General features: G+C 45.9%; 3 protein-coding genes and 1 long non-coding RNA gene across 4 annotated transcripts in view; 2 read left to right on the top strand and 2 right to left on the bottom strand.

The window, feature by feature from the left end:
* LOC110393875 lies at positions 6,193–13,782 on the bottom strand. Its single transcript, XR_002435242.1, has 3 exons — positions 11,005–13,782; positions 8,942–9,102; positions 6,193–6,554 (listed from the first exon to the last, which is right to left on the bottom strand). It is a non-coding gene; the product is annotated as an uncharacterized LOC110393875 (long non-coding RNA).
* Positions 13,881–38,690, top strand: FBXO32 (F-box protein 32). The gene is made up of 9 exons (XM_021387290.1): positions 13,881–14,145; positions 17,683–17,795; positions 19,493–19,542; positions 20,241–20,333; positions 27,062–27,155; positions 28,006–28,190; positions 31,761–31,943; positions 33,034–33,177; positions 33,742–38,690. Exons 1-9 carry the CDS (start codon positions 14,030–14,032, stop codon positions 33,829–33,831), a joined length of 1,068 nt encoding a protein of 355 aa, XP_021242965.1. The 5' UTR covers positions 13,881–14,029; the 3' UTR covers positions 33,832–38,690.
* WDYHV1 (WDYHV motif containing 1) lies at positions 50,184–60,755 on the bottom strand. The gene is made up of 6 exons (XM_021387129.1): positions 60,598–60,755; positions 60,294–60,393; positions 59,841–59,891; positions 58,189–58,337; positions 57,661–57,785; positions 50,184–50,471 (listed from the first exon to the last, which is right to left on the bottom strand). Exons 1-6 carry the CDS (start codon positions 60,672–60,674, stop codon positions 50,338–50,340), a joined length of 636 nt encoding a protein of 211 aa, XP_021242804.1. The 5' UTR covers positions 60,675–60,755; the 3' UTR covers positions 50,184–50,337.
* ATAD2 (ATPase family, AAA domain containing 2) overlaps positions 60,865–60,948 on the top strand; it is a 38,760-nt gene continuing 38,676 nt past the window's right edge. The window contains exon 1 of the mRNA XM_021387125.1: positions 60,865–60,948. This exon is cut by the window's right edge and continues 290 nt beyond it. The gene's annotated coding sequence lies outside the window, so the exon portion shown is untranslated.

The raw sequence follows: 60,948 nt of genomic DNA, 5'->3' as shown, positions 1-60,948 counted from the left end.
CACTCTCCAATAAATTTGCCTGGCTGTGTCTGTGGTGCCTGGTGGGCTGCTGAGAAGGCATGAGGAGGAGCAGGAGGCATCCTCTGTATCCACACTGGCTTATGTGAAAGCCGACCTTGTTTCAAATATTGTCTGGAAGCAACGAGTGGAAGATGTCATTTGTCACTCTTTGCAACAGATTTTCCCTGGGGAGGCCCCACTCTCATTTGCAATAAATTGTCTCATAATGTGAGGGTGATTTATGCCATTCCTGAAGTACAAATTATATTTACATCCACTTTATGGCCTCATTACACTGTAGTTATGTGAGTGTGGGGTAAGTGATAGCGATTACTTGTCTACATGGGAAAATTTATCAGAATAACTGTGTGCATGAACAAGTCTTTTTTATATTGGATAAATTTTCTGTCTCGCTAATGTGAAAAAAAACATCCACATTTCAGATTTGATCTGCAGGCATTGTTTTCCTTGACCAGAACACTGAGATACGTGCTATATCTCCCTCCTAAATGGGGTCAGGAATTATGAATATGTTCTGTAACTGACATTGTTATTCACACAATTCACCCCAGGATCTCAAGCAGAGAGCAGAAATCTATTCCATCAGAAGCAATCTAAACTGCAAAAGAGGATACATTTGTCCTGTTCGCTTTTTTGGTTTGCTTTTTCAGCATCCGGAGAAGATATTTCTTCCTCTTATGTGCTATTTTTCAAGAGTGATTTTACTTACAGTGAAAAATGAGTATTGTGAAATCAACTGTTAAATTTAGATCTTCAGGCTGTTTTCAGCAGAACAAAAACATGGGGATTTGTAGCTGTCAGCTTCCCTAAAACTGATTCACAATGACCAAGCCCTGAGCTCAGTTACCTTAAGGTGGTTTCTGGCAATACCAGAGGCAGAGGCACAAAGTCAAGGTCCCTCTGGACCTTAGGACAAGAGATCTTTTGAGCATTTGAGATCAGGAGAGGCAACTGGGAGTGAGCCATTTCAGCGGTCTCTCACTGCTAGCTTCCTGCAAAACTTCTGAAAGAGGAAAACAACATTTCTGGTTTTTCATTTTTCTTTCTATTTTAGGACATCGCTTGTGCTACAGTGGAAGCTTTCTAGCTTTGAGATCCAAATTCTACCATTAGATCTGCAGGGCATTTTAGCTGAGGGAAAAAGAAAGTTGACTGAAGCATTTAAGGGGAGACAGCAGGATTCCTCTGTACTCCAGATGCTGTCTCTGTGGATCCACGCTTGTGTGCTAGGGATAACGCTGCAGTTTGCTCAAGCTGGGGGCAGTTCTGGTCCCACCTGCAGCACTAACATGTGCTGTGACTGCATGCGCTAGGGGATAAATCATCCTGTGTGTTGTATGACAACTTTTGGGGCCAGGTGGGTTAACATGCTAAATTACAGCAAATTACCATATTATTATGGATTGACTTATTTTGGTCCAACATGCCAGGGAGATGAACACTGTACACAACATGATGCCTCTGAAGTTCACAATGAAGTTTTCTGAGAAGAGGTATCATCTTTGTCACTGGCAAAAATGATGTCTTTTATGATTTCCCAGCAGAGGGAATCAACCATTTACTGGATGGGCTCCTACATTCAGAACTGAGCTTTTGTTTTGGAATTTATTCCAAGAACTCAATTCTGGGCTGAAACTCTGGTATCTGCCAGTTTTCATTTTTAACCTTCTCTGTCAGTCCACGAACAAGATGAATGGTCTGAATTACACTGCGTCAGTTTAACTGCAGGAACAACGTTGCACCACTTAAAGCTTTTATGTGCGGGCTCATTTTTGTGCTGTTCTGAACGTCCTTTACATCAGGTTAGTTTCTCTCAGCCATGACCTTGTGCATCAGTTCTGTGTTGCATTTTCTAGGGGTTAAAAAAACAGCTTGCTACCAGACTGGCTGCTGCTGGTAGACTGTAGAGGATAAAGTAAATTAAAACCATGCCTACAGTTAGTTAGAAAATTACGTTTACATGTGGAGGAGATGACTTTTTAATGTATGTGTTAATCTTTATAGAACCTGTAGTTAATCCATTATGTTGCCAACTGGTTGAGCTATTTCACCAATAAAGACAAAACCTCCCCGACAAAGGAGAACTGCATGCTATGAGCGTAGCTAATGCTGGTGCACCTCGGAAGACCCATAGAAAAGGGCAGAAAAGGAGAGCAACAAAAATACTGCCTTCTGGGGCACCCTGAGGTAGTATCAACATGACAGCAAACTCTAACGTTTCTAAACCCAGAATTTCACTAGAAAGCAGATACTCCAGAAAACGCACCATAAAGTTAATTTTAACCTTTTCCTGCTGGAGACATTGCAGCCAGCCCTTTTGACAGCCAACAGAGAATGTCCCCTTTTCCTTTCCTCAGTTAAAGATAGAAACATTTCTGCATTGTATGGACTGTCAGAGGATGACCAGGCTACAGCTGGGGAAAAAAGGGATGTAGTGACTGTATTTGGGAGACCATGTCCTCCTCTGCCCTTTGTGCTTTCCATGCCTGGGGAACAGGGGGATATTTTTGGAATATTATTTTAAATAGCAGGGAGGAGCTATCAGGTTTCATTTCATCTGTTGGTTCAGGTCTGCAGTGCCAGTCAAGCGATAACTGTCAATTATAAACTGGACTTGTACATGGTGAGGAGCAAAGGAAGGGACAGTGACCTCTGCACCTGCATCATACCTGCAGCAATCCGTGTCTTCACAATTAAGCCCACGTTACCACAATGCTGCCTGGCTGTGACTTACTTACTTGAAACCTATTACATCAGCTTAGTCAGATCAGCTCAGTAATGCTTTGCTCTTGGTACTTCAGCCCCTGAGGGAGGGAAAATGGGTTCCTCTTTCTAGAGGGAACTGTGGTCTTTCTGACAGCATGCAACTGCCCATGAATTCATGCTATAACAGGCATCACCTAAATCCTAAAGCCTCTATTCAATGTCCCTCAGAAAAAGCATGTCCTTGCAGACCCCATGCACCCCAGTAAAGGAAGACTAATAGGGAGCACAGCTGAACCTCCCCCATGCCCCTCCTCTCAGGGAATCACTTCCATCCATTCTTTCCATTTTGTCCCCTCTCCACAGCCTACAAATCTTTCAGCAATTCCATTTTTACACCAGTTTCCGCTGCTGGAACAGCTGATCATCATTCAGCCTGATCAAATGGGGAAGATGGTCCTGAGATGCACTGAGCATCTCTGTCCATATCTAGATAAGGGATGGGGATGGCTTTGAAGATCTATCAAGATAAGGGAGTTGTGTGGTATCCCCAGTTGACTTTTCTTGAGAAACACATTTGAATGTAATCCCACACAAACTCCAGCATCAGGAAGGGTGGAAATTGGATAAACGGGATCAACTGTTCTCATGGTATCATCCATTCCCACAAGGTCGCAGCTGCAGTGAAACCACACCAGAAGATAAGGCAGCTTCTGACTTCAGTGATATGAAGGCTTTGGGGCTGACCTTGGGGCTGAAGATTTTACATTTTTTTCTCTTTCTCCCTCCAACTTAAATGCTTTCTTCAAAAGACAACAGGAAGACTTATTCCAAAAATATTGTGAAATTAGTTTTACGAGAAAAGTAATAAATTTACTTTCTGGTTTCCAGGGTTGTATATTGTGTGCACTATTACGAGCCAGTTTGCCTGAAGAAGCTAGACTCAGGCATGATGACAAAGTCTGTTTCGGAAGAGGCTGAGCAATAGCAGCTTTGTACAAAGTAAGCTGCAGCACCTGGAATCAGGAGGAAAAGGCTAGGCTCAGGCAGTTTAAGGTAAGCACTTGTCTTATCATGTATCTTTGCATTTCTAGCCCCTTCGAGATCTAAAAATTCATCTGTTCAGTCAGCTGCCACCTGTTCAAGGTTTCCTCATTTTCCTTTGCTATGCACACTGCCTTAGACAATAATTATTTTCCGCAGACACACAATGAGACCTCACTTAGGCTCCATGTGTCATTATCCTCCCTCACTATAGCCAACATCCTTCCCATAATGGGTATAGCTACATGGGCATACACACACATCTCCTTCCAAAAAAAGATTTTCTCCATTAAGTTAACATCAATTGTGTTATCTGGAACTAATTTTGCTGCAGTACTTCCTGGACATTCAACAAAAATATGAATGCTATGAACACCAGTTTCATGCTCAATGGAATAGCTGAGGGCTCAGCTTGGATCTAGAAGCATTTTCCTCCCCTGTGCTCCAGCTGGTGCACTTACAGTGGCCACACTTTAAAAGACAGTGTGTTCTGCAGCGTCCAGCACCCTCCAACAAATAGCACGCTATCTGCTGGGAAGCACTTTTTGCTTGGCCACTAGATCTGCCTCCTGACAAGAGAGCTGCAGGAACCGGAGTGCTGAACAGGAAGTCTTTTTCAAAGCACCACAGTGTTTAAGTTAGAGTATTACCTAGAGACACAGACAGCAAATTTAAAAGCAAAACCTGCTCCACTATATCAGTGGGAAAGTTGCCAACAGCAGCTGCAGAGGCCAAATTTGCTGTTTTGGCAGCAGCAGAGGAGTCTATTTTGCACGTTCAGATAGATACAGCTACTGTGTCCCACCTAGGCTGGGAAAACCTCCAGTGAGTTAGAGTAGAAGAACGTTAAAATTAAATGTGAACTTAGGAGAACTCACTTTCTCGATGTGTTATGGGTAAGAAACCACAGTGGAGAATTTAGCTCTGAAAAGAAAAGCAACTCCTGCTGCTGGGGATTTGCAATCTAAAGACCAAGCTGGGACAACTTGCTGACAGACTCCCTGCAGTTAATGGCTGAAGTTTAACAATTTCCTGCCTGCGAGCTGAGCCAGGATAACCCTCCGTGAGCATGCTTCTGACTCCAGCAAAAGGCAAGGTAATCCGACCTAGTTTAAGGAGCAGGAAGGCTGATTGCATCACCCCACAGCTGGTGCGCATGAAGAGCAGGGCTGCATTGCTGCAGCTCTCCTTGTGCCCAGAGACTGGTTAAACTCAGCTCAGCTGTCAGAAAAACAAAAACAAAGAATGGGTATGTCTTGGGCCAGGAGAACCGTTTTGGATCAGGAGACAGAACTGTTTCCTGGCAGGCCTGTAGAACCTAGTGCAGCAGCTTGCATATCTTACCATGTGCCAACGTGGGATGACAGATAATTTTTTTTCCCCTTTAGGACTGATTTGCAGTGGCTGAGTAGAGCACCTAACTGCTTCTGCAGAGCTCAGAGACTCTAATCTTGGCAAGCTCTTGCCAAAAAATAAAAACCCCAAATATACGTTCCAGTCATGCAGGTGGCCTGTGTGAGTTCCTTCTGAATTATGTTCCCTCTGAGTTTGCTGAGTTACAGTGTCCTGCACTGTATCTTGATCATACTATGGCAGGGACAAATTATTTCTCCATTAACTCTGAACACCCGAATTCCTGCCAAAGTATGAAGGGGCATTTTTGTGGCTCAGTGGCTTAGAGTCCGGATGGAGATCAGTGATGAGTGGTGCCAGTGACCTCACCTGGAGTACTGCATCCAGATTGGAGTCCTCAGTACAGGAGAGACATGAATCTGTTGGAGTGTGTCTAGAGAAGGGCCACAAAAATGATCCAAGGGATGGAGAACCTCTCCTGCGAGGACAGGCTGAGAGAGCTGGGGCTGTTCAGCCTGGAGAAGGTTCTGGGGAGACCTGACAGTGGCCTTTCAATATCTAAAGGGGGCTATGAGAAAGAAGGGGACAGACTCTTTAGCAGGGTGTGCTGTGACAGGACAAGGAGAAATGGTTTCACACTGAAAGAGGGGAGATTTAGATTGGATATAAGGAAAAAAGTTTTTATGATCAAGGTAGTGAAGCACTGGCACAGGTTGCCCAGAAAAGTGGTGGATGCTCCATCCCTGGAGACATTCAGGGTCAGGCTGGATGGGGCTCTGAGCACCTTGACTGGCCTAGGTGTCCCTGTTCAGTGCAGGGGAGTTGGACTAGATGGCCTTTCAGGGTCCCTCCCAACTCAAATGATTTCATGATTCTATGATTCTATGACGTTGAGGAATTGTCATGGCTTGCACCTCTACCTTTGGGAAAGTAACCAATGATACTCTCCAAAAAATACTTATGCCCATCAGCCAAGTTTTAAGATGAGCTCAGCACAAAGTTGTGATTTTGTAATTGCAGTAATAGCTCCAGTTAAGACTTTGTAGATGGCTTGTCTTTTGAATGGGAAGACCCTCAAAGCAGAAAGATAATCAATTTTCCTACAGAATTTTAAATATACTTCAAAACAAACATCAAGCCACTTGGTATGTATATTTTAAAGATAGGTCTTGTATTGCTTAGATCTTCCTTCTGCTTTACAAGAGGAAGACTGCCTCTTTGCCAACTAAGATTGAAAAAAACTGGAAACTACAATCAAATGAAAATGGACTTATACTCCCTCTGACTTCATTTATCCTGTTGCAACATTATGCCCTGTCCTTGTAGCTACCATCTGTGGACTGATGGAAAACACCTTAGAGAGTATCACGCCTGGGCTGCCTCTGGGCCACTTCACTTCGTACAGAATCTTCTAATGGCTGGGCTCCCACTGCCTGGAAAAAGACAAAAGGGCCACAGATGTAGTAGCTGCTTATCATCATTTCGGCACAGTGTGTGCTGAAAATCCCTTCCTCGTAATAACAAGGGATGCTGCTGTGACTCCTTGGCACTTTCTCTGCAAATCCACTTGCTTCCTGGAAAAATCAGGCAAGCTCTACTCCACTGCTGTCCAAGAAAGCCCAGATGCTTTATTGCTTCATTCCCGTGCTGCCTTTAGTTTGTTAATGCTTTCATGTGAAAACAGCGTGACACATGGAACCCTGAAGTTGATACTCTATTTGTTTCCTCTATAAAGTCACTTCTTGGTGAGAGAGTTAAAGGTTACAACCAGTGGATGGCTGCTGACTCCACGGGTTACTCTTCTAAAGCAAACCAACGCTGATTTTTATTTCTGTTTATCTGAAGCTTGCAGAACACTACGCGCCATGTAAACATCACAAGGCAGCAAGGGGGAAGTTGAAAGGGAGGACTGACCACTGTGATTATGTCTGCACACAGCAAAGGGAAGCACAAAAGGAGAATTAAAAACTGTGATTTCTGATCCATAAAATCTTTGCCTCTGCTGGAGCTACACCAAGCCTGACAGGGTGAAGCCAAAGTCCGTAAGACGTGTCTTCATGTTATCTACTGGCAGGGAAAAGCTCAGAGGCTGAGTGGTTTTCAGCAGTAGAAAACAGAAAACAACATCTCTTTTTCATGCAACTTGTTATCGAAACAGAAAAATGTTATAAAAATGTCTGACTTGTATGGATTTAGATTTAAAGCCCTGGCATTAAGGTTGCCTGTGGGCAGCAAGACAAGGGAAAGGTGGCTGGTACATCTGTGCCTGCTCAGCACCTCCTGGGAGTGAAGGGAAGAGCTTGCCACCTGGCCCAGGACTCTTAGATTTCTGCAGTCCTGGATCTCAACATGATGGGCAGCTTCTCCATAACAAAAAGGCCTGGCACAACAGCATCTTTCCGTAGGATTGCCAGTGCCAAGTACTCAAATACTACAACTTAATCTTTATATATATATTTGAATGTCTTCTTAAGCAAAGCACGGGGTATTTTGTGTCTGCCTTTTGATCCGTGAGTGCACATGCAGGACACACCTCACAGCTTCTCCCTGCAACTGTCAGGGCTGCAAATGTGCATTTTGGGTTTAAACTGAAAGCTGAGCGTCTCGCCCCAAAACTATGCTCCAGAAAGTGGGGCTGCCAAAAGCAAGCCAGCTACCACCAGACTTACGATAAAAGTCAGAAAGCTGGCAGTGGCCCTTCCAGCCAAGAATTCTTTGTGGCTTCAAGTCGCCAGCTGAATCTCAGCTATGTGGACTTAGAGACAGTACCTCCAACTGCACAGCAACAGGCCTTAAGAATATGAACCCAAGAAGGCTGCTCTGCTGTCCCTGCTCATGGCCCAATAGAGGGCAGTCGTATTTGTACAGCATCTGTCAGATGCTCAAGAAACAGAAAACGAGGCTGAAAGAGTGGAAGAGTATAAGTCTTAAATGTGAAGGATAAAGAATAGATGGCAATGGGTAAAAAACAGCAAAAAGATTGGTAATTACAATTCTTCCTCTCCTGGTCTGAGTTCAAACACGCGGGCCAAATAGCCCTATTCAATTAGATATGTGTTTGGGAGAGGTCCCATGCAGAGCTGCAGCGCTATTCCTGGCCACGCTCTGGGTGAGCTATGCAGGCAAAGAATGTGTGCTTCAGGAATGCAGCTGGACAGGCTGTGTTTAGGAAAAACTGTGTAACCTACCAACAGCTAGAATCGGAAATCTCTAATAACAATGCTCCTCTGCTCATGGGAGCTTTTACATGGCAAATTGTCCCACTGCCCATTGCAGTCTGCTCCTGTGGCTGCACAGATCGCTAGCCACCCACCAGAGCTAGCCGTCCCCGAGCAGCTTGGTACAGTGTTCCCATCAGGCTGTGATGCTCGTTGCATCCTGCTGACGCTGCCGGGATCATGTTTAGGTAAGGAAAATACACAGAGACCCAGGCTGGAGCCTGCCACAGACCTGGAGGTGAACATCCCAAGATATGCTTGTGGATACTTCACGGAGACCAAGTGGTCAGGCTTTGGTTTTTGTGGAAAGTAGCTGCTAATGCAGCACAGAGCTGTCTTCTATAGACAAAAATGAGCTGTCTTCTAAAGCAGGTAGTTCTGTGTCAACCTTTATGTTAGAAACATGTAAGGGGAAAGAGGAACAGCAAAGGGGCATGGTTCAGTCCCGCCAGGAACAACCTCTCAGGCTGCTTCCCCTGTGGTGGCTTTTATAACACAACCATGAAATCTGCATTTGCTTAACACTGGTGAGAAAAACAGCAACTTCTCCCAGAGCCAGTTGGAGGGATAGATGTGCTGTTGGTCCAGCAGGAAGAGTTTACCTTCAGGTTCCCCCCTGTCACATCAAAGAGAAGCTCAGAGTGGGCAGCATGCCCAATGGGCAGGGCTGCCGTCCCCTGGCACCTTCCCAGACCTTGCCTGTGGCCACCTTTGGAAACTGTCCTGCCTTCACGCAATGGAAACAGCTGCTTTCTTCAGGCTGCTGGGGAAACAGAAGAGTGGAAATTTAACACTCCGTTCCCTCCATCTGTGTCCTCATCGTCCCTGTAAGACTGTAAGAGGCTGTCTGTCCATCCTCAGCTGCAGGCTTTACCCTTGAACAGTACCATCCTTCTGTTTCCAAAGGTTTTAGGAGGCAGGAAAGTTAAATACCGGCAGGCTGAAAAACTGAATACCCAGTGTTAACCACCTCCCTTCAAAGGCATCCAGGGAAAAAGAGCAGTGGGCAAAAGGAGGAGCATCCAGATCACCAAGCTGGATCCCCTGAGTCTGCAGGCAATCAGGCAGCAATGCACAGAGGGCCACCAAACACCAACCCCAAAAGACACAGAAGACACCTCAGTGCCAATAACAATGCTCAGACCCATTTCAGAGCCACAGCTGTGATGTGCCACAAGATGGACAGAAGAGATAAGGGGCATGGTCACTGTGTGACGTCCCCAGGGTAACTGTAGGAGATCACTGGTTATTCTAGGAAGTCAGCCATGACCCACACTACAAAACTAGCCCAAACCAACCCTACTTTTGCAGGTGCACAGAGTGCAACACCCTAGGAGCTCAGTGCCTTTGGGTGCCCTTTGCTCTCCCAGTAGCTGTGGTGCAGCCCCAGCAGCCAAACAGCGCAGGCTTTGGTGCTTTGCTGTCCCACAGAGAAACCTGCTTCATGCAGGACCATCACCCAGGCACTGTGCAAGAGCTGATGGCCATTTGCCACCTCAGTGCTCTGCTTCTGCCCTTCTCCCTTGTGGAACTAAATGTCAGAGCACTAACAGTTCCTGGCTATGAACTCCTGGGCTGAACACAGTGAGCAGGAGGTGGAGACACCCTTTGACAAGGAAAACATATATTTTCTATGAAATCAAATGTCCATGCCTGCCATCAACTAAACTGTGCCTGGCTTACTACAAGTGAGAAAGAATTCCTGGATATCCTTCTAATTCCTTCTATGAGGCACGTGCCCATGGAGCTGTACCTCAATGCAGCCAGTGTGCTGACATTGTTCTGCTGCTGGCTGGCTGCAGGCAGCACTCTGCCGCTTGTCCTGCTGCACAGGGAACTGTCAGTTCTGCCATGGCTTTCTCCTCTGTGTTATCTGTCCTCACCACATCACCCTGTGTTTCAGGGTATGGTTCTTTCAACAGATGTAAATCAAGGGCTTTGTATTTGTTTTTTGTTTTTTTGTTTTGTTTGTTTTTCTTCCTGAATATCGCTTGCTTTAGAGTTTTTGCAGCTGCTTGCAGGTGTTTGCCCAGGACACTGTGCTGCTGTTCACCACTCTCTGGGCTCCCATCAAGCAGAGAAGTGTGGGCTTCTCCCCAGGAGATGGTGAACACTGCCCCAGTTTAGGCTGCAGCTGGTAAGAGCAAAACTGTCCTTGTGGCCAGTTCCTTGGCCTGAGTCTTAGAATCATAAAATCATTATGGTTGGAAAAGACCACTAAGATCATCTAGTCCAACAATCAACCCGTCAATACCATGCCCACTGAACCATGTCCCTCAGTGCCACATCAGTTTGGATCTTGAACACTTCCAGGGATTGTGACTCCACCACCTCCTTGGGCAGCCTGTCCCAATGCCACTCCTTCCAAGAAGAAATATTTCCTAATATCCAACCTAGTCCTCACTAGGGATCCACACAAACAGCCCTATCACCCTGAAAATCACCACCAAGCCTCCGTTCAGAGAGAGGAAATCTTCATCCCACAGGTGAGAAAGGAAACATTTTGCACCCATATCCTGCTGGGAGCCAGTTCCCTCTGCCTTTCAGCACCCTCAGCTAGGCAGCCTCCTACTACCAGGCCTTGTGAGCCTCAGAGGATGCACCCAGTGACTGCGTGGGGAAAACCAGCTCCGATCCAGCACTGCCAGGGCTGCCAGCTGCCTACCTGATGAGTACACGTGGTGCAGTGCTCACGGGACAGGCAGGCAGGAACTGCAGTGACTTCATTGCAGCTGTGACCTCACTGACCCTTTGATGGGCCTTCATCATGTTGTTCGCTCTTTTTCTTTGTGGAGTGAGGTGTCATAAGACTCGCTTGCCTGGTATGAGGATTAATTCCCACCAAGTAATGCTTTAAAGATGAGAAGAGGTGCATGTGCTGGCAGGCAACATGGGTGTCACTGCTGCGCCTGCGTTCTGCCCACCTGGGCAGGCAGCGCATGGGTTCCTCACCTTTCCCATTGGATGGTGGAAGCAGCCTTACCCTGTGGTGTGGGCAGGATCTCGTAACACATGCTCTCACCTGTAAGCCACAAGCCCCTCATTCTTCCTAACCTAACTTCACATCCCTGCCCAGCGTTTGCTCTGAAGGAGAGTTCCTGGCTTTCCCTCGCGATACGGTTACCACACCAACAGTTCACCCTGAGCCCACTTACCTGTGTGAACCCGAGTGAGTCACAACCAACGGGGAAGCACCTGCTGCACTTCTGTGAAACACTGCTGCTGGGTTTTGTCACACGCTGCCCTGACGCAACGTCCTTCACTCTCAGAGCTGATCTCTTGCTGTGAACTTGGTCCTACGGTGTCTATAGGTGCTGACACACAGTGTACGCACAGGGCCAAGTCAAGGTGCCACCCCAAGGAGCCCCTGCTGGGGGCTGTGCGGCCACATGTTGCCAATGTAACGTATAATAAGCAACAACTGGGGGGCATCTCAAGGCTGGGGAGGGCACGATCTCCAGGAGGACATATAAGAGGCTGCTTTGATGTTTTTGGAGAAGCTGCTTTTGGAGAACCTCTGCTATGAGGACAGGCTGAAGGACCCAGGGCTGTTTGGCCAGGAGAAAAGAAGACTCAGAGAGATCTCATAAATGTGCATGAATACCTCAAGGGTGAGTGCACAGCGTACAGAGCCAGGCCCTTAGCAGTGGTGCCCAGTGCCCAGACAAGAAGTACTGGAACACAGGAGATTCTTCCAAAGATGGAGCAGGCGATGAAGTAGTGGCATGGGTTGCCCGGAGGCTGCAGGGTCTCCTCCCTGGAGGTCTCCAAAAGCCACCTGGACGTGGCCATGGGCCCCTTGCTCAGGGTGTCCCTGCTTGAGCAGGTGGGAGTTATATGGGCCCCGAGGTCCCTGCCAACCTCAGCTGTGCTGTGATTCTGCATGATTCTGTGATGTCTGTGCAAGTGCACATGGACACGTGTGGTCACACTTGTGCTGGCTGCATGCAGATGTGTTTCTGCAGAGCCAATAACCCCAGTAGTGACAAACATGCTGAAAAGGTCCCTGCAAGAGCTGCTGCACTGCAGCCAGAGGGAGGATGCTAACCCCTGCATGCCAACATCCTGCAGAGGACCAAAGGAAGAGTTGCAGTGCCTGAGTTACCTGGTACAGGTTATTGCCTCGCACTATGATGGCTTTTAAACGAGATGGGACAAAGCAGTCCATGTGTCTGTCTTCCCTAGCACCCACTGCTCTCTACATCCTTTCCTGCAGACTGAACCCAACCTGCAGTGCCCCCTGAGAAGGATGAAGTTGTTCTCAGTGGCATAGATCTGCCTGAACTTGCCCATCTGGATGCAGAGCGGGCAGGATGAGGGCACTGACACCGAGCGGGTCACCCTGTGCGGAGGTGGCCTCACCCCCTGCTGGCTCAGCCCCTGCAGATGGAGGGCTCTATCGCAACCAGCTCGCTTCTCAGAGCAGAGGTTGCTCAATCACACAGGACACTCACCCAAAATAATTTAGCAGCTCTAAGCATTCTCGTGGCTTAATGATATCCCCCCCCTACATAAAAAAATAGCTGGCACTCTAAGGAAGCTGTTTTATTCCCCTCAAGGGGGGGCACTGGCAGGGCTAGAAGCAGGGAGGGGCACTCAGCCCTCCTGCTTCAGTTTCAATTTTTGCCTGCACTCAGTTCACCCCTTAGCTGCAGCAGCAAAGCCGTTCCCATTGCCATGCCATAGGGAAATCGATGTGTAGAGATGAGTATGCCAGAGCACAGGGCACATGTGCTGTAATATGTGCACAGAGCATCCCACACATACAAAATGAGCTGCGCTGAGAATACACCACCGGCCTGGGCCTGCATGCAAGACTGCATCTGTTAAAGCTCAGTGCAGAATGCCTCAGTTACGAAGTGCCCATGTGTGCACCCAGTGAGCTACATCCATAAATTTATACATATTGCCATACATAATATTGGGTTTATATATTTGTGTTTTATGTATATTCACTTACATAGCATTAGAGAAACAGCTTTATGTATGGAAACATAATGCACATATAAAGCATACGTGCATAAACATAGCTACATAAGACATTATATGCAAATACAAAATGTATCAGAAGCATTTCTAAATGTTCTCTGTATCTCTTTGTATAATTGTTTGTACAGAACTATACATAATATTCTATGTATACCATCTGTATGTTTATACATTTTTCCACGTGTTTATACTGTGTAAGAATACATATTGTTGATGTATAAACAACAAAAACGTTTGTAGTTGACATACATAAGCATACATACATGCATAAATATTTATGTTTGTTAATAAAACAAATAAACGAGTTATCTGCGGAGCACAGCTACGCACATAACATTGCTTTTGAATATATTTACATTCTCTGTTTCATATATACACCACATACATACGCTTTGTTACGCACAGCACGCAAGCGCCCCACCTCACAGCCGCACACACCGCCTCCCCCTGTCGCTGTTTACCCTGGAGGGCCCCGGCTGCCGCCCCGCCCCACGAGGGCCGTCCCCGCGCTCCCGGGGGCGGTGCCGATAAACACCGCCACGTGCGGCGGCGGCGGGGCCGGGCCAGCGTCGCGCTTCCGGCAACACTCCGCGCGCCGCCCATAAATAGCGCGGAGCGGCACGGCGCCCGCAGCTCTGCCGCCGCGGCACGCACCGGTCCGATCTGCTCCGCCGTTGCAGCACCGCTCCCAGCCCGCCGCCATGCCGTTCCTCGGGCAGGATTGGCGCTCCCCTGGGCAGAGCTGGGTGAAGACAGCTGACGGCTGGACGCGCTTCCTCGATGAGAAGAGCGGCGGTTTCGTCGGCGACCTCAGCAGGTAGCGGTGGCGGCGCGGTGCCGGTGCGGGGCCCGGTCCCGGTGCGGTTTCTTCGTGTCTCAGCTCGCGGCGCGCTATGCGCCGCAAGGGGGCGCCATAATGCGGGGTGCCGTGCTGCCATTACGGCCCCTGGGGGGCCAACACGGGGGGCGATGGTGCTAAGATGGACGGCGGCTCTAGGATGGGGGGCTTAGTGGGGAGCGGTGTCAGCGAGCGAAAAGCACGAGAAATACGGGAGCGCGTCATTAAACGATCACCTTTAGGGGAAAAAATGTCGTCTTAGTCACCCTACGCTCTGACCCAGGGGACCGCGGCCTTGGGGGGTGGGGAGGGGAGTGTCTCACTGCCGGCCCGTGGTCGTTCTGAATGCAGCCGGGCTGAAGCGAGCCCGCTGTCCCCCACGCAGAACTCTGAACGGCACCTCGTGGTGTGCAGCCTATAAAATAAAGCAACATGCACTCAGCTTTGTGGTGTGGAAAGTCTCCTCTGCTTGCCTAGCCCCTGGCCCGCACCCCACCTCCCCCAAATGCTCAGGGCTCCCCTGCAGCCTGCCGGGACCTGCCTCAGAAGTGGGATGGCCCCATGCAATGCTCTAGTGCTGTGGGATGAGGAAACACCGTGCTGAAGGGACTGCCTCTCTTGTGGTATCTCCTCTCCTGATGGGTGGTGGGCAGTGCTGCTCTCAAGGTTGCCTCCAAGGGTTAGGTCAGGGTGTTGCAGTCCCAGATCCTTCCGTGATTCCAGTGGTCAGGGTTAAGGCTGATCACCTGAGGCCAAATTTAATCCCATAGAGCTGGGCTGAGCTTGGGGAGGAGGCTCAGCTGAGCCCCACCTGGAACTTGTAGCACTTCCCCCCGCCCCCCTTGTGTACACATCTTAAAACCCAGCTGGAAGCACGAAGCTCTCAGAGCTCATCACATGACACTGTGCTGTAAATCACCTATGAGTCATCAGCCAGTGTCTATATTGTGGTAAATAAATCCATAAAGCACAGTTTGCCTGTGCTGATGCTGGGGGCGAGGGGATTAGCAGGGCCTGTAGTGTAGGAGAGCACAGCGGCTCAGTTCCCTGATGCTGTACCTGCCTGAGCTGTGCTGTGCCGTGCCATCACCCAGAGCTTGCCTCCTACAGAAATAGAGCTGTAAAGCTCTCTGTAATGCTGCCCTGAGGATGGGGGTGGTTATTCTGTGGCATGCTGTAATTTAGAAATAGGCTGGGCAGCAGCAGCCTTTTATTCCTGATGCTGCTTGTAGTGAGGAAAATGTCAAAACAATCACTGCCTTGTGGCCTCAGGAATGTGCCCTTAAGGAGTGTCCCTGGAAATCTCCTGGCTCGCTGCCACCTTTGCCCAGAAGCTCTGGAGATATCCCTCTCTCCTTTTCCAGAAGCAGACATGTCCTTAGGCTTTCTGGTTCTCGAGCTGGGGAAGCGTGATGTGTCTGAAGCCATAGATCTTCCCCACTTCATGAGAAGCATGATTAATCTGGCTGCAAAACAACCAAAAACCCAGAGATGGTGAAGCTCTGTAAAGCTGCAGCAGGAAGTCTTAGCAGTATGGATGTGATGATCTCTGGCTGGGTTACTCCTGTCAAAACCAAACTCCTCGTGCAGAGTTCCGTCTTGCTGCCAGCAGTGCCTGGTGAGGTCTGGGTTTGTTGGCACAGGGCTGGGAGGTGGAAGAGGAATGTGCATGACAGCGTGGCTTGGAGCAAACTGGGATTGCTGTGAGGCAGATGACATCCTGTTGTGCAAGGAGGTTATGTCGTGGTTCTTTATCTCTTCCTCTCCTCTATATGAACTCTAAATCAAGTTTAGTATTCACAGCATTTATTTTGTAAATAGGTAGAAAAATGCATGGCTGGCAGTGGCTATTGAGTTGGGAATACTGAGGTTTGGTGTGGGTTCATGCATTTCTTTCTGCATTAAGAAGTGGGGGGGTGACATACTAGGCCTGGCCTGAAGCCCTTGCAGTGTCAGGTCCTGGTCCCCAACTGTTCAACATGTCAAGATGCCTTGGAAAAGCATGCAGGAAATCTGGCAATACATAAATAGGGGAATAATTTGTCTCCCATGCTAGAATTCATTTTCTGCTGTAATGAAGGTTTCAGATTACACAGTCATTCAGTAGGAAGTCAACAGTCAAGGGTGTATTGTTGACATGCAAGATTTAAAAGCACCTCTCATGCTTCTAGGCCTGGGTTCTGCAGTTGCATTGGGCATGTCTGTATGGCCCACTGTTAATTTTGTGCAACTTGGATAAGATAGGAACTTGAACATCTCAAAAAAGCTTCTTTGTCTGCTGTATTGTCTGCTGTTGGTCCCCAACATGAAGCAGCATAGATTGGGGAAATGAGCAGTCAAGTTTTCTGTTTCCACATCTAGATTCTAATGACCTGGAAACCAAAAAACTTGGTCACTTGTTTGTTGTGCATGCAGTGGTGTGGCTGTGGGCTTGGGCTGGCAATCAGATCAAACAGTGAAGGGAAGCAAGGAGCCTTGATATGCAGGTTTTGTTGCTTTGCAGGAGCCAATTCTGAGAGTTACCAGGTGTGAGTGAGTCTGTGATGCCCACAACAATTTTGGGGCTGAAAGTGTAAACAAGAGGTCTGCGGAGGAAGCAACCTGGCTGTACTAGGTCCTTGCAGCTGTTGCACAGGAAGCTCACACCATGCTGTGGGCAGCAGCATCCCCAAGGAAGTCTCAGGCTGGTGCTGCCTCAGAGACCCTTCATTTTTTTGGGTTTAGGTCTGCAAGCAGCCATCTCCCATCCTTTGTGAGCTGCTGGAGCAGTGTTGGCAGCTCTGAGCCAGTACTGAAACAGTACTGCAGCTGCCCAAGGCCTTCTTGGTTTCACGCTGCTGCTTGGATCTACTGATTTGCAGGTCTGCAGAATGTGGTGACCTCGATGCACACGACCTCTTTCTTGTCTTTCATTGCCCAAAGAAAATAAGGGGTTGTAGCTCACTTTACTAATCATATAGCTAAAGCAGAGCTTCAGCAAGTACAGAAGATGGACAGTCTTAGGTGAGAGATCTTAGCTGTTCATTTGTATACTCACTGCTACTTGGAAAACTACCAGTCAAGACTGGGTCTCAGCTGATTTTATTTAAACTTGAAAATAAAACACTTTGTAAGGGCTTTGTTCATAAATATTTTGTGTATATATGTAATCAGATGAATGTACTTGTATAGAAGTCTGTCTCATAGGTATCTACCACCTACAGTAGGAGAAAATGGTATTAAGCATAAAACAGTTGAGAAGGAGGAAAAGAATACTGCCCAACAGCATTCCAACTCTACTGTGCACTGCCTTCTCCTGTTTGCTATATGCATCTTCCCCAGTACAGAGATGGGGCACTGAAGACTTGTTTAAAAATAACTGTTGGATGCAAAACCTACATGCAGACTTGAGAACAGTCTGCAAAGAGGTAGCATTAGAGCTTGCAATGAAAACCTGTGAATTCTCGCCTTTAAAGGAAACCTAACATTCAGCACACTGCAGAAATAAACAGAATCCTTGCTTTATGTCATTCACAGCTTTTGTAAGAAGGAAGATCACAACAAAGAGAATCTCTTCAACAGCCTCAACTATGATGTTGCTGCCAAGAAGAGGAAAAAAGACCTACTGAATAACAAAGCCAAGATTCAGTGTAAGATGTCTGGGCATTCTTTTTAAATAAAATTTGTTCAGGAAGAGAATGGAAAATGTTTCAGATCCATTTCTTCTGTGCAGTGCATAAGTCTTCCAAACTATCTTAAAGGGCTTTGCGCCCATGTTTGACCTAAGTAGAGAACTTGGATACAGTTTAATGTGAAGATTTATGCTTCTGTTAGTAATCCATGCTCTGAGGAGTTATGCTTGTTGTGTTCAAGTTTTTGTCACTTGTATTTGTCAGAAGGAGGGTAATTTTTTCCTATGGTACATTCAAATGAACCAGTTCCAGCTTTTTCCCCCTGTAGACTTCTTTATGCACAACAGACTAAATTTATTCTCCCTTCCATATGCATATTTAGTACTGATCTATGTTACTGGAGGCTATAAGCCTGAATGTGTGCTTTGATCATATCTCTTTGCATGGAGTGCATGAAAAATGAAATAAGACTTCAGCTTGCTCAAAACAGTGAGAGGTTTGAAATCTTTCTGCACATGCAGTGAGCTGTAGATGTCTCAGATGGCATCCTGGGGGAGGATGTGGGGATCCTGTGGGGACAGCAAGGTCTGCATTTGTCTGATTGCAAGATAGGTACTAGAGTTAGCAAAGGCTGCAAATGTAAACATACACAGAGGAAATGAGTTACCATTCCCACACTAGTATTAGCTCACTATGCATCCCCCAGGATTTCGGAAACAGATGCCAAAATCTGTCCCCTCTGTGCATTCAGTTTTCTGTGAACAAACAAATGTAACCATGACAGTTTTTGGCTGGATTCTACTGTGACCTACTCATTTAAGAAGGGCATGATGCAGGATCTGCGTGCCTCTCACTGAGGCTGGCTTTGCCCCTGGAATCTTAGTACTACAGACTTGCATCCCTGTGCCCTTTGGTGGGAAATAAGACATTGTTCTCCCAGAATCCTTTAAGGGAAAGAGTTTTGCAGGATAGAGGGGATTTTTAACTTCCACTAGCTGATTAATTGCTAGTGTGTGGTAAAACAAGGGTTAAGAGCCCATATAAGAATGGGGTGGAAAAAGAACTGAGCAGTGCAACTGCTGTCACAGCAAGGATTTCTCTGCAAACTGAGGCAGCAGCTTGTGGTGGGTACAGGGAGGCTATTTTGGGGGCAATTCCTTTTGAAGGAAGGGAGGGGCAATTAGAAATAGGAAAATTTTGGTCCCAAAGAGGTTTTTCTCTTTTAGCAAGTTAGCCACAAGCAGAAGTATGTTCCTCTGAGTCTGACCTCACTGCTAAAAGCTCTCTCCCACATGCCTGGTGTCTCATGACATTTTTGCTCAACTTATTTGACATTCAATCCCAAGCCTGTATCCAAGGTAATAAATAGTTAATAAAATCAATAACAAAACCTGGCTGCCAGCCATGCTTACTGTTTGGTACTGAAGAAAAGGAGGTGCTATGGTATATCTGTGACTGGCAGATTAAACATTTACAGTCTTCAGCTGTGTCACTGAAACATAACCCCTTTTTAAGGCTCAGGGCTGTTGTCTCAAATGAAGGACTATGGAAACAAAGCATCTCAGCAAGCTGCTAGTTTTGGTTTCAAGTTCAGTGGTGTAAACACAAAATAACTTGATTTGTGATAAAAGGGCAATAGGTGTTGTCAGCAGAATAGAGATCCAGCCTGCTGTGGAGGGGAAGATTAACTGAGCAAAATATCTTTGTCTAAACAGATTTCCATCAAGAAAAGTGGATCTATGTTCACAAGGGGAGCACGAAAGAGGTGAGTGCCACTGTAGTTCATATTTGTTCCCTTTTCATACTGTTTTTTTCTGTGCAGTGGAAGATAGTCACTTAAATCAGCAGAAACTATTAAGAGATAAGTGGAAGATCTGGCTTGTGGTTGGAATTTCAGTAATGATTTTAAGCCCCAAGCAGGGAGCCAGAGCTCGCTGTGCAAGACTCTGTACGTGGGTTTAAAATATGACTTGTTTGCTTCCCCTGGTTTGGAAAAAAAAAATGCATTTGCAGACCCAGCCATAATACTGTTCTTGGCTTTCACCCAGTACAGTCCTAATATGGAAAATCATTGGAATTCATCACAATGGCTTGCTTGGTCTCATGGAGGGAAGTGGCTGTATGCAATCTCCCTCTGTGAACTTGTGCTATATATTGAGCCCCAGGAATGTAAGAATTATTCTTCCTTGTAAATTCTGGAGAAATGGAACTGAGCTATCTAAGGTCACGAATAGAGCTTGAGTCAGTTTTGGGAAAATACCACAGCCTATGTTGAACCATGCCCACTCTTGACGTCAGTAAGTGCAGCTCCACGGGAGATGGGCCTGCCTTCTCTGGTTGTGAGCAAGTCCCATGGTTTGTACCCATGATCTTGCTAAATCAAGTTGCTTTGGGTCATGTCTTCCTGGTCCTGTCTGGATTCTTGTCTGTCAAAACATGACCCAGACTGTTTTTTTTCCTTAGCGTCATGGTTACTGCACCTTGGGAGAAGCCTTCAACAGACTTGACTTCTCCAGTGCTATCCTGGACTCCAGGCGATTCAACTATGTTGTAAGGGTGAGTGCAAGGCCAGGGCTTATCTCACTGTGTTGGTGGTGGTTCTTCTGCACTGAGCACCAGTTTGGCGGTGGGAAGGATCAAGTGGGCAAGTAGGGGATGTTGGGCTTTGCTACGTGGAGTAATTGATGGAAGATGTTGTGTGGATGGACCCCCAAAACCTACTCTCAGATCTTTCAAGATGGAGAAAGATAGAGATGATAGTGTTGATGGGCTGTCCTTATCCTAGCATTCTTAGAGGTTTTTTTTAGGTTGTAAACAACAGTTGATAACTTCAGTTAATGCATAATTTCAGTTGTGTGGAAATCATGTTGGAAAACCAGAAAAACTATTGATTCTAATTCCTGAGCTTTAAGTTCTGCTTTTAGATGTTTCTATAGCCCTGGAAGGAGCATGGGCTCTGCAAGAGCCACAAAGAAGTGGGGGTGTCTTTTTTTTTTTGCTGAAGAAACTGCAAACGTGAGTGTTGGAGGGTTTGCCTCCTGTGAAGTGATAAAGGAGAGACTTTAGGGAGCTAAGTGTTTTGGGAACAAGAAAACGGTCTGAACCTTTTTGAGTCCTTGGTCTAAACTTCTCTGCCAAGCATCATGGTTGCCCTTAGTCTTGTGTAGCTGGCAGCAGCTTCAGTAGGTGAAGCATTTCATTTGCCCTGTTGCTTTCAGTTGGTAGGAGTCATTGGCCCCAGGTTTCTGCCCAGGTTTCCTGTGCTCTGGCTTTGTGTAACAGATCAGGGCTTCTCATTTCCCTCAGGTGACCAAGGAGTAGTGATGTTCTGGGGCATCTGCTATCCCAGGGTCTGCAGATTGTTTATGCACATGTGATCTGCAAATTGATCTCAAATTTCAGAGTGCTTATCAAGGCTTGGAATTCAATAAGCTTAAAAAAAAAAGCTGTTATTAGCCTGAGGCTGTTTATAAACAGCTCCTTTTCACATTTCATCAGCCGTTAATCACTGGTGAGACACCAGCTGTCTAGGTTTTAGGTTCTGAAGCAAGCATCAGTGGTATTGCTTTCCTTTTGAGTCAAGTGTTGTAAGAAGTCAGTAAGGAAACAGGTTCACCTGTTGTCTAGGTGACCAGGTGCCCTTGAAAAGCCCTGTCACCTTGGGAAGAGTATAGGCGTGGGGGGTGGTTACTCACCCACAGTGCAGGACAAGGGTGACTGCTCAGGCAGAGTGTCGAAGAGGTGGCGGTGGGGAGTGGGGATGATGCAAGAGGCAAAGTAGGAGACAAGTTCATTGAAATTCAGGCTTACTTAGTTCTGCTGGTCCTGGGACAGCTTGTTTTCCTGCTTGCACAGAGAAGGTGCTTGCCAGAATAGATGTTCACTGTTTTCTGATACTGGATAAATACACCACCATATCATCTGCAGGGCAGTTATTTTGGAAGAAATGATTTGTGCCAAGGCAATAACCCACAAGTTTTATTGTTCCTTCTTTATATTTAACAAGTATTTGGTACTCCAAGGTTCACCTTAGCAGACTTTCTACCTTGTGACTATCAAAAACTCCAGAGATCTCTACTAAGGAATTGGAATTGGACTCAGTGATCCTTATGGGTCCCTTTCAACTTTGGGTGTTTTGAAGTCCAGCTTCAGGTCGGGCTCCTACTGCACAGCCCGATGTGAGTTACCTCACACAAGTCTGCAGCGACTGGGCAGAAGGCCCATTAAATGTTTTAAACTCAAATTTCATTGAAGTTGCAGTCTGATGGATGCTGAGGCTGACCTCCTTTATTTTCCTTCGAGGATGTCTTCGTAAAAACATACCAGACCGGCTGTGTGTCCAATATAGTAGTATTCTATATGGAAGTCAGTATTTATCCTTGTTTCTACAAATTACCTCTCTTCTGAGCTTTTAAAGCTAAGTAGTTTCAAGGATTCACCTCTGCCGAGAAGTATGAAGCTTTCTAATTGAGGCTGACTTGTGGTTTGGCTGATTTAAAAAAAAAAAAAAAAAAAACAATAACACTAAACCTGGAACCATGGATTAAATGTGAAACTGACTTCTCAAGTGAAGGGGTGGTATCAGCCAAGTCTCTGGTGAATAGTAGCTCACAAAATGGCTTATGTACCAAATCTACTCATGAAAAGCTCTGCCTAGATGTGGGTCTCGTTTGTGGTCCTTTGCAAGTTGCAGGCCTCTGAGAGCACACAGATGAGCAATCTGTCACATGGAAAATGCCTTGAATATTGGCAGGCAGACTTTTTTCCCTTCCCTCCCTCTCCTTGTTGTCTTTAGTTCCACCCATTGCTCAGGGTGTCTGATCAATGTCACAGTATTTACTTCATCAAGTAAATGCTTTCCAAGCAGGAAAGCTGAGATGGAGGCTTGGGAAGAATGTGAGGATCTCCACAGAGAAGGAAGGGAAAGAAATAGCTACAGACTTGGGACTCTGCTAGCTCCTCCAAACTTTCTCTATAGATAAGCTGCATTGCTGCTGATAATGAAATGGGCATTCAGGCCTGAGCACCAAGTTGCCCTTGCTGTTTTCAAAGCACTTGTCTAGGAATGTCTCCAGACATAAGTGCTGTGGTGTTTTGGTGCTGATTTTTTTGTTGTTCAGAAATGTCTGCTTCTTAAGATGTTCCCAGACTAAGTTCTTAGAGTTCCTAACAGCGCAGTGATCTGTTACAAAATGGGTACCTCCAGGTGAGGTGGAAGCGTGGGCATCAAAAAGCACGGCAACTATTTTTTCATCATCGGGTACTATCAGCTGTAGCCAGTGAGTTCATGTAACTGAAGAAGACATTTTCTTCCAACATCAATCTCATCTTGACAGCGCTGGAAGCGCTGAGTATAGGTATTGCTGCCATGACCTGGTCCTTGCTGACATCTTGAACTACGGCATCTACCTACGCATTACAAGGAAAATGTTCCCTTTTTAGAGCTAGTAAGGAAGGTTCTTTGATCCAGAGGATCCAAACTGTTCTTTGTCCTGAAGCAGTCTTGGTTTCTCTGCTCTTAAAAAATTAACAAAGACTGAAAGCGTTCCTGTGAACGTATGCAATACAAGCAGAGACAGAAGTGCCAGCAGCCCAGAAGTTGTTGGTTTTCCTTTGGGAACACTCTGTTCAGATGACAGTGAGGTTTTGCAGGCTGCTTCCTTCAGAAAGATTTGTCATATGATGTGTGTGTGGTGATGTGTCAAGGGAAGGTGCTGTTTCTGATCATGAAAACTTAGGTCACGGTAAACTGCATGGGCACAGCTTTTCTGGAATAACATGATCTAGGCAGCATGCAGCCTGCTGAAGTAGTCTCTTAAATTTGTTTAAGTTTTTATAGTGCTTACCTCCAGGAGTCCTGGATTTATGCTGTGCTGAAAGAATATCAGCTCAATGCTGCCTCGTGGAGATCTGTCTACATCTGCACTATAAATCATTATAACTCACCCTGCTGTTGCTCTACCTCCTACCTCACAGCTAATGTGACATTTTGGCCACAAAAAGTGAAGGGCTGCAAGAATGAGGAGGAAACTCTCATTGCACTAAGTTTCTCCAAGCAGTTCCAATGTGAGGAGCTACCTCCCCAGCCCTGAGGTGGTGGGGGATCACCATGAGATGCGTTCCTTCTTAATTACGGCAGTTTGGAGCACTCAGATGTGGAGTTACGCTTGAGGAGCTTGAGGCTTGTGATTTAACCATTACAGAACATTACCCTTCTTGAGACAAGGTTCTACCCTCTTCAGTGCAGTGCAGGCCTGCAGATGCCTTGGTAGCCCCAGTGGGCATGCTGCTGCCAGTGGGGTTTGAGCGGGAACTGCATCCCGTTTGTGTGGGGAAGTGAGCAGGTTTTCACCTGGCTGTAGAAGCTGCTGCCTCCTGCCAGCTCAGCAGATGCTCTGGAATAACCCACTGCATGTCTTGCCCCTTCTTGGCTGTTGCAGTCCCCTGAGAGCAAACAGAACGGGCCAGGTAGCAGGAAGAATTCCTAAAGAAGCTACTAGGTCACCTTTTTTCAACTTCTGAAAACCTGAAAGAGCGAACTGGGATCTAATGCCCTGTTTTCAGGAGGTGCTACAGATTCCCAGTTCCAGTGAAAACCAGCTGGAATGCAATTACTTTACTTTTGAAAAGCAGGCTTCTTAAAATTGCGTTTAACCTTTCCCTTTGCACTCTCCCCTACCATCTGTCTCTCTCAGCTGAGCGTGGACTGGGCTTAATGCAACATGCATCACAACACATGCTATCAGCTCTCCAGCCTTTTTACCCTACTCAGCATTAATCTGAATTTATCAGTCTGCTTTTAGTCTGCGTTATGCAAGTGACATTGTTGATTTGTATCATGCTGTAGACTCAAATTTGTCAGTCTATTAAATGAGACTGTGCTCTGCTGGGTCTGTGTCAGCATTACAAGATCCTCAGTGCACTGGAGTCTGTGGGGCATGGATGGTTCTGAGCCTCACTCAACCATATCACTTACCTACTTTACATGTATTATGTGAGGACAGGAATAAAAATGTCTTTTGGTTTGGAAGGCCGACCAGTTGCTTCAGCCAGCAGTCCTGGGGGAGTGGAGTAGTCCTAGAAGCATTCACAACATAATTTTCATATGGAATTTCATCCCGTGTTTATTGCCGCAGGGGGAGGGAGGTGACACGTGACATCATAACTGGTTCACTGAACAGAAATTGAACCTTGATAAACACAGACAGGGCAGATTTGAATTTGTTTGGCTAGCTTAATTTTGTGCCAATTTAGCGTCCTTCAGGGAACTGAGATTTTTATCTTTGCTTCTCCTAAAGAACGGCCGTGGCTTTGAGCTCTTACAGTATTGCGTTACGTGATACTTATCGCTGGGAATATTTCAGTGTGCTCAGTGACGGGCACATCGCTATCGCCCAGCCTGGGGGAAGCTGTCTCTGTGCCAGTTCTCAAACAGTGCAATCTGGAGGCAGCAGTTGTTTGTGCACAGAAGAGCTGATCCTGGGTGCATGTGTGGCTAATGTACAGATGGAGTCTGGCAAGTTGATCGTTAGAATCAAAGGCCCGAAGGCTAACTAGGTTAGTGTAAGCAGAGCATTGCAGGCTACTTTGGGAACGCTGTTTTTTCTACTTCCTTCGGTATTTCAAGAAATTAGGGAAAGAATTCCAAGACTTTGCCAGCATCTTGCAGCCTGACGTGTTTTAATTTAAGAATATCAGGTCTTTGAGGTCTTGATTTTGCAGAGAAGTGTCATTGGCTCTTGCTATGTGCACTAAACGCTATCCGATGCTCCTACCTCTTGTTTGTCCAAAATGAGCCAAGAGAACAGGCAGCCTGCCCTTCACAAGTTGTGCAGGTCTTTTTTCATCTTGTTTTCTTTCAGTCATGTGAGGTGCAAGATATTAATAGAATGTAAACTCAAAGCCACCTGATGATGGCGTCTGCCTGGAAATTAAATGGAAGAAGAGATTGGCTGCTGCAGGCAACTTTGCTGCTCCTAACTGCCAGTCGTGTGCCTGAGATGAGCAGAATGGTGAATGGCTGCAATAATTGCTATCCCGGAGCGAGCTGCTCCATGGCAAGCTGCCGGTAACTTTATGGATGCATTCCTGTCATTCTTATAACAGGGCAAACAGTTCAGCTCCTGGCTTATCAAGTCTTATCGTAAAACATCTTGGTTACTTGACACAAGTAGTTGCACCCTCTCTGTACTCTCTGTGATGCCAGCAATAGGACACCGTAGCTCCAGATGATAAAGAATTAATAAGCTAGTCGTGCGGTAGCGTGTTGATTGATTTGTAGCATAAAAGGTTTTTCCTTTCCCTTCTAAATTGAAACAGAAGGCCATGTACATCCAAAACAAATGGAATGCCGCGTGGACAGTCTGTGTATTTATATAATGCTGGGGGGTGGAAAGCTTGGGAGATCGCAGACCACATGTTCTGCAGAATATGACCTACAGGAAGCTTCCATGGCTGCTCTTGTGGCAGCAGAGCCCAGGGAGGAGAGGGCATCTTCCCCATGGGAAATGCTTCCTTAAGTGACTGCAACCCAAAACCAGCATTCGGCCAGTGTACAAGGCAGGCACTCGGTGATGGAAGCAAATGGCAATCGAAAGTAAAAGTGAGATTTCAATTAGAGGAGGCTAATGAATAAACAGGACAAAAAGTGAGAGGTGAATGACTTGATATTGTTACAGCTGCAAGAGCTGGATGGAGAGGAGGAAATCTTGAGGGAATCAGGGTTTGTTCAGGGGGGTGGGGGCGGTTTGTTTTTAATGCAGTTCTTAACCTTTCCATCGTGGTGACAGCACCCTGACAAAACCCATGCAGCCAAGGAGTTTGACGTAAATTGAGGAGTCTGATTCTTATTAATGCCCCATCAATAATATCCCCATCCAAACTGGCATTCAGTCATGCTCCCTTATGACACCGCTTGTTTATGCCCCACTGAAGGTCGGTGACGTCTCCCAGTCATTGTTTCTCGGTGTGAATAGATGCTGTCAGGCTGAGCACTGCTGTGGTTTCTCTGCATCTCTGAACCATGAAATCAAGTTTTTCTCCTGAAGATCATTAAAGGCCTCCTTTTTTTTGCCTCCTCTCCTCCCCCCGCTTCTGATGTGGATTTAGTTATTTATTTTGTATTCTTTCCCTCATGTATTAGTTTGCTCTGTTGTTCCCTCTACCTTTTATTTTCATGCAGCAAACAAGTGTCTGGACTGTTTTGCTGTGTCATGTGACCAGGAGTTAAGATTAGAAAGGTATCTCTGCTCTCTAAGGCTTGCAACTTCTATTTTTATCCACAGCTGTTGGAGCTGATAGCAAAGTCTCAGCTGACGTCACTGAGTGGCATTGCCCAGAAAAACTACATGAACATTTTGGAAAAAGTGGTGCAGAAAGGTAAGAAATGGAAACACTGAGGGGGAGGAGGAGGAGTTTCATTTAATTTAGTGTACTCAGCATGAACCACATCCTCAAGAATAGGCAATGCAGGGTGGGGGAAGTGGGGACACCACTTCTGCGTTCTGTAGTTCCACTTCGTCTCAGTGAAGGGCTCTGCAGAGTGGGGGGAGTGGGAAGAAATGTCCATATTTGAGTAGATATCTGGGAGGCAATTCCTCCTTCTCCCACTAGCATCCCTTCTGCTACCTACTGAGTCCTATTTCTGACAGCAGAAGAGAGGCCTGTTCCTGCCCCCCAGCCTGGCACATCTGCAGTCTCCTTTGCTCCATGTTTCCGGTTTGCTGTACAAAGTGCTTCCACTCCTCTGGGGGAAAGTAAAGCTCGAGGGCTGTCTCACCTCCTAGGGTTCCTTTGGGATTGGATTGCAGTTAGGTGGGCTGCTTCCGTTCCTAGTGCTTCGGCACTGAGTGAGCCTGAGGAATGGAGAGCACTCTGTGCGTACACACACTAACAGTGAGCCAGTCCTCCCTGCCCATCGGCTGGGGTAAGTGGAGAGGCACACAGATAACCTCACACATATCTCAGGGGAAAGCTGACTGATTTCCAGAGGCTGGAAATGGGAAGTGCTGTAGAAAGAGCAGATAACTCATCTGCTTATCCTGGGAAAATCTTTCCATCTGCTGTCTAACCTGCTGAGCTTAGCTAATGTTTAAGCATTTTTCTCTGAAAGAGAATCATAGGCTGGCTCGCTTGTGTGAGTATAGCGGGTTACTTTCCCTTAGAAACATGAAGATTCAGGAAGGGATTTGAGCAGTTTCCATTTATAACCATTCCTTTTCCTCAAAAGTCCTCGAAGACCAGCAGAACATCAGGCTGATACGAGAATTGCTGCAGACCCTCTACACGTCCCTCTGCACTCTGGTTCAACGGGTCGGCAAGTCTGTCCTCGTAGGAAACATCAACATGTGGGTGCACAGGATGGAGACTATTCTCCACTGGCAGCAGCAACTGAACAACATCCAAATCACCAGGGTAAGTATGAATCCTGAAGGCTAAAAATAATGCAGCTCCTCCATGAATACTCATGTAGTAGCTCTCATTTGGATGACTGCATCCCACAGTACTCTCAGTGCAAGCAGTGTGCAGGGGAAACACCTGGAATTGCCAAAATAACTACCTGCGTTCCTTGAATTACTTGTGTCCTTTAATTCAAAGTAAACCAGTAGTTGCCACTGTGTGTCCCTAAGTGTCCCCAACCAGCTCAATGTGTACAGTGCGGGATCGTGCTTGCTTTTACTGGTGATGTGACTTCTTAATGGCCATGAGGTTCTGTTTTAGCAGAGCTGGACAGAAGATGGTCTTGCCCTCTTGAGAGAGGAGGCCTCAGTAGGAAAAGTCAACTCAGTCTTTCTCAATCTGAGAAATTGCCTTCAAAACTTGTTTATCAGATAGTTGAGGCTTTTTGGTTTGTTTAATCCAAAATAAATTAATCTGAAATAAATGCAAATTTCCAAATAGCTGCATAACTTCATGCTTCCTGGCTGAAAAACATCAGTGATTCTTCCAGTAGTCTGGAGCTGACTGTTCCAGCCAGACAAGTCCTGCTTTCACAACATCTGGTTTTCCAGCAGTGTCTGTGTGGATGGGGGGAAATTAGTCGATAAGATCCTAACCTGGCTTTGCATGTAAAACAAATCTGAATGTGCTCCACTTCACCTTGAATGAGTGCTGACTCCACAGAAATGTTAAATTCTTCCTCCTGTGTGTCAGTGTGCCCATTGTGAGAGTCTTCTGAAGAGAATTGTGCTGTGAATTTCCTCCTTGGGCAGACCAAGGCATGCCCTGAGGGAGTTTGTTTCCCTGGTGGGTTGACTAGATGCACGTAAAAGCAGGAGCTCTGCTCAGTCCTTTATCATTCTCTGTGACTGTGTTCTCTGGGAACACCAGGGAGTAATTTCCAGCCCTTCAGTTAAAGAATGACACAGGCAGCAGGACGTGGGAGAAGATGAACACTGGGAGGTCCTTAGGAGTTTGAAGAGCTGCAGAAGTAGCACTGCCTTATGTGATGGTGGTCTGCCCCACCTCTGCTGTGGGATGTGTCCGTCCCTGCTGGTGCCTTGCTTTGGAGAGCTGCTCAGTGCCTGGGCACTGCTGGGTTCAGCTCCTCTGTGGCACCTGCTTCCTTGATGCACTGCATGTCAGGGCCTACCTCCTGCTGCTCAACTCAGGAGTACAGTATGGCTTGTCCTCTACTTCACTGACTCTCAAAACCCACATAAGCATTTCAAAGCTTGGCCTGTCTCAAAACTGCATCGAATTACTGCTTGTGATGGAGCTGCCTTTTATGTACACTTAGTGTAGGCTTGCAGACAGTTCTCTGAAATGTAAGTAGAATAGATGTAGAATGAGCAAAGCCAAACAATGCACACCACTGGAAGATGATTTCAGGTCAAGCTAGAATGAAACCAGCTGAGTGTGAAGGAAGAACAAGCCCAGTTCTGTGCAGTCAGTTGCTTGTGGTGTTTAACAAAAAAAAAAAGCCTGTCCAGAAAGTGACAACATAATGATCTGCTCTGATCTAATCTCTGTTCTTTCTCCAAAGAAAGTAATGTTTGAAAAGTTCTGGAAAGGAGTACTGAGGGAAAAGAAGTAGCAGATAAGTCTCTGGCTCTGACTCAGAAAACCTGTATGGAGTTGCTTTAGTCCCACTGGCTTCCTCAGAAATAAGATGTGTGCCTCAGCTTGTGTGACTTTTTACTGTTGTTCTTGTTCTTGTTGAACCAAGAGCCTCTGAGTGTAGTCTGGCCCTAGCGGAGCTTGTGTGGGCTCTCTGCAGGAGCATGCAACAGACTGTGGCAGAGGAGATCAATGGGAGGTGATCCAAGGCTGCAGCACATTCCTCCTGCCCCTGAGGATGACCTCAGTTTGTGTTACCAGGCAGGGACACTGAGCCTGCTGCATAGCGAATGGGAGACTCATCAGCTTCAGGAGTGCTGAAGCATGGTTGTCTGACTCCTCTTTCGTTTCCAACTGCACCAACAAGTGTTTGCACATAACCTGGCAGTGTGCTCACAGCTTAACCCTCAGCACGTAGCAGTGGGGAGGTGTCCTTTTGTCTCAAGGGCCAGCTACTGTGGGAGGAAGAGGAGCTGGGAATGACTGGGAGGCAGAGAGCGTGAGGCTGCTGGGGAGTGTGAACAGGGGAACAGTTGTTTGTGTCGATCAGTGAAATAATTCACCATGGCACCGACAAAGTTATGTTGGTTTTGGAACAGATACCCTCTGGAGATGACCAAGACAGTTCAGCCTATCTGGAGAAACTGTAACAGGCTTCTATGTTGCTGGTGGAGCTGGACAAAAATAACGTGCTGCTTCAGCGGTTGGTTCTTGCAGGTCCCCTGGGCTGGGGGAGGAGCAGAGAGCAGCACGGCTGAGCAGCGAGGGGAAGGTGGGAACTGTTTACATGCAGTTGTACTTCTTGAGCCCAGGAAGTCTCACATGCCTTTAGATGGCTGGAGATGAGACCATGTGATGCAGAGCAGCCTCACACAGCGTTCCCCTGCTGCTGACGGGCCTCGTGCTTCTCTTTTGAAACAGTTAATGGCCCTGCCAATTGCAAGGCGGGTGATGTGACTCTGCAGCTTAAAAATAGCAGCATCTCTGTGCAGGGTAAATGATAAACTTGGCACATCTCTTTAACATTGCTTCTTTGAGGCTCAATCTGCAAAGCTGCTGTTTGCCTTATTAAGGCTGGGGCTGATTTTGGAGCAGCTAGAGCCCAGGTTGTAGTCCTTGCAAAGGCTTTGCTCCCATGGGTGCCTTGGTTTGCTCCAGAGTTCAGGACCTCTTTGCTGATCCTTTGTGACCAGTTTGTTCTGGAGCTGTGCTGCCACGCAGACTCGTAAAATAGTCCCAGACCTTGTGCAGACCAGGCAAAAGTGACTGGGGGTAAAGGTGGCTTTTGGCTCTTCAGGATGTGCTTTGGTGTGGCTGAGCAGCCTGCTGGACTGTGGCTGCTGGAAAAGGGGCAGGTTCTGCAGATGCTTGCAGAGGAGAAAGATGAGCCCTGCCAGCAGTGACTTGGGAATCCACGCAGGGAAAATCTTGCTGTGGGTACTCATCAGCCACTGCTGTGGTTATGGTGGGATCTTGTGACGGCGTGAACTAAAACACATGTTGGAACTGCATGAGGTTCCCAGCAGTGTGGGTGACAGAAGGCTGAACTTGAGAATAAATGCCAGCATCTCATGTGTTGGAGAGACCTGGACGGTCATGCCTGACACCGTGATGTGGCCAGTGTCCTGCTCTAATGGAAGCTGGTGGCCATGCTTCCAGGGGCAGAGTGGGTGTGGGAGGGATGAGAGGGGAAGAGAGGCTTAGACTGTGACTCTGCTTCTGACTACTACTGTAATACAAATAAGTGTATCCTTCCTTGAAGATACCTCACATCCTCTTCTGGGACGGAAGGTGAAATGTCTCTTTATTCAGAAGAGGGAAATGTTGCTTTTTGTCTGTGTAAAGAATTTAAAGTAGTAATATTACTGCAAGGTAGAATTGGGTTTTCAGCTTCGTCTCAGCTCGGTTTTATTTTATATTTTCCAGCCTGCCTTTAAAGGAACTACCTTCACAGACCTGCCATTGTGTTTACAATTAAACATCATGCAGCGACTGAGTGATGGGAGGGACCTGGTTAGCCTCGGTCAAGTGGCTCCTGACCTGCAAGTGCTCAGCGAAGACCGGCTGCTGTGGAAGAAACTTTGCCAATACCACTTCACAGACAGACAGGTACAAGGGGAGAGATGCAAATTGCTGTCGGTTGCCTGTTGTAACCCATTAGTGAGTGAATGCGTGTCGGTGGGATGCTTTTACTTGACTATCTGTTGGATCTGAGGGCTGTGCAGCAAGCCGATGATATGGGCTGGCATGAGAATGGTCATAAAGATGATTTATGTAGAGGGTTTTGCATGCCACAGCAATGATTCTTGAAACAGGAGCCTGAGGAATTAGTCATAGGGTGAACTTCTTCAGCCCTAATCCAGGTGGTAACAACTGCAAGTCATGGCTGTGTCCGTCCCACGTGTGCAGGGAAAACGTGCAGCCAAGCTCTGGTGTTAACTGCGATGTCCCAGGGACTGACACCCTCTTGGAGAAATCTCTGTGGATGTGGTCTGTGAGCAATGAGTCGTACTCTCCTGCCCTTTAGAGCAAGAAATCCCCTCTGAGCTGTTTTGTGAGTGACAGGACAGTATGTGGAAACCAGCCTTTTGCAGGCTGGTAATCTCTGGGGTCTTCTAAAATTAAAAACAAATGGAAAAAAACCCTCACACCTATCTGTTTATGGATGGGTGTGTGGGGCATTTATACCAGGCTTCTGCAGTTCAGGGACTGTGTGCCAGATCTGTTGACTTGCTTTATTTGCTCAGTGTGAGTCTGACTTTGAAAGTGATTCTGGGGAAGTCATTTCTGTTAACAAGTACATTCAAATCCCATCTCTGCAACTAATGAACCCAAAAAGAAAGTCAGAGGTCCCCCAAGCTAATATGACAAATCACTGACTTTATTTTCTGAAACTGTTAAATGCCATTACACTTGCTCTCCTGCCAGCTGGAAACAGTGACTCCCTGGCTTTGTCCAGTAGTATTCATGGAATGAATCTATACCCTGCTGATGGTATTGTGTGAGGCTGTTGCTCTTGGGAAGCCTGTTACAGCTGGGCATTCAGAGCAACAGTTTCCCTGGTGTTATGCAGAAACTTACCAGACCAGCAAGGATGGTGCTTAGCTTATGGAAGGGAGAGAAGAGCACCATGGATGGAGAAGACAAAATGTGATTTTTTTTTTTACCTGCTGCAATTACTACGTGTTTTTTTTTCTAGATTCGCAAACGGCTAATCCTATCTGACAAGGGGCAGCTGGATTGGAAAAAGATGTACTTCAAGCTCATAAGGTGTTACCCACGGAAGGAGCAGTATGGTGACACGCTGCAGCTGTGCAGGCACTGCCACATCCTCTCTTGGAAGGTATGAAGTGGTGGGACAGCCTTGGTTGGGGCAGGAGCCACGGGGCACTCAATACTTGCTCTGACTGCAGCAGCCCAAAGGCATTGCAATTCCTTGGCTTGCACGAACTAGTGGAGGAAGATGAGCATACTGTAAGGGTACCTGCAATAAATCATGCTGGTACTTCCTGCAGCTCCTGCCGCTCGTTACATGGAAGTGAAGGTCTTGGCAGCAGGATTAGCTAGAATGAGTATGATGGCTGCCAAACAGGCCGCAGCACAATTCTGTTTGCCCTTATGTTGATGTCCACAGCATATCTCTAGATCACTGGCTTCCGATCCCTCAGAGAAGAGATTGAAAGAGTGGAGTGGATCTTTGCTGGTTTTATTTCCCTTGAATTGACAGTAGCCCCTAAAATCTGAAGCCCAGTTCTGAGCTGTCTGCTTTGGAAAGAGTAGAAATATTATTTTGGGCTCTGCTCTGTTTGCGAGCAGGACGTCTGGCAGAGTGGCGGCACTAAGCTGGCTGATGCTCTGGCACCCCTTCTGCAATCTCTCTAAATGGAGTTGTTTTCTCCTTTCCCAGGGTACTGATCACCCTTGCACAGCCAACAACCCAGAGACCTGCTCCACCTCTCTTTCACCTCAAGACTTTATCAACTTGTTCAGATTCTGAACTTGAGTCACCGCAGCTTAATTGATTCTTACAGGACACTTTATGCCACTGAGCTTGGACACTCTGTTTGTAAATAGTGTAAATATTCATGTTTGTGTGAAGCTCCTGAGTCAAGGAACAAGAGGATTTCGGAGATGAAAGGTGAAATTGCTCACTGACGCTCAGCACTTAAGGAATACAGACTTCCATAGGACTGATGTATAAATGCAGATGTTGTACAGAGTCCCTTTTTTAATGATCAGAGTACAAGATACAGGGCAAAACCTTCATTTGTGTTTTTAGAAGTTAAAAATGAACTTGCCCCACAACCATTTGAGAACTCTTTTGGTTCATTTCTAATAATTGAGAGAAAGCAATATGAGGCTAGGACTGTTGAACTGCTTCTCCATCTGGTTTTATTTAGCATGCATATTTATAAATATGACGTTTTAAAAGTATTTATGAAAAATATCCCTGTGACAAGTTTAATAATACTTTCGTTTTTAAAAAAGGAGACATTCTGAAAGACTTAACGTAAAACTCTAGCCTACTTACAAAAGAATCGCTCCATACCACTTTCTACCTCTAACAAATTGAGTACCTTTCAAACAAAAATCCAGTGTACAATGTGAACTTTTGTATTTTGTACAACGATTTAAAGGGAAATGTTTGTGACAGTAAGCATCTTTTCTTGCAGTAATGCTTACCTCTTTGTTAGTTTTCTTGCTCTACTCAGTGCTTGAATGCCTAGGTGATAGGCACTATATAAATACCTAAGACTTTACTCCGTCCTCTTTTAATTTGTTGGTTTTATGAAAGATTAAGTAAAAGGGAAGAGAAGCCACAAGGATGAAGATTATCCAAAAGGGAGTAAGTTCCATCATAGAGAAACAAAGGACTGAGTTTGATCTTGCAAGGTAAATTCATATCAGCTCCACTAGGTTAACTGCACTGGATGAAATCCCCAATGAGGTTCAAGCCCATGTCCTCCTAGTTTTTCAACATATACACTGCTCTATATTCCGACTGCTGTCAAGTGAATTAAATCATCTTAGTAGTTGTAGGGAGAACAGGGCCATTGAATCTTGTGAAATGATGAGGTTTCTTATTCATCGAAAGGCTTGGCAGCATCCTGCTTCGTTTCATATGATTGGAGTTCAGGGCGATGAGAAAGCAGAAATTGGTCAGCGCTTTGCTAAAAACTGCAGTCAAGGCTGAGGTAAGCAAGGGAATTCCAGTGTGACACTTGACATCTGCGGTTACTTCTGTGTCCCGAGGAGAATGGAGAAGATCTAGTCTAGTCTTTTCATCTTCCAGTGCTGACATTTTATGAGGTCTTTTAACACTAGCCTAGATCTAAATTCTCAGTCCTCTGGAGTAAGTGGACAAACTCCAAACACAGTCTCCACTTCTCACTGTGGTGGAGCTAGAAGACTCCAGCTCGTATGTAATGACTTGAAAACCTGCATTGGAAAGTTTAGCCATTTGCCAGTACATTTCCTGTATAGCACTTTCTCTGTGCGCTATGTAAGCAGGATACCTCAGAAGGGTAAACACTAGTGGGTTCTGCATGACCATATACAAAGAATTGTGAGGAAGAGGAGTACTCAGGACAATTCAGGAAGAACTACTTGAGTTAATTATTGTTAACTGTTCTGTTCCTTTTTTTTTACATTTTTATAACTGACTTTCAACACTTTTCTGCAGCTGTTTATATTTTTAAAAATTGACAGTACTTGCATTTTTGCAAACTGAATCACTTTGCATACCCTGGAAGAGACTCAAAAAGGGATGAAAAGCTGCCTCTAGGTGGAGCAGTGGGGAAGAGGGGAGGAAACCTGGGAAGGAGGAAGCCAGGAAAATGTTGTCAAGAGCTGCTGTTCTCCTGCTTCCCACAGCAAACCCAAGTTTTTGCTCTTATAGAGAGCTCTGTCAGCCAGCGCTGCTCTTAGCTGTGGCTTAGAGCTTGACATTATCAGAGACAAGGAGAAAAAGTGGGATAGGGAACTATGTTTGTTTTGAAGCTCTCTCCATCAGTTGCTGGTGAAAATAAGTCTGGTGATTATGTTCATGTCAACAGAAAGTGATTTAAAAGCTGTTACCTTTGGAAAAATGAACCTGTGTTTGTTCTGGGGGGATACTCATGAGTGACGGAGGCCGGTTTCTGTTTTCATTCCCATATTCATGTCAGTGGGTTGATGAGGATGAAATCTGGCTTGGCGAAAGAGGACATTAAGGACGGGAACTTGCAAGTGAATGATGTGTTGCCACTGTCTTTGGAGACGCTTGCTGTTACTTTTTCTAAGAGGATATGTGTGACCTTCCCATCTTCCACTCCCAGCTCTGACCAGGGGTGGTTTGGTTTGTGGACCTGCCCCTGCCATCCACAGTGAGTCACCCTCTTGTGATGAAGGCGGTGTGAGATGCTGGGAGTTCCTGTGCAGTCTGAGGCCATACTCACCAGATGACACTTATCCACTGAGATTATCACACCGGGTGAATTTTAAGTGCAGGTTTAAATCCATCCTGCCCAATGAGATGGAAAATCCCAGCTTTTCACTGTGGTCCAGGAATGTCTTGGCTCTCACTGTTGCCTCTGTCAGCCTTTCAGTGGTCTTGAGCAAAGAGTTTATGCTGTGTCCTCTGCCCAGAGAACAGCTTAATATGCAACTGAGGTTCCCATTTGTAAAATTTAATTTCAGTTAGTGTTTTTCTTAGCACTGATCTTAAAGATCTTAAAGGGCAAAGTGATGATGATGAGTCCTGATACAACTTGTGAATTGCTCATCCCAAGACCTGGGCTATTGCTGTTGGTGTTCCAAGCAGCAGAAAACCAATCAACCGCTGTGCTGGAGAACAAAACTGATCAAACAAAAAGAAGCAGAATGTGCCTCGTTCAGTTATGGCCTCAGTCACCAGCAGCTGTCAAATCAGAACGTGATCTCCTTGGGAGACTCATTGTTTATCTCGTGGCTGATACAGGGAGGTATTGTGCGGAATTCAATATCTTAGCCTAACTGCTTAAACAAAATGGTCAGTATTTTGGCAGTGCAAAGGCATCTGTTTGACTTAGGACAGTGGGGCAGGAAAACCAGCTGGGATAACTCGGAACTCCAGGCAGGATGGTGTAAGGCTGCTCTCGCTCAGAAAGGACCTCTTTATTTTAGGACAATTCTGGCAAAGCTATTGTGAATAGGAAACAGGCTTTTACTTGTATTTGGGAAATTGAATGTTCTTTTCAAACAATGTCTCAGCTTCAAGTTGGTCGATGCGTTCCCATTAGAAATGCATTGGTTCTTATACTGTGAAAGGAGGTTTTTGCTCTCTTTGGGGTTTTTCTGTTCCCAGTGTATGCAGAAAAAAATGCTTTATCTTCAGAGGTTGTTAAGCTGTGCAACAGTGTAGAGCCATGGCACCATGGAGAGGAAAAACAGATCTATGCAGGGGAGATCTTTGTGTTCTGGCTTCCTAGAAGAGGCAGGCATTCAGGTTTTCTTTTCAAGAGGCACCATTTCAGCTGTACATACCTTAAGCCGTTTATAGTAACTATGGCATGGTAAAGTTTGATCCTAAAATGTGTGCAACTCCTCATATTGTTTGGGTTTCTTTTTTTAATTGTGAAAGTTTCTAGATCCTTCTGCTTTGTAAAGTGATTAGGAAAACTTGTTTTGCTCTAAAGACACTCCTTTGTATGTAAGCATTTTATTGCACCCTGCCACTTTCTGTATATGGAAGCATCTTTTTCTATCCTTTTTCCTTGCCCCCAGTTTTCAACTGTTTGTGTTCCCATTTGTTTGATTAGTCTTGCAAAGCCCTCTCCTCGTAGAACATATGCAGGTAGTACATCACCTTTTCCTGCCCAGAAAATTCCTTGGCCCTTAGTAGCTAAAATTTGATGTAAAGCAGGAACAACTCGGATTCTGTGAAGTAGCTAATAAATCAGACGTGCTGTTTCACGCTTATCTGCTGTTCAGTACAGTGAACCAGAGTTTTCCTCTGGGGTTCTTCTTACAAACCCTTGCAGCTTCCCCACAGAGCAGCACCTTGCCAAAAAGAAATAGCTTTGAATTATAAAACGTCACTCTTCTGAGCTGGCCTGCTAGCAAAACGCAGACCCAGAGGAGCTCATGGCTGATGGAGTTGATGAAGGCAGCCAGTTCCAAGGCTGTGGACTGGTGTTCTGCCTGTGCTGCTTGTCATGATGCTAGTTAAAGGCTCTGAAGATGGAACCAGCCATTCACACATCCTGCAGCATGTAGCTGCTGGGGTGTGAATTTCTTTACCAGTGCCTGATCTTAATCCCCTGTCTTCCTTCACTAGTAACAAATGGGCTTTGCAGGATCTGGCTCTAGGGGGAACAAATCCATCTTGTCTTTGACATAGGCAGTGTCTACTGTATGAATGCCATGACCACCAGAGAGATTCCCCTCCGTTGGCCAAGCGCTGCCTTTTCTCTTCCTGGGAGGGCAAGTGGGCTGGAACTTGCATCTCTTTCACCATCGTGAGTGGTGCAGAGTAGCAATGGTCCGCTACCAAGGAAGCGTTTTAATTTAAAATGGCAAATATGCTCATCTTTAGGAATTAATCTACAGTAACTATAAATACCTACTTATATATGGAAGAGTGTGTTCTGTTTTGTTTTTCCTTAAAGCTCTAAGTAGAGGATAATACGAAGTGAAAGACATCCCTTGTATAGTAAGATTTTTTTTTGTTTAATATTATTGTGTGGTTAAAATCCTTCCGTATAAATTTGCACACTTTTTTCCTCTTCCCTTGCATGTTCAACTCTTGATTTTTACAGCTGTTCTGTGCAAATAGTAACGTATTTTTTGTAAAACATTTTTTGACACTGAATTGCAATAAATGTTCAAACAATGTGATCCACAGAGTTGATTGTCTTATTGCTTCCAAGTTGTTGACCTTAGCAGCCTTGAGCTTCTCATGACTCTAAGCTCAAGCTCTTCTGCAGGAACATCCAGAACTCAGGTTAGCATGGCAGAAGGTATGTGGGAATGTCCAGGGTAGAGCTGTTACTTCATTGTAGCTCAAAGGAAAATGAGGTGAAAGGAGCACTCCCTTCCAGTCAAACCAGTACACACCTGAAGCATGTGCTCTGGAATTTGCACTCTTACCGAAGCACAGGAGAGACTGCTGCTCCAAAAGAATCTCTAGTGCTTGCACTGATACAATAGCTTCACTTGCTGCCTTTCAGAAATGTTTTTCTAGCCATGTTATCCAAGTGACTTCAATTTATTTTTATTTTTGTCCCTAGTTATCACATCTGGTCAGTCAAGACTGCAACACTCAGACCCAGGCTCTTGTCCAGAGGGAAAGCAAGTGAGGAGCCCACTGAAGGACTTCTCAGTAAATTGGGGAAAATAATACTAAGTGTTTTTTTAAAGGCAAATGTGTCTCAGGCTGAAACAGGAGAGGTTATCTTGGTAGAGCAAGGATAACTTGTTCCATGGAAACCAGCTATGAAAACAAGCACAAAATGCAGATGCTTTCTTTTTATTCATTTGTGCTGTCATTTGAAGTGTTAGAGCGGTTGTGTTTATCTTCATGGTTCTGCTGTCTCTGGAGCACAGAGGTGTGCACCCTCTGTTGTTAGAATGGGGGACAGTCTGTAAGGCGCCAGAATCTTAAGTGAAAGAGTGAGACAGCTGTTGTTCAAATACACTTCCTACTGAAATTCCTTGAAAGTAATCAATTGTACTTATTTTTTTTACAGACTAAGACCTTTAAGGAGGTTACTTGGTCTCTTTAGGAATGCATTGGGTGGGTCAGCAAGCTCTGCCTATGATCCCTTCAGGTGGCACAGGTTGAGTCAATCCTTCTCCTGTTTCCATGGTGCCATCACTGTAACACCTCCTCTCTCCTAGGAGCTCACAGGGTCCGGGGTGGAAGCAAGCACTGGAACGGGCTGTCCAGAGTGGTGGTGGGGGTGGTGGTGGTGTCCCCATCCCTGGAGGTATTTGGAATGAGTGGGTGTGGCACTGAGGGGACGTGTTCTTGTGGCAGGATTGTGGATTCAGGTTGATGATTGATGATCTTGAAGGTCTTTTCCAACCTGGGTTATTCTGTGATTCTAGGAATTGACCGGCAGCCTGAAGCATGAATGAGGCCTCGCGCTGATCAGTAGTAATGTGGTACCTGCTGAGCTCTAGTGAAAAAATGCTCGGGGAGCTCCTAGCACCCCCTCCACCTGTCTTAAAGCCTGGTAGTGAACAAGGCAAAAGCATTTTGAAAGCTACCTGCGCAACAATTAGAATGATAATGGCTCCGCTTTGCCCCAGCTTTCCTTGACTATCAGGTAACTCCTGCTTCCCCTTGCTTTACAGGGGATGTGAGGTGAAGTCCAGTGAGCCGTTCAGGGGGGTTGTTTTATTCTGGACAAAACCTGAGCTGTTCCTTTTGTTAAACTGCAGAACTAGGAGAGAGCTGTTTTCTAAAAGGCTCCATAAATAGCTTGCATAGGTTCAAAGGCCTTTCCTAAGCTGGAAGGACACCAGCTCACCCCTCGCAATTCTTGATGCGTATTATATTGTGCTTTTTAGTAGAAAATAAACTACTATCCTTTTAATATGTTTTTCTTGGATCATTTTGGTCCTGGTCTGAACAAGCCTTGAACTCACAGCAGAGAAGGGGAGGAACAACACGCAGTTTTGTGGCTGAGGTGGCACGTCCAGCCCCTTGCATTCGGAGATGCTGGCTGCTTTTATTCCTTCAACGGTTTCCAGCTTGGCTGTGTTTTGTCACAGCGGTCTCTGTTGTTTGTTGCAGAAATTACAAAACGTATCTTCTAAAAATGAGTGGCCAAACAGGAAAGACGCCCACTCCCAACGCTACAGAATAAACAAAGAGCCCTCTGCGTTTTGCATTTATAGATGGAGAAATGCAATCAGCTCAGGAAATGAGATTTCCTCCTCTTTGAGGCACATCATGAATTTTGACTTATTTTAAAAGAGCATTGACCACTGAGTTAAAAATATGTCTGTGAGAGTAAGATAATCCATAAAGCACCTCAAAAATGATGACCGGACAAGTGATCTTTTGTCAGGAGGTGTACGTGGCAAGCTGCTGGCCGCCCAAACACTGGGGATGGATAGATAACTTCTGGGTTTTGTTCTCTTCATCTTTTCTCCATAGACAAAACTTGTACTTTTGAGAGGAGTTTGGATTGCGTTCTGGGCCAGACAGCTCTTTTTGGCAGCCCAGCCTCCATGAGATGCCTCCCATCCAAGGGGAGATTTCCAAGCTTACGCTACGGCCAGCATTCAGCTTTCCATGATGCAGCTCAAGTTGATGAGACTCCCATTGAGCCTATTTGTGAGTGTTTAAATACGGTGGTGCGTTGGCACCTTGGGCCTTGCCATGCCAAGACGAAGGGCTTTGGTTGCTGCAGCAATTGGTACCCAGAGCTTTTCCCCGTGAGGCAATTTGCCCGTAGATGACCAGGTGTTACTTGGTTTCCCACCAGAACCTGAACAGTTTTCAACACAGATTCTCTCTCAACCTTTTTCTTAATTCTTTTTATAGCTCTCTCACTTAAGTGGAATTTATTCTTTCCTTTTGGATGTGTAAATCCAGACAGATATAACTCCTGAAGAGGCATCAAGCTGTCTGTGCCACAGTTCATCAGCGCTTGTGTTGTTTGGACGTAAAGCAAACACAATCCTTTTTAAATCTCTGAAGTCAAAGTCATTTTATTCAGTTCCTTTTCTTGCACGTAACCAATGAGATGGTTCTCACTTAAAATAGCTGGCTCGTGGCAGTAGGTAGAAACCTACAATCTTTTTCTTATTACACCCTTTTATATTTAAGCCCTCTATTTTTAACCCAATGGTGGGATTCAGGGTTAATGTTCGTTAGATCTGTGTCTAGACAGTTGTGAAAAACAGGAAATGAATTATATTAGAGTAAGAAAGGAGAACTTAACCTCTTCTCTCCTAGCTAACATGGGAGTGGGTGAAACATTTTACGCTAGAATATCTGTGAAAGTTTAAGGAAGTAGAAAATAAAGAAAAAAAAAAAAACACTGGTCCCGTGGGAATTATTTTGCAGAAAATAAAGAGCCGGGCTCTGCCCCTCGTTACACCCAGGCCGTAATTCTTTTCCTCTGTTCTCTGGGGGAAAGTTGCATTTTATTACTGCGTGCTTCTTGCGAATATTCAAAAGAAAATAAAGGCCATCCACCCGGTTTCACACACAGAGGAGCAGCCAGCAGGACCCATCTTCTGTGGACTGCGGGTTTGTACCACACCTGAGCACCTTAACCCCTTCCTCCTCAGGCCAGGGCCTCGAGGGGTTTAAGTATTTGCAAATTTATTTCTTTCTTTGAAATAGAAACTGCAAAAATGCAAAATTCCCTGTCTTGGACTTTTAGAAAAACAGGAGCCTGTAGCTGTTGTGTCCCCAAAAGAGCAAGTCTCTCTCTGCTCAAATCCATGATGGGACCCCATTTATCTTATGCTCAGCTCCTCATCCCCCTCATCTGAAGCGTTTCACTGGAGCCCAGTGTCCCCACACGTGCTGTCAGCCCGCCAGCAACACATGTCCCCCTGGCAGAGCAGCACAGCACAGCTCTGCCCTGCCCAGCATTCATTGCTTCATTTTACATGATTGTTTTTCATTTTGAAGGCCCGTGAAGCTGCAGAGTACAAATCACCAGGACAGCATCGTAGCTAATTTTATAGCATCTTTAGCACCATCCAAAATAAAAAACAAACCCAAAAATAACCAACGCACAAGGAACTCCCCCCAGTGGAGCAGCCTAAAGAAAGGCTTTTAAGTAATATAACATTTGCCCATGGGTTTGTCAGTGTTTCCAGTACCAGCTTGTCTTGCTGAAGAAACCAAGTGTTGGCATGGCTCATATCAGAAAGACAAATAATAATCTTTAAATGTTTCCAAAGGTTTATGGAATGGGGGACAATGGGAGTTAAAATGACCAACAGGGCCGCAAATTTTGGCCTACAAGTCCTTAAAGCTTGCCAGGTAGTGACAGCCAAGGCGTGAATGTGTCTCAGGAGGAGCCAACAGCTAACGGGAGCGATAAGGGAATCGCCTGCCCTCAAAGCGACATCTCCATGCGTGCTTCTCTGCAGAGCTGTGCGAGGAGCTGAGGGGGCATGGTGGTACCCCACTGCATTCATCCCTTCCTTCCTTTCTCTGTGAGCTGCAGTGGGTGTCAAGGAGAGCTGTCAAGACAGTACCGCTGCAAACCGTGCTACCTGGAAAGAAGTCTTTTCTGTGTGCACACAATGATGCACACCGACACCCACGTGCATGCTACATGCATCTAATTAATAAAAGATGTCTTTTGGAAGCTGGGCTCTGCAGTGTGAGTAATGGAGGTCAGTAATTTTCTTGTCAGCAGCAGCTTTGCTTGAAGGAGAGGTTTTAGGACGTGGCTCATCCTGTGGTGGGGAAGGAATTTTTCTGCATTAATCATACACCAATTTCTCATGAATATATTCTGCCTGAGGTAAGTACAGCCTGCCTGTCTGATTTACGGAGGAGGTGGAAATCTGAATAGAAAAAAGGACACAGGTGTTCTGAGTGCCTTCATTTAAGTCTCTCTCCACAAGCACATGCCCAACCCTCAAAGTCTCTTGGAAACTGATGGAGGAATAGCTGCAGCCCATTTCTCCCAGATGCCATGTCTAGCCAAGCAGAGCCTGAAGGGAAAGCCACGGGCTGCCCAGGGAGGTGATGGAGTCATCATCCCCGGAGGTGTTAATGAAAAGGGTAGATGCCACAATGAGTGACACAGTCTAGAGCTGTCACAGGGATGGGGTGATGGTTGGACTGGATGATCCTAGTGGTCTTTCCAACCTTAATGATTCTGTGATTCTATGAAGGGAGAAAAAGGAGATGAAGTCCCACAGGGGCTCTGGCTGGCCCCAGCACAGCTGTAGTGGATCTGGCAACCAACCCCAGCCCTTCACCAGGCCAATGGGGACTTTGCATCCTGGTTAAAATTTAATCACCTTTTATCCTTGTTTTCGGAAGCTGACAGTGAAACCCTAGCCCGAGTGCCACAGCAAAGCTGTATTTTGTTACAGAGCTCCTAACAGAGCTTCCACTCAATAACCGAGCACTATGAATGGCCGTATCACTTGAGCTCCATGACTTGTTCTCCAAACGGCATTAAGAAGCTATAATAAGTGGTTATAGCAGCATTTGCTCAGTATTATTATAACAGAATTATCTGGGGCAAAAATGTTGCCAGCTCTGGACAAACTCCATGCCTGGGTCCACTAATTGCAGGTGGTCCTGAGCTCTGTGCAAGGTGGGAGCTGGGAGGGCCTTGCAAGCTGCAGGGAGCAGGGGAGGACCATGGTTGTACTCATCTCCTCCCTGTGGGGAACCAAGACCAGCCCATGGCCCCTCAGATGTCAGAAATATTCAGACTGGGGTGTTGTGAGTAATTATAGGATAAGTTAAATGAGAATCATAGAACATCCTGTGTTGGAAGGGATCCATGAAGATCATCGAGTCCAACTCCTGACTCCACACAGCACTGTTCAAAATTCAAACCCTATGTCTGAGGGCTGTGTCCAAATGCTCCCTGAACTCTGGCAGTTCAGGGCTGTGCCCGCTGCCCTGGGCAGCCCGTTCCATGCCCACCACCCTCTGGTGCAGACCCTTTCCCTAACCCCCACGTGATCCTCCCCTCATGCAGCTTTAAGCCATTCCCTTGCATCGTAAATGAGGATTAAGGCAATAATCCTTCCCAGTACCCATCTCGGGTAGATACAGCAGGCAGGGCAGTGTTACCCCCAGGTCCATTCCTCCAGGCCTGCTGCTGGGGCCATGGCTGGGGAGCACCATGGCAGTACCCCATGGCCCAGAGCCAGGCTGGGCCGCTCGGCCCTCCCCAGCCCCACTCCCTCTGCACCTCATGAGCGGTTGGGCTCCGTATACAGCACAGCAGCTCCATGGAACAACGTGTTTGAGAACAACTTCTGGCTAGACACATATCTTAGCATATTATAAGATATTTTTAGTACTTCTGGCAGAACGGATCAAACTCTGCTTTCAGCTGTACTAATATAACTCTGCTGGCATCACCTTGTGTTCACAGCAAGGTAGCAGCTGGTTGGAGCTCCCTCGCTAAGTAGCCATGTTTACTCCACAAAAGACAAAAAACAAGCTCAGAAAAATGCTGGTGGGATTCCTGCCTTGCCTTACAGCAGGCCGGGTTTGTGCCACAAGCACAGCTTTGCCAGCTCACAGCTCCTGTTGCTGAAGGAACAGCAGCGCAGAGCAGGGCAAAAATGCTCCGAATGCTGCTCCTCAGTTTGTCATGACTTTGTTTTGTTCTGGTATAAATATAACTACATCCATTTCATACAGCGAAGTGCTCTGTGATGAGCACAATATAAATAGCTGAACTGCTTACACGAGCCATAAACAAGGGCTGGAAACCCTTGTTTCACCCCACAAGTCAGAAGCCATGGCAGCTTCTAACTGGAAGGCAGGGAGGAGGCTTTGAAGCTTAACAGTTAAAGCAGAATGTTTTCTCTGGAGGCTCCAACTGGAGCTGGGGCACTGCCACCCTCCCAGCCACACCGGGGTGGTGGGATGTGTGACACCGCAATTACACGTGCAGAAGAAGGGAAGGCTGAGATAACTACCATATTCTCGCTGTGTAGGCCGCATAAAAAATCATAACATATAATGATTCCTGCCTTATTGCAGTGTTTGGGTTCCAGATATAGGCCTGCATGGGAAGGCTGTATGACGCTGAACCCAATGCCAAATGAGCATTTCCTGCTTTGAAGTAATGTAATGTCAGGAATCCGGCTGGTTGGAAACACCCTGCTCGTCTGGAGCTCCAGGTGAACAAGTCCACGCCCCCGAGGCTGGGAGGGACTGTCGGCAGGCAGCTCAGGTCCTTCGCACGCTTATTTTTGTCAACACGAAACAAAGCTCTGTTTACCTCCTGCATAGGAAGTGACTGAGCTCACCCAGAAACCCAGGGACTTGCCAGAGGCCTTAGATAACTAAGTGAGATTTGTTTTAGCTGCCCTCAGTAACCAAGGTATTTCCTACTGTAAGTATAAGGAAACACTGAGGATACTTAAGCAACCGTATTTGTTTATCTTAGGCCAAACTGGAGAGATTTTCCAGAACCACTACTGCAGCTGCACTCAGCCCGACAAGAGGCTGCGCGTACAGCGAGTGCTGCCCTGAGGACTCCATGACTGCAGGAGAAAAGCAGATCCTTGCCGAGAGCTCCGCACAGCCGCTGCACAAACCTGCACAGATACCCACAGACACATCAACAGCCTCAACCCGACGGGCTGGCTCCCACACAAGGAGCCGGCCAGAGGGGAGAAGGAACTCACTGGCGTTCGCTCCCTCCAATTACTCAGTAGGCAATTACCTTAAAAGAGACAAATGTCAAGACAGCTTTCACCCTGAGAGGAGATGAGATCTCCAAGCCTGCAAATCCAAAGGGTCTTAGGAGGGCACCCCCACCAAACCTTGGCCATCTGCTCGCCAGTGGCAGGTGATGGTGGCAGCAGCAGGGATACCGTGGGGTGCTTGGGCCCTGGGACAGGCTTCCCAGCCCAGTGGGCACAGCACCGAGCTTGACAGAGTTCAAGAAGCATCTGGACAATGCTCTCAGACATATGCTCTGATTTTTGGGTGGTCCTGCGTGGAGCCAGGAGCTGGATTCTATGATTGTTGTGGGTCCCTTCCAACATGGAACATTCTATGATAGCAAGAGAAAAGCAGACCCTAGAGATGGCCACTTGTACAGTAGCTGGTTGGAGCGCGGCCGTGCATTACAGCACGCACGAGGCCCTGGCTGGCCGACGAGCAGGCAAGGAGGGAAGGGCCCCGCAGGCCACAGTGTTCCGACCTGGGCTCTGATCCTGGAATCTGATTCATATCAGTGCAGCCTGGTGCCTCCCAGCCGTTCATTTAATAGTGCAGATCATGTTGCAGCGTCCTGAGTGCCTAAATTTAGCTTCTGAAACCTGTATATCGATTAGTTTGATATTCTAAGGTGCCACACACCCAGTTCGGTAGGAATTGTGAGCGCGGAGCAGAACCCAAGTCTTGGCAGGCAGCGGGGAGGCTTTGCCACACGGCCCTCGATGCTCGGGAGGAGCTGGCAGGGACCTCAGGCAGCCAAGGGCAGCATGTGTCCCTTGCTACAACTCTGTAAGACATGGATCAGCCCCGTGCTGCTGTCATTGTTGTTTAGAACCATAGCAGCTGCCAGCAGGGAACACACTGCCTGCCTGCTGCGTGCTGACTGCTCTCTCTGCTGGCCAGATGAAAAATGGTATTTTCGCGAACTGGGCCTGGCTGTTTACATTCACAGAAATGTAATGGCCAAGAAAATGTGTCAGAAAAACATTTTATTTTTTTCCTCCTAATGTCCCAAATAGGTAAACAAGAGGTTTAGAGTAAATGATATTCTTAACTACAGAGAAGCTGCAAAGAAGAGAAAGCGGCAGGACAGATATGGGTCTCCTACCTCCCATGGATCTGCACCCATAGTTCCAAGGAAGTGAGAGGGCCAACCCGTGAGACGGGGTGCCCCGTGTGGAGGTGGGGTTAGCAGGGTCCTGCCCTAACATTTCCAGTGAAAGTACTGGAGAGTTTCCAGTCACCAACGGCACGCAGAAGCTAAGAGAAAATGGGATGGTGAGGAACTTGCTTCTCTGCTTGTTCAATGCCTAGCTCAAGGGTGGCCAAGACCAAAAAGCCACTGTCCAGGGGCCCTCAGCACACAAATGCTGTAATAATAATGGACAGTGGAAAGACAGGCAGATTTCACTGTGGGAAAGGACAAGCTAAAAAGAATGAAACAGAACAGAAAGCTAAGCTGCATTAAGAAATCATCGTATAAAAGGCAAATCAGCAGCATGCCTTTGTGCTGCATGCCTCAGGACATAATCTGGACACGGGAGATTAAAAGCCTCGGGGGCTGTCGGTAGCACAAAGTGTAGGTGAGCACGTGGTGATGTTGCTGCATCAGCACACTCCAGCAAATCAGCCCGGAGGTGATGGCAAGGCTTTCATTTTATTTCATGTTCCACAGCAGGATGTGCCGAGCTGTACTGCATGTGCTGTCTTTGGGCTGTGTGGCTGTACCAGCCTGAGTGGAGCTGTACCCGCCAAGCCATGCTTTGTTGTACAGCGTGCTGCATTTATATACACCCACAGTGAAGTCTTTCCAATATGACGTGTTTAATACATTGGTGATCACACAGGTGTCTGTCAGTGACACTGCCTTCTTTGCTTTACAAACAGCAGCAGCAGTTCTTTGCTTGCACTCTCACGTCCTCTGCTTCTGCAGGCACTTGACAAAGCAGCTCTGAACAGACTGCTTTTCTGTCTGCAGCTGAAAGCTGAATGAGTCAACACTGATGTGGCTGCTTCAAGTGTCAGCATAAAGATTAAACACAGCAAGGCCCCTGAAACAAACAGGATATGAGTTAACTGGTGAGAGAAAGGAGCAAGAGCAGAAGAAATTCACTTGGTCCCTTGGAAGGCCCATTAGGACTAATCAGCACTGAAAAAAAAGGGCTGTCTCCACTAATTATTGTTAGCAAACAGGGCGCAGTCACTCCTCTGCTCCACCTCGTATTTGGGACCCTAAATAAGCACTTGGTGTACTCCTGAATCTGGCCTCCTGATAGCATACCCTCTCCAGTGTTGCTAAGTAAGTGCCACAGGCTTGAAGGGCCATGGAGGAAGTGCTGTAACACACGCGGCGCTGTAACTGTTCCCTGGCTTTCACCTTTCATTACCTGGAATGGCATTTTTTTTTTTACAAGAGTTACAAATGAATTATCATAAAAAAGCTGCCATCACACATACCAAGCCTGCTACGTGTAAAATTAGGCATCTGCTGAGAATGATTAGAGAGAAAAGGGAGCATTTTTTCACGTTAATTTCTTTTTAACTTGTACATTCTAAATAATGGTTGTATCTGTTCTCCTTCTTAAAAAACCTTGATCCTGAGATTAGATTAAACCAGGCAAATCCTTGTACCCAAGCCTCACTAAAGGGAGTGTCACAGATTTCAGCCCCTGAACACCAGCTCAGGATGGTAGCTCAGTATTTAAATCAAATGACAAACTTACGCAGGTAGGGATGAGAACCTCATATTCTGCAACGACTTAAAGGTTCTGCTGAGCAATGCTCAGGAAGTCAGAGCATTCAGTCACTTAGGATGTGCTTCGTGTACACCATTCGAACAAGACGTGGGTCTTCACATTCTCCATCTTGTGATTGTCTAACCAGAGGCTACAGCTCAGCTCTCACACTCTGCAGATGAGTGCCGCAACAACTGGACTCCTGCTCAGTCTGCGCTGGCTCCCAGGAAACCCATGTTAGTAATCTCTGCACAGCATCCAGCTGTACTGCATGCAAATGGCAACAGAAAGTGTAAGCTTCTGCATTCAGCCAGCCCTTGTGGCACAGAAAAAGAGATGCCTGGATGAGATCAAATCAATCCTACAGCTGTTTAACAGTCCGTCTCTTCTGTTAACACTCTGAGTAAATTCTCTGAAACCAATGGGAGATATAGTAATAATACATGCATGTATTTTACATGTTTCTGTAGATAGAAATAAGACAATCCCTTTAACACTTAGAATTGTCACTGTGCTTTTCCTCACCAAGACTGAAGTGCATCACAAATGTTTACTGTAGTCTCAATCCTTCTGCAGGGCAGTCTTGTTCATTCCCTTCCCCCCAGCCATATGCTCCTGCTGATTTGCTTATACCAGCATCAGCAGCTGTCTGACCTCACAGCAAGCCGGTTTGAAGAGCTAAAAGGAAGAAAAAAACCTTTTCTTCCTTCTGTTAGTTCAGCTTCCTAGCCTGGATTACCTTGGGGCCAGACAAATGCCAAGTGCAAGCACATGGGGACAGGTGAGAATACGCAGCCAATGCAAGAAGGAAAAGCAAGTGCATTTTCCAGCACCCCTTAGCATTAGGTGAATTGAACTGAAATGTAACTGAAACTTAATTCTCCTCTTGTACAGCACAGAAGCCTCAACACTTACCCGGCTTCACACAGTGCTTGGAAGTTCAAGATCATACTACCAAGTCTACGTTCCCTTTATGGGTGTAGTGACTAAACTGAGGTGCACCAGGTCTGTTTATGAAAGTGACAGAAATAAGAAAGAAAATATACTGGATCTCACTTCGTAGGTGTGGCAGCATTTGGCACACTGAGCTACATTGTTAAGTAGTTTATGCACACGTTTTTCCAAAAGTTTTTTTTCAGTGTTTAAATACTCTTTTCAATTTGAGCATTGTTGGTGGCAAAGCAGTATGTTTATGGTGTGATGCCTACCCCGATTTGATGTATTAAAAACCAAAAAAGTTCATTCTTACAAAATAAAAGGCTTTATTTGGTTCATATTAGATTTCCCCAAATATTTATTCCATGTAAAGAAATATAAACCATTCATAAATATACTGTAAGAGCAGAAAAACAAAGCAAACCGACTCCAAATCAAAGCAGAGAGACCTTCTTTGTTTACTTCACTGTCCTTTCAAGGAAGGGCTGTAATCAGTCTGTCTGCCAAATCGATACACAAAGTCCGGTAAGGGGAACACTGAGCCCCATCCCACTTTGGGATTCATACTGATGAAATCATCTAAGTTCATCTTGGAGTCTAAAAGAGAAGCAGAAAAGTGAAATCTTGAAGTTCCTGACTCAGTTTCAGTAGCAGCTATAATGAAAACTTCATAAAAAAAAAAAAAAATCTGAAAGTTGAGTTCGAAAAGGCAGCAATAATCACATTACCTGATCAGTAAGTATCATTAGTCATAGGAACAGCATACATAACAAAGATTTTTCCCTGCAACAGCTGCCTTGAAACATTGAGTAGTGTCGGAGAACTGTAGCGCAAATAACAACCAAAACAGGCAACTGCAATGCAACAGGCATCTAGTGATCTCCGCATTCATACAATCCCAGCTACTCAAAGGCAGAGGAGATACTTCCCCACAAAGCCCTGAACCAAAGTCAGCTGAGTCAGGGACCCTTTGCACCAATAACAAAGGAACCGGGTCACCGCAGCAGTCAGGACCTAGAGCTGCCTCATGTCTTCAGAAGCAATTAGTCCCTTAGCAAACCTAGGTTTCTCCTCAGGCTACTTACATGTGTGTTTGGTTTCCTTCTAGCCCTGAGCCTTGTGTCTGCTGCCCGCTGGCCCACTGCTGCAAGGCTGTGCCATGCAGACAGGATGAACCATCTGACACAGCCCCACCTGTAGCCCAGAGGGATGCTCAGGCTGAGAAGGTTACAAACCTAGGTTGTATTTATTTACTTATTTTTAACTCCTCAACCACTGAAGGAGATCAGAAGGGGAAAGGTTAGTTGCCGTGTTTTTGAGAGAAAAGTAACCACGACAGCCTTTTGCCAGGAACTTTATCTCACCTGACCCCTGTAGGAAAGGTAGAAACCATTCTGTCCCAGTTGCAGATCCCAGAGTGCTCAGTGAAATGTGCTGATCTGCAGTTTGGGTTTAGATGCCTTGTATTTCCTTCTTCCAGAGCTGGCCTGGTACAACAAGCATACTGTGCTGACTCAGAACCATACTGATCAGAGATTTCCTATTCAGGCTACAAGTATCTGTGGGTTTGTTACTGTATGTTCTCACAGACAAGCTGTGAAAATAACCTTTTAAATACATATTAAAAGAGATTGAATTTAAAGAACAGAGTGGGGGAGCACACGGATTTATTGTTACAGCTCTTCTGTCACATTTAAGTATTTATTTTAACATGGATGATTCACGCACACATGTCAGGATTAAGAACCAAACCAGAGTAGGCCCGAATGAATGGATTAGAAAATCCATAGGATGTAAGCCGCTTCAGCTGTAAAAAGCTCGTGTAACTAGGCTTACCATTATGGAGTGAGGAAGAGAAGATGACATTTGGGAAGCCCACGCCCAGCAGTGCCAGCCATCACCCAGCTGCTGAAGCTCTCTTCTCTGCACCACATCTATGCCATGATGGCTTTGTGACTCGCTGAATCCAAGCTCTCACCAATTGCAAGGTCTGGCTCCTAACTCCACCTTTTTCATGTTAGTCTGTTTGGCCTTTGCACACTGAAAATCCTCACATCCAGTCAAGCGTGGTCCTACTTCTGAACAGTACAGGGCAACCTTCTGCCTGATGATGTGATGATTTAAACGAGCACAAGCCCAGCAATTTGCTGCTGCAGCTCAAGAACAATTAGCAGAAGATAACAGCTCTTGCTCGCGGGTAAACTGGTAAGCTTATTTTCCAATTCCCAGCTTGCTTTTTCTTCCCAGATGCTTTTATTTTAAAATGAATGTAATTACTCATATAGTTTAAGATTTGAAGGATAAGTAATTCCCTGTTTTATGTGCACTTCGTAGAATAATAATTTCATGATAACGTTCTGTGAACGGTAAAGAAGCCCAAAGGGGACTGTTCCAGTAGTTACAAACACAGCTGCTGCTGTTAGTAACTTGAAAGCGGCTGTCACAACATCTGGAGGAAGTGAAATATTCTCTCGCATTCAGAAGGATTGTGGCAGAGCAAAACACAGTCTGTCACAGAAGTTTAATAAAAGGAATAGCTGCTTTAAGCAGCAAACAAGAACCTTCCTGTCAGCAATGGATGGTCTAAGAACCAACCAGCAGGTGGCACTGAAGCAATACGACAAACATCCATCGGCAAACACAGAGACCTCTCACGTTTTATTCATTTCAGGAGATAAAAGTCCCCCTATTCTTATTATTCATACGTTATCTCTGAATGCCATGCATGTTTACAGCTTTTGGAATCAGTCTAGAAAAAAGCCACATGAGAACAACACAAAGTCCTTTTCCTGGGGCAGATAAAGGAATGATACACAGCAAATTTACAAACGGGACATCTGGATGCCACAGCAGACAACCCAGGAGGACTCCTCTGCAGAAGCAAGGAGCTGCATGTTTTATGTAAGACTTATACAAAGTCAAGAACAGCAGAGATTTTAAAAATTTTTAAGATTTATATTAGACTCACAGTCCTCCTCAGATGCTGTTCTCTATCATTCTAGTTTGCATTTGTGCATGAACAAAGTTAGCATTTCCTCTTTGACCAAAACAACTTTGTTCACAGTCAATAAGACCTATCTGGTGCATTCTGAGATTCTTGCACAGTTTTATTTTTTTAACGAAGCCTGACACTTTTTCCCCAAACAGGAACAAAATAAAAGGCCCTGCACTAAGAGCTGGCATATTAGCCATGATATACCCGTGGTTTCTGCCGACAGGAGGCAGAAAGGGGCACTGCAGCCAAGCTGCGGCTTGGCTCACTGACCTTGAACTTGCTCTGCATGGCAGCTGCTCAAGTACTGCTGGAGGTGAGCAAGTCTGAAATAAAGCCTCCAAGGTTCATAGAAGGCTGCCTAACTTCAGAAAGCCACTCCCACTACTAAAAAATTTCTCTCCTTAGTTGTACCTTTACTGACTATCCTATTTGATTCTTTACTTACACAAAAAGCTCCTGAAGTAAGGGCCTAGCTTGACAGATTTGAGTTTTCATAGAATAGAATCACAGACACAAAGGCTGAAAAGAATCTCCAAGATTATCCAGTCCAACCGTCCACCCACCACTAACAATTCCCCCCTAAACCATGTCCCTCAGTACAACATCTAAACATTTCTTGAACACCTCCAGGGATGGCAACTCCATCACCTCCCTGGGCAGCCTGTTCCAATACCTGACAGTATTGGAGAAGAAATTTTTCCTAATGTCCAACCTGAATCTCCCGTGGTACAACTTGAGGCCATTCCCTCTCATCCTATCACTGTTACCTGAGAGAAGAGGCCGACTCCCACCTCACCACAGCCTCCTTTCAGGGAGTTGTAGACAGTGGTAAGGTCTCCCCTGAGCCTCCTCTTCTCCAGACTGAACAATCCCAGCCCCCTCAGCCGCTCCCCATAAGGCTTGTGCTTCAGACCCTTCACAGCTTCGTTGCCCTCCTCTGGACATGCTCCAGGGCCTCAACGTCTTTCTTTCTTTTTAAATCTCAAACGAGAGGAATGGAAGGTTAAGAGTGCATATGAGCTACTTATGCTCATATTGGTTTTTTTTTTTTTGCTTTGCCCTTTTGGCTTTCACTAGGATTCTACCACTACCTGGTAGTGGAGATAAGAAAGAAATGGCAGACATCTGCCTGGCATCTGTCTAACAGCCTGCCTTGCATAGATATGTAACAAAGCACTTCCAGAATTTCTCAGCTGTCCTACTTACATTACCTTCAAAACGAAAAAGAAAAAAAAGCCTTTAGAAATCAATCCTGCCATGTGCTACCACACACTGGAGGAGAACTGAAATTCAAACAAGGCTTTTCAGTGTTAAGAGCCAATGTTAACAGTTATACTTAAGCTGTAAGACCATCTGTTCTGAGTAGTTGTGAAATGCACTGTGCGAGCTGTGTATTACACGGGCTTGCAGTAAGGAGTGCTGATCTCAACAGGAATCATAAAGTAAGCAGAAGCAAACCTCATTAATTTGTTGAGGGAAGATGCAAGAGAGAACTCCAGGCTGGGTTAGAGAGCCCAAGAATGATGAATCCACGCCTTAAGTCATATGTTGTACATATATATATATTTCAAACATATATATATTATATGTATAAAATATGTATATACATACAGATGTATATATATATATACACACACACTCCAGGCTCTTCTGCCTTCTTCCAGCAGGAAGCCACTGGCATTCTGGTAGAATAGGGTAGAGCAAACCCTACAGCTCGAGTATGAGGATTCCAGCAGAGCTGCTTGGAGTATAAAGCTGGGTGAGAAAGCACCGTGCACGCAGCTCACCAGTTCAGTTAACCAGCTTCTCCTGGCACTCACAGCAGAGGCCAGAGCACTGTCGACAGGACACACATAGGCCTAGCTCTGGGAAACAAGTAGGGCAGAGCCAGTTGCAAAAGTTGCTTAGCATGCAAATTGAGATGAGATGGGATGAGAGTCTGGGTTGCTTTTTTCAATTTTGTTTGGTGTTTTTGTGGTTGTTTTTTTTTTTAATAATCCTTAATTTCTTTTTAAAAAGCCCTTGTTCAACATCAAAGACGTATCAAACAGAAGTAGTATAAAAACCTTGCATGCCTTTGTTATCATCTTCTCAAGAGCTTCAGAGTTTGGCTTCTCTAAATGACAGCAATACAATAACAAAGAATAACATAATGCTCTGATCTAGATATGCTCCACAAGTAAACTGACACTAAAACAATATATGCAGTCAATTCTGTCAGCCATTAAATTGCAGTCCTTTCTAACCTGAAATGTGAGCACTTCAAACTATACAATTGCGAATATGGAAAGCAGAGTACTCTAAGTGAAATGGTGGGGAGAAAACAATTATCTGTGATGGAATTTGGCATGGATGTCAACATTAATACTTCAGGCTCTTTTCTGGTAACAAAAGGTCAGCCAAACAGTTTTCAAACAAGTTTTAAAAAAAAGGTGCTTTATGCTTGATAAAACTATGCTGAGAAATTATTACTTTACCAGTCTCTAAGGGAAGAAAATTATCTGTTCCTCTTGTTGGCAGTGATGTTTTCTAAATCTCCGTGTTGTTCTGCAGGATGAACAGAATGATCTACAGAACTGCATCACTGGAGCACAAGGCCAGGATTTCACTGCAAGTTAGGCACGTGCTTGTTCTACTACTGTTACACTTAGACTCCTCACTGACTTCTGGTGTTGTGTACATTGATGCACACAGCATTACAAGGTATCTCAAATGAGTAAAAAGAAGACAAAAACAGTTCTTGAGAAACTGGTACTGAGTGAAAGACAGTCTCAGCAAGACATCTTAGATCAGACACAATCTATTCCTGTTTTGAGACCCAAATCTTGAACCTACACAGTGAGTGCTCTTCCACCTTCAGCGGGTGCGGAGTAACCTGTTACTGTTATCTGTAATGCTCAGTTGACTGACCAGGAGAACAGAGCACATTTCCACAGAGCTCAAGTACTCTGCCCAGTTTTTCATCTCTCAGTACAAGAAGGAGAAAAAGAAAAAAAGACAGACATTCATGTTCTGTGGCGAGTCCATCAGAGGAACATCAAGTTTGTTGAGACCTGGAGAACACAGCATTGAAGGAAAGGCTGAGAGAACCGGGCCTGTTCAGCCTTCAACAGAGAAGATGAAGGAGGGACCATACTGCTGCATGCAGCTACCTGATCAGAGGATACTGATGGAGCCAGAGCCTTCTTGGAGGAGCCTGGCAACAGAACTCACCAGGGAACATGGGAAATTCTGATTACATACTAGGAAAAATACGCATGTATTATTTTTTCATGACTGTGGTCAAATACTAGAATACCGTGCCTAGAGGGGTGTTGTAGGCTCCATCCTTGGCGTTGTTCTAGACTAGACTGGAGAGTTCTAAAGAACCTTGATCTCATTACACCTCCTTGGAGCAGGAGCTTGACTGGATGACTTGTGAATGTTCCCTCCAGTGTGGCAAGGTACAGACTAAGGAATGAAGAATAGAAGGAATGAAGATCCATATACCTTTCAGTTTCTACCAACATCACAGAGACAGTCTGGAGGTTGGCTGAGACCACGTGGCTGTTGTTCATCAGCAAAACAAAGCTCAGCCATGCAAGACAGATGAGGGGAGAGTTACAGGGTTTGTAGCTATGGAGTCATTCACTACAGCTGGAGGTTTGTCTACAACTACTTGGATCATTTTACGGCTTAGTGATGCAATGTTTTCCACTATTTTAACTTGAGTAGGAGTCTTCATGTCTTCCCAATCTGGCCTAGTCTACACTCATCACACCTTCATTAATGCTCATCTACCACAACAATAACATTTCCACAGGCAAAAAGCCCTCAGTACCTAAGGGGATTCAGGTAGCAGTGAAGTGTGCACTGCAGTCTAGGTTAGGCATTCTCCACTTTCTTCCTCATCTTTGCATACCATTTCACTGAAAATAAAGACCAACACGTAGAATTTGAGATGCTTCATAACCTGGAACGTCTAAAAAACACCTATCGCCCCATGAAACAGTACCTGTGCTCCCATGCCCATTCATAACTCACTTATACTTAGTTTGAAACACAAATTTTTCTTAGAAGCCAATGCAAAGATTGTGAGTTAAGTTCCCTGCAACTTAAAACCATAATAAATTTAGCTCTAAATACAAAATGTATTTCTTTGACCCTACCTTCTCTAATATATAGCACTGTATAACTTACAAAGCAGAAAGAACAAAACCAAAGATACGCAACAATGACAAACTCCTTTAAAACTAAGCTTTATGCTTTTCTCCACCCGGGAAGAAAATGAGAGAACATACACAGCCAGCTGGGCAAACATGTGTTTAGTGTAAGCTGACATGCTGTGTGGAAAGTATGGCTTAAGAATCCATACAGAATAGAAGAGATGGCAGCTCTTTATTTCTCTGCTTGGACCGCAGGCTATTATCCAAACTAACACTCAATTCTTGGAGAAAAATTTGCTGACTTGCCCATGAGCCTTAGAAGCATCCTCAGGTCTATTCACCTGGTAGGGAAACTTCAAACATCTTGTGTGGGCACACTAAACACACCACGCTGAATCAGAAAACTTCCTCCTGACAAAATATTCTTCTGTGCAGACAGCTAAAGCATGATGTAATCAGCATGTTAAAGATTCAGGCCACCTGGCCTTTCTTTCATCTCCCTATTGTAATGATAGCACAGAACCACTCTTCTCTGCTCAGTTTATGAAAACTGAGTAATTAACGTTTGACAGTGGCAAATGCCAGGAGGCATGCTAGACTTTGTGTGTTCAGAAAAGACAAATGCTTCATAGCTCTGTCATCTTACCTGCAGTTTCAATGCAAGGGTACGAAGGAGGAGGTTTCTGCCATTTCCCATTTGCATCCTTCATATGAGATCTGTCTGAAGCAAACGTCTTCAAGTACAAATCTGCTCGAATCATTCTTATCTTCCTAAACAATAACGAAAATCACATCAAACACATAATAAAATAATGAAAAATTCTATCAAAAGATGTATGCATATAATACTGCCGTCATGTATTAGTTAGTCTTGGTTATTAATTCGTCATTCTGAACAAGAGCCCTTCTTCCTCTCAAACAGCATTATTTTAGCTAAATACTTAACTCGGAAACATTGTGCCAAGCAGCAAACTAGTTCCCAAGAAACTAGAGCAGGCAATAGAAGAGCTTTTGATAACTAAAAGATGGCAACTCCTAGGTAAAGAGCTTTAGAGACATAACACAGTGTGTTTTGTTTCCTAGCAAAAACTTCTGTCACTGTCTATCTACAGAGAGAACTTCAACTTAGTCTTCATAAAATAACATCCGTGGTCTTCATATTTTTTGTCACCACCTGTGAAATTCTGGATGAAGGCTGTCATCCAGCCTAAAGGCCTCCGCGCTGTACATCTCAAAAGGACACGGAAATGGCAACACAGTGTCAAGGTCATAAATGAAGTTCTGCTCTCCACCCGGCACATGAAGTAGGATAACATGGTAGTCCTGGGAAGAAGAATTTCATCAGTTAAACAGCTGTTTATCAGAAACTGGCAGAGGGAGGGGAAAAAAAAAAGTCTCCTAGAAGCAGAAGCTACAGCTCCTTTCTTTACATCATTTCTGTCCTTGAAATTTAGGCTTGGATGCTTCCAGCACCAGAAGAGAGGATACCGAATGCTGCCTCACCCTTGGTACCCCTCAGTAAACCTTGGTATTCTTCCCATTTCTTTACAGCCCCCTTTGATTTAAGCATGGACAGCTAAACTAAAACTAAATTATTCCTTATACAGTTATTTTATTTCTTAACACGTAAGTAACACAGGCATGGTGCAGGTTTGGAGAAACTGGAGTTATTTACACTGTCAGTTACTTACATTGCAGTTTTCCAAAGTTAAATTGAAGGTAGTTAGTAGTTTACTAAAGAGAACATTAAACTCACTCAAAAAAGTTTGAGGCTCTGTCTTTTGACGCTCAATATTAAACAACTCTAAGCACAAAGGGCTGAGAAATGAATGAAAAAGATCTCGGGCAAGCTAGTTTCACAGACCAATATACATATGCAACTGTATGCAAAAGCATTATTTAGAAGAGTCTGTTATGGAGTATATGAAAAAATTAACTAAAAGCTATACAAATCCCATAGTCCACTGAAGTATCATAAATGTTTTGGGGGATAATGAGTGATTCAACAATTGCAATTAGGAAGCTTGCAAGTATTTTTTTTTTGCTAGATTTCAGAAACACATTGCCACACAAAATGAGATTTTTTTATTTTTTTTCCCCCATAGCATATACTCCATACTGCTGCATAGGTAAAAGAGGTTCCATAGAGGCAACTACTGAACCGCATTCATCAATCAAACTACACTCCAAAAACAACACTTATAGGACAGTTTACATGCTGACACTTGAGGACGTGTAATGCTTCCATTTTCAAATCCTATATCAAGCCTATGTAGATATTTTCATCCATCTTTTACTTACAGGTACAGACATCTACTAAAGATTCTACAGAGCTGGTGGCCCCAACAAATCCAGAAGGTAATTTGCACAGATTTGTTATGCAGTCTTACCAAAGTTAAGGTCTGTCACTTGTAGATTTGTGGCTCACTGTTATTTTCCTATAAGCAATAAAAAGGAGCACTGGACTTAGGCTCTTAATAAATCTGCTGCAGAAAAGTAATAAACATTGATACAGAACTACGGAATGGCTGAGGTAGGCAGAGACCTCAGGGTCCATCTGGCACAACCACTGCTCCAGCAGGGGATACCCAATACAGGGTGCACAGGCCACATTCAGGTAGCTTTTGGAGATCTCCAAGGAGGAGTCTCCACAGCCTCTGGGCAGCCTGTGCCAGTGCTCACCTGTCTGCACAGTGAAAACGCATTTTACTGATATTCAGATGTTACAGGAAAGATGGCTAACACTGCCCAAGTCTGGTTGTGCAAATGTCAACTACAAGCATGCACTTAAATACCAAAAAAAAGAAAGGATACAGAAAGCCTTACCCAGACTACAGGTTCATCTCCGTGCCCTGATTTCTGTTTCCAGAGTGGAATCTGAAAGTGAAGTGATTGGAAATGAAACACTCCAGCTCCATACAGCTGAATCGCAGCGATCCATTGCGTCAGCTTCCCTCACTGTTGCAGACAGAATATTTTCGCTAGTTCCCACCTCTTAGGAGCACGAGATACTATTCTGAACCATACTATCTCATCGTTCTTCTGACAGGACACCTGTCCCCACCACCCATGGGGACACCACGCTTCTTCCCTCTCCCCCAAGCACACCAGACAACCAGATCCCACAGGGGGCAGCCTGAACACCCCTGAGCCCGGAGGGAGGTGATACCGTAGGGCCATGGGGCCACGTCCCCCCGGGCCAGGCAGGGGTTGGAAGGCCTGGGGACACACCCAGGCAGGGCTTCACGGCCTCCTCACATTCAGACCGTAACTGCTCACCATCCTCCTATCGTTGGATATAAAAACAGCATAGAATTCCTCCAAAGGGTACTGATCCTGGCTCCTGATGTACTCGCAGAGCTTCCACACGTTCTCTTCGCTGTGAAACACGAAGGGTGGCGTTTTTATTTCTCCTTCCAACGTTTCCAACAGACCCGACTCCGCTCTGCCCCGCACTCTGCTACGGGAGGTTCCCCATCTCACGCGGTCCCACGGCCACACACGATCGTTGCCTCAGGCCCGCGCCCCGCCGCCATGCCGCGACCACCTTCCACCCCCGGGGCCCTCCCCGGCCTTCCCTTACCAGTAGCAGCTGGTGTAGACGCAGGCAGCCCGAGGAGGCACCGCCACCCGGTATGAGGACAGAGCGGGCCGCGCCATTGCCGGGCGCACCCGGCAGCACAGCACTCGCCCCGCCCCGTGCGGCGCGAGGCACCTCGGCGCGGCCCCGCCCCCCCGCAGGAAGCCCCGCCCCTTGCTAGCGGCGCGCTCCGCTCAGCCAATCCCGTGGCGGCCGAGCGGCGCGCGGCGGCGTTTCCGCGCCGAAACTCAAAGAGACGCAGCACGCCGCATGTGTCCTTCCGCTAGGCGGGCTGGGACTTGCTGCCGGAGGAAAAAGAGGCCGCGGGCGGAGCGGACTCAGCCGGCCTCTGAA

Source organism: Numida meleagris, chromosome 2, assembly GCF_002078875.1.
Source record: "Numida meleagris isolate 19003 breed g44 Domestic line chromosome 2, NumMel1.0, whole genome shotgun sequence".
Classification (NCBI taxonomy): domain Eukaryota; kingdom Metazoa; phylum Chordata; class Aves; order Galliformes; family Numididae; genus Numida; species Numida meleagris.
This window is presented reverse-complemented; position numbering and strand designations above follow the sequence as displayed.

Excerpts from the sequence above, each read along its gene's own strand:
- FBXO32 (XM_021387290.1), top strand. The coding sequence starts at position 14,030 with ATGCCGTTCCTCGGGCAGGATTGGCGCTCCCCTGGGCAGAGCTGGGTG. Across the intron at positions 19,543-20,240 it reads ACAAGGGGAGCACGAAAGAG|CGTCATGGTTACTGCACCTT; the intron begins GTGAGTGCCACT and ends TTTTTTCCTTAG. Across the intron at positions 20,334-27,061 it reads GATTCAACTATGTTGTAAGG|CTGTTGGAGCTGATAGCAAA; the intron begins GTGAGTGCAAGG and ends TTTTATCCACAG.
- WDYHV1 (XM_021387129.1), bottom strand. The coding sequence starts at position 60,674 with ATGGCGCGGCCCGCTCTGTCCTCATACCGGGTGGCGGTGCCTCCTCGG. Across the intron at positions 60,394-60,597 it reads GTCTACACCAGCTGCTACTG|CGAAGAGAACGTGTGGAAGC; the intron begins GTAAGGGAAGGC and ends CGTGTTTCACAG. Across the intron at positions 58,338-59,840 it reads GAGATGAACCTGTAGTCTGG|GACTACCATGTTATCCTACT; the intron begins GTAAGGCTTTCT and ends TCTTCTTCCCAG.